The 70,996-nt window shown below is 43.3% G+C and overlaps 4 protein-coding genes across 12 annotated transcripts in view; all 4 read right to left on the bottom strand.

The window, feature by feature from the left end:
- slc35d2 (solute carrier family 35 member D2) overlaps positions 1 to 6,393 on the bottom strand; it is a 9,501-nt gene extending 3,108 nt beyond the window's left edge. The window contains exons 1-8 of one of the 5 annotated variants that reach the window (XM_071352419.1): positions 5,081 to 6,393; positions 3,287 to 3,516; positions 1,677 to 1,710; positions 1,400 to 1,486; positions 1,162 to 1,229; positions 903 to 974; positions 722 to 790; positions 464 to 566 (exon numbers count right to left, since the gene is read on the bottom strand). In XM_071352419.1, the coding sequence (XP_071208520.1) occupies positions 464 to 566; positions 722 to 790; positions 903 to 974; positions 1,162 to 1,229; positions 1,400 to 1,486; positions 1,677 to 1,697 (420 nt within the window). In that variant the 5' untranslated portion in view covers positions 1,698 to 1,710; positions 3,287 to 3,516; positions 5,081 to 6,393. The remainder of the gene's footprint in view (positions 1 to 463; positions 567 to 721; positions 791 to 902; positions 975 to 1,161; positions 1,230 to 1,399; positions 1,487 to 1,676; positions 1,711 to 3,286; positions 3,517 to 5,080) is intronic. The other 4 variants (XM_071352420.1, XM_071352421.1, XM_071352422.1 and 1 more) reach the window with 4 other exon arrangements.
- A 2,784-nt stretch (positions 6,394 to 9,177) lies between these two features.
- ccl27a (chemokine (C-C motif) ligand 27a) lies at positions 9,178 to 12,901 on the bottom strand. The gene is made up of 3 exons (XM_071352417.1): positions 12,785 to 12,901; positions 9,725 to 9,842; positions 9,178 to 9,533 (listed from the first exon to the last, which is right to left on the bottom strand). The coding sequence occupies exons 1-3, from the start codon at positions 12,846 to 12,848 to the stop codon at positions 9,434 to 9,436; spliced, it is 282 nt and encodes a 93-aa protein (XP_071208518.1). The 5' UTR covers positions 12,849 to 12,901; the 3' UTR covers positions 9,178 to 9,433.
- Positions 12,902 to 28,517: 15,616 nt separating this feature from the next.
- Positions 28,518 to 37,027, bottom strand: ubox5 (U-box domain containing 5). 4 transcript variants are annotated; one of them, XM_071352414.1, is made up of 7 exons: positions 36,900 to 37,027; positions 35,264 to 35,330; positions 32,092 to 32,193; positions 31,231 to 31,964; positions 30,309 to 31,081; positions 29,938 to 30,159; positions 28,518 to 29,272 (listed from the first exon to the last, which is right to left on the bottom strand). In XM_071352414.1, the coding sequence occupies exons 2-7, from the start codon at positions 35,315 to 35,317 to the stop codon at positions 29,001 to 29,003; spliced, it is 2,157 nt and encodes a 718-aa protein (XP_071208515.1). In that variant the 5' UTR covers positions 35,318 to 35,330; positions 36,900 to 37,027; the 3' UTR covers positions 28,518 to 29,000. The 4 variants fall into 4 exon arrangements, with proteins under 4 accessions (XP_071208515.1, XP_071208514.1, XP_071208517.1 ...); XM_071352413.1 differs by having other exon boundaries at positions 35,264 to 35,327; positions 36,900 to 37,024; XM_071352416.1 differs by lacking the exon at positions 36,900 to 37,027 and adding an exon at positions 36,695 to 36,811 and having other exon boundaries at positions 28,518 to 29,212.
- Positions 37,028 to 43,372: 6,345 nt separating this feature from the next.
- Positions 43,373 to 65,315, bottom strand: LOC139545048 (zinc finger protein 131-like). 2 transcript variants are annotated; one of them, XM_071352410.1, is made up of 9 exons: positions 65,074 to 65,225; positions 62,457 to 62,592; positions 62,112 to 62,213; positions 61,782 to 61,926; positions 47,248 to 47,356; positions 46,405 to 46,593; positions 45,863 to 46,238; positions 44,954 to 45,084; positions 43,373 to 44,842 (listed from the first exon to the last, which is right to left on the bottom strand). In XM_071352410.1, exons 2-9 carry the CDS (start codon positions 62,575 to 62,577, stop codon positions 44,333 to 44,335), a joined length of 1,683 nt encoding a protein of 560 aa, XP_071208511.1. In that variant the 5' UTR covers positions 62,578 to 62,592; positions 65,074 to 65,225; the 3' UTR covers positions 43,373 to 44,332. The 2 variants fall into 2 exon arrangements, with proteins under 2 accessions (XP_071208511.1, XP_071208512.1); XM_071352411.1 differs by lacking the exon at positions 62,112 to 62,213 and having other exon boundaries at positions 65,074 to 65,315.
- Positions 65,316 to 70,996: the final 5,681 nt, after the last annotated feature.

Below are 70,996 nucleotides of genomic sequence, written 5' to 3'. Positions count from 1 at the left end.
TAAAGGTAAAATGATCCACCATGTTAGGCATACTGCACTGTTTACTTTACCGGTGTGCGTCCTAACAAATGAATCAACGTCACTTAACCTGGCCATAATTAGGTCATTATCATGCAAATTCAGACCCTACACAAACACAATGCAACCAATAGAGCTCAGGTCAGCAATACCTCACCTCCTCACCTTTCCTCACATGGCTGGAATGTAAACATACATGATGCCTGGATTCATCCAACCTGCCTTAGAAATATGTATGCAGTCTCCTGTGTCTGTTTAAGAATATCTTCATCTGAAAACTGGAAGTATCTACCTGTAAAGAGAATCTAGTATCAGGTGCTTGGTATTTTAAAAGTATCCAGGACCATTCTGGGATTTTATTAGAAAAAATAAAATAAAACAAGTTTACGTGCTCAAATCAATGTGTTATCTCTTATTATTACAGTGTGGCAAGAATGTGTCCTACCTCAGTTCCCAGTTTCTTCTTGGTGTACACACCACTGGCAGCAGTGAAGACATCATTAAGCAGAATGAATGTGTAGCCCTCGGCATCAAAGGCCAAGTCAGAGCTATGGGAGAAAATAAAGGGAACATTTTATTCATAATGGTAATGAAGACTTCCTTCAAAGTACCTTTGATGTTTTCAGAAGTAATATCAAGCAGAGAAGAGTAGCTCATTCAACAGGAATTTGTTAACAGTGTGAAAATTTGAGTTGCAACTTACCTTGCAGCCACCAATGCTCCAAAAACGATGGCCAAAACACTGTAGATCAGACGATTAGGGATTTTTTTTCTGGAGAGGATATTGAAATTCACATGTTAATACTATAAAGCTGAACTGTAAAAAAGAAATGAGTAGTTATGATGACAATAAAATATACAGATGTGAAAAAATGGCCACAAACTTCAATATCCTTGCTTCCATGATCATTGTCATCAATATGGTGAACTTCCTTAAGACTGTGAACATGGGTAAACTGTAAAGGATTAAATTGATCAATCACATTTGTCTGCTTTTTATAAATGCATTTGTCAGAGTGCTTGGCAACACTGGTCTAAGTCCCTATGAGTAGAGGTTGGTGTTTAAGTTGTGCATACTGTAATAGAGATGATATCTGAAACTAATGCATTAAGTTTCACTCATGAATTTAGACTACATTGTACCTTAACTTCTTTGTACCCGCCAGTCCTGTTATGTGGTTTCCAACATACAGCAGAGGTAGAGGGAAGATCTGTATTGCAATAATTAATTTAATTAATGAATTCAAGATGTTATATTGATGGCAAACTGCAAAAATACATCTTGGAACATCTTACCTTTTGTTGTATGCATCTGTGACGGACAGGCATCGGATTGAAACAAGAATATAACAAACTTACTGCACTTAATAAAAACACTTACTTTGATGAAAATGCTTCTGTCAAAGTCTTGAAAGTGAACTGTTTGGTTAATTTTAGCAGCATAGAGAATGATGATTGTAGTGGCCATCTGCAAAAAGGGGGAAATCAAGAGAGGGTTCGATATTTATGAGAAGATGGCAATTTTGCGTTACTGACATTGAATCAGATATTTTTTCCATCAACAATTTGGTTTGTTGGTTATGATGATATGAAGGTAATCTGAGGGTATATCTGTTGTGCAACTTCTACCTCAAGATTCCTGAATTGAGGAATATTACCTGTCCAATTCCTAGAAACATGTACGAGGGAAATCTAAGAGAGAGAAAAGAGATGTTATTGGTCAATCAAGAAGACATTTTAATAAACTGTAACAACCCCATAACAACTGGCTGCCTGTTGGAGCTTCAAGTTCAGTGTTGCCTGGGGAAGTAGGTATACTCTAATTTTGCTAAAATATCCCAAATGGCCAACCCGGCGAAGGAACGGCACCCTATGTGAAAAAAATGATATGACAAATTGTGACATACATTCTTAATAACCTAAAAAGATCAGATATCTTTGCTTCCATATTGGTCTTGGTAGGCTAAATGTAGGCATATTATTGAAACAGATCAATGGACACTCAACTGAGACAGAAATTCACAGGTTTCAGATTTCCCCCATTCTTTTCAGGTTATTTTCAATCTGTCACACTTTTTTAATAGAAAAACAACAAAATTGGATGTTCTAAGTCCACAACAATGCTTTATCACATCAGCAGACCACTTTTGAGGTCAAGGAAAAATCTAAGAAATGTAGATTTGAGTGTAGTTACCCTTTAATTCTAGCACTGCTCGTTTGGTTAGTGGTGTTTCTGTAGCACACATGAGATAGAGTTTGCTAAACAAATGGCCACTGGATTGGTGCAAATAATCATATCGTTCTGCCAGGTAGGCATAGGCTACTTTGTAGCTATACTGAACAAAAATATAAAACGCAACATGTAAAGTGTTGGTCTCATGTTTCATGGGGTGGGTATAATTTGTGTAACCCTCCAACAGGAATCTGTTGCAAAAACGTTGTAAAATAACAAGGTTGCCAACAAACAACGCATACAAAGTTGTATAGTGGCATAATAAGACACAGGGTAAGGAGTGGGCTATTTCATTAAGTTTTTCACTCCCATCGTTTATTCCGAAAAATGTCTGTCCTCACTCTGGTAGCCTATGGACAAACATTAAGAATAAGCTACGTGGTGAGTTGATACCTACTTTGTGTACGTTGTTTGTTGGCAACCTTGTACTTTACGAAGTTTTTGGAACAGATTCCTGTTGGAACGTTACACAAATTATACCCACCCTGTTTTATGAGCTGAAATAAAATATCCCGGAAATTTTCCATACGCACATAAAGCTGATTTCTCTCAAATGTTGTCAACAAATTTGTTTACATCCCTGTTAGTGAGCATTTCTCATTTACAAAGATAATCCATCCACCTGACAGGTGTGGCATAACAAGAAGCTGATTAAACAGCATGATCATCACACAGGTGCACCTTGTTCTGGGAACAATAAAAGGACACTAAAATGGGACAATGCCACAGATGTCTCAAGTTTTGAGGGAGTGTGTAATTGGCATGCTGACTGCAGGAATGTCCACCAGAGCTGTTGCCAGAGACTTGAATGTTCTACAACAGCCTCCAACGTCGTTTTAGAGAACTTGGCAGTACGTCCAGCCGGCCTCCAACCGCAGACCACGTGTAACCACACCAGCCCAGGACCTGCATATCCTGCTGGAGACTGAGACCAGCCACCCAGACAGCTGATGAAACAGAGTTTGCACAACCAAAGAATTTCTGCACAAACTATCAAAAACCGTCTCAGGGAAGCTGTATGCTCGTTGTTCTCACCAGGGTATTGCATTGACTGCAGTTCGGCGTCGTAACCAACTTCAGTGGATAAATGCTCACCTTCGATGGCCACTGGCACGCTGGAGAAGTGTGCTCTTCACGGATGAATCCTGGTTTCAACTGTACCGGGCAGATGGTAAACGTAGTGTGGGTGAGCGGTTTGCTGATGTCAACGTTGTGAATACAGTGCCCGATGGTGGCGATAGGGTTATGGTATGGGCAGGCATAAGCTACAGAGAACGGACACAATTACATTTTATAGATGGCAATTTGAATACACAGAGATACTGTGATGAGATCCTGAGGCCCATTGTTGTGCCATTCATCCACCACCATCACCTCATGTTTCAGCATGATAATGCACTGCCTCATGTCGCAAGGATCTGTACACAATTCCTGGATGCTGAAAATGTCCCAGTTCTCGCATGGCCTGCATACTCACCAGACAGGTCACCCATTGAGAACTTTTGGGATGCTCTGGAGCGACGTGTACGACAGTGTGTTCCAGTTCCCGCCAATATCTAGCAACTTCGCACAGCTATTAAATAGGAGTGGGACAACATTCCACAGGCCACATTCAACAGCCTGATCAACTCTATGTGAAGGAGATGTTTAATCAACAGCCTGATCAACTCTATGTGAAGGAGATGTTTAATCAACAGCCTGATCAACTCTATGTGAAGAAGATGTTTAATCAACAGCCTGATCAACTCTATGTGAAGGAGATGTTTAATCAACAGCCTGATCAACTCTATGTGAAGAAGATGTTTAATCAACAGCCTGATCAACTCTATGTGAAGGAGATGTGCAATCAACAGCCTGGTCAATGTCTCGCTGCATGAGGCTAATGGTCAAACCAGAAACTTTCTAGTTTTCTGGTCCACTACACTACCTTTTTTAAAGGTATCTGTGACCAACAGATGCATATCTGTATTCACAGTCATGTCTTACCTTGCTTCAAAGTATTTCCAAAAACCCTACAATAGAAACGTGGAGGCAATTATTTTATAGACTTCCTCATGTGCTCTACTGTTTTATTAGCTTTCTAATTTCTTTCATTGTCTAGCAGGCAAAGGAATTATCTTAGTGATATTACCAACCCATGATAGCTGTTGTTTCTTTAGATCACCCCTCTTTCTAAATTTCTAATGGATATTTCCAACTCTGTCTACGAAAGCGCTGGTTTGTGCGGTACGCTTTTAGAACGGTGTTTTCCAGCCAATTGCATTTTGGAACATTTGCACGAAGGCCTACCGCTGTGTGCACATTGGAACACTTAAAATGTTAAGGAATAATAGTTTATCAACAATTTAAGTTAAACATTCTGATCTGTTCCTTCAGCCTTATCAATTGATACGGTGTATACCTCCACTATCCACTACACTACTTTGATACGCATGGTGAGGATTAAGACGTGGAATATAGGCAATGGCCACAAAAAAAGTGGTTATACGGCGTATACCCAACCACTGCTCCAGTTGCTATGCTCATGCCGCGTTAAAAACCCATGGGAACTCGGGAATATCCGAGTTACCACTACATGCGTTCAAGACCACTGGGAACTAGGGGGGAAAAAGGTCCGAATGCAAAAAAAAGATTTGAACGGTCATCCAACTCGGAATTCCAAGTCGGGAACTCGGGCCTCTTTCTAGAGTTCCGACCTAAAGATCACTTACGTCATGATTTACCCTCGATTGTTTTCGATTTCCCAGTTGTCGTGAAAGCACCACTTGCAAAGGATTTCTAGCGAGTAACCTCTGCACAGTAAGTACTGCAGTGACGAAACGATCTTACCTGTAGTTTGTGAGAATCGTTTTGTTAACAACAATGATCAAGAATGAACTGACGGCGTAAAACGCAGCAGAGAGAAACTTCAACAGTCCGGAATGTTCGGCTTCTGGCAAGTTAGCTGAGGTCGACATTACTTCAAGAATAGTTGTAATCGTCAACATGTGAAATGATCTCCGCTTCTTTCACTTTGGCTTTGTCACGATCGTGTGGAGGAAGTGTTATTAGACTGGGCGGGGATTGTTCAAACAGGCAGCGATTATTTATTTTATTTGTTTTAGTTTTATTGTCACATACACCGGATAGTTGCAGTGAAAAAGTGTTATGAAGGAAATGTGTACAATTACATAATTCTGGAAGATTATAAGCAATGGGCCTATCTTCACTTTTACTTTTTGCATAGAAGGGAGGAGAAATACATCTAGTACCAAATAGACGTAATGTTATTTTGCTGAATCATATGGGCTGCTGCATGATCGTTCACAATTATTTTCCAGTTATGGTCAACTTCTAGGCTATAATATAGACCTAATCTTTTGTTTGTAGAATGACATGGCATTTGAATTGCTCCTGTAAGTCGCTCTGCTAAATTACCAAAATGTAAGTCCATTAGAGGACGCCATTGTGGAATTTGTTTGAAAAAAATTCAGCCAGTGCAAACTTGCACCTTTCTTTTTGATCAAACGTGATCTGGTCCCAGGCTAGATCAAACTGTCTATTCAGCTGCGTATCTGTGTATATGTTTGTTTGTCTGTCTTCAGTCCACACAGGTCACATTCTCCCTGCTGGAAGTCACTGCTCTTGGAGCCAAATGGAAACTTAGTGAATGTAACTGGATAATACAATTAGAACAGTTCCTCATATGTGTACTTGGCTGCTTTTATGACAAAATCTAGAAACGTTTCACTGAGTCCATTTACTCTGCTCAGTGGCTCTTCTCTCCCTCTGTTTCCTCTCTCTCCACTTAATCCTTCTCCGCTTCTTTCTCTGTCTCCGCTTCTTCTTTCTCCGCTTCTTTCTCTTTCTTCGCTTCTTCTTTCTCCGCTTCTTTCTCTTTCTTCGCTTCCTCCCTCTCCGCTTCTTTCTCTGTCTCTGCTTCCTACCTCTCCGCTTCTTTCTCTGTCTCCGCTTCCTTTGTCTCCGCTTCTTCTTTCTCCGCTTCCTCTTTCTTCGCTTCCACCCTCTCCGCTTCTTCTTTCTCCGCTTCTTCTTTCTCCGCTTCCTCTTTCTCCGCTTCCTCCCTCTCTGCTTCTTTCTCTTTCTTCGCTTCCTCCTTCTCCGCTTCCTCCTTCTCCAGCCTCACAGACTTCAGCACATCTCTCTCCTTGGAAGACAGGATGTAATACCAAGTAGGCATCACACAGTCTATATAGTGGCTTCCTCTCCTATCCTTCTAGACTGGTGTGAAACATGTACATTTTAGTCAGTAAGCAAACGCTCTTATCCAAAGCAATGCATTAATTTTAAGATAGATACAAAAGTATGTGGGCACCTGCTCGTCGAATATCTCATTCCAAAATCATGGGCATTATTATGGAGTTGGTCCCCCCTTTGCTGCTATAAGTCTCCATTCTTCTGGGAAGGCTTTCCATAAGATAATGGAACATTGCTGTGGGGATTTGCTTCCATTCACCCACAAGAGTATTAGTGAGGTCGGGTATTGATATTGGGTGATTAGGCATGGCTCGCAGTCAGCATTCCAATTCATCCCAAAGGTGTTCGATGGGGTTGAGGTTAGGTCTCTGTGCAGGCAAGTTCTTCCACACCGATCTCAACAAACCATTTCTGTGTGAACCTCATTTTGTGCACAGGGGTATTTTCATCCTGAAACAGGAAAGGGCCTTCCCATAAACTGTTGCCACAAAGTTGGAAGCACAGAATTGTCTAGAATGTCATTCTATAATGTAGCGTTAAGATTTTCCTTCACTGGGCCCAAACCATGAAAAACAGTCCTAGACTATTATTCCTCCTCCACCAAACTTTACAGTTGGCAATATGCATTTGGGCAGGTAGCGTTCTCCTGGCATCTGCTAAACCCAGATTAGTCCGTCGGACTGCCAGATGGTGAATAGGGATTCATCACTCCAGAGAATGCGTTTCCACTGCTCCAGAGTCCAATGGCGGCGAGCTTTACACCACTTTAGCCGATTCTTGGCATTGCGCATGGGGATCTTAGGATAATTTTTAAAAGTGTAATATAGCCTACACCATCACAATAAATCCTTTATTTATTTTAGACAGGTCGAAAGAAACATGATATGAAAAAAATGTAGTCTATTTCAGAAGAACAGAATAGCATACTCTGCTTTGTCCTTATGTTAGGCCCTGATCTGGCTATTCCACATGGCTGTGGGCTACACTAGTTCATTTAGCAGACAATATTTGCTTAGAATTCCGGCATTATTTTATATTATTTTATAGTATGAAGAATACAATTGAACAAAACTGAATAAAATAGAAAGGATATTTTCTCCAAATGATTTGAGGGAGTGTGCACATGTGGCTATTATGTGTTGAGCGGTTAACAAAGAAACAGGAACTCCTACATGCTTAATTTAGAGTTATTTTTGTAACTTTAGTTGTGATACAAATTTTGGGCTATATGTTTTGATTTTAATACATTCTAAGGCTGCATGATGCGACTCTAATGATGATTTGAAAAAAGTTGCATGAAAAGCATGAGCACTGCTTTGTTTTTTTGCGCAGGCTATACACACTTCATCATTCTCTCTTTCTCACAGGCTACAAGTGAAGACAGACACATCGGGGACTCAGCTGCGTGCGTCCTTGTCCAATTCCAAGGTGTATATTGAAGATGTTGGAAGAACTGTCCACATATACTTTTTGTCAGCCAACAAGATGAGTAGGCCTAACGAACAGCAAAAGCACTAGCATATGTCAATCTACTACCCCCCAAAGTACAAAAGTTGACCTATTCTGTGCGTGAAATAAATATTCCAAACATAGTCCGGGACAGTTGTGGGATGCGATAGATCCCAAATTAATACAACCACTAGCATAAAAAACCTGTTTTATGCAATCAGCCTGTCGCAACAGATGAGAACGTTTAGTTAAAATGTTGATAAACTATTAGGCTATTTCTTAACATTATGAGCTCCGCAATGCGCACACGGGAGTAGGCTATAAGCGCGAATGTTCCATTAGCACCATTTTCAAAAGTGACCACAAATGCAATTATGCATGTAATGGTTTTAATTATAAAAGTGCATTTCTATGGTGAAAATGATCTTCCCCACACTTGAAACTCGGGCGCAGGCCCTACATCCATTGTAAAAGTGGATTAATGTGGTTCCTCTTAAGAAGTTATTTGGCCACTTTAGTTGTGATACAAACCTTATCAAAGCATATAGGCCTATGGGCTAGGCTATATGAGGTGTGCTGCTATGATTAGAAAAAGTTGCAAAAAAAACATGCGCTGTTTGCCTTAAGCTGGGCATCATTCACAAGAGATAATATATAATTCACAAGAGATAGGGTAATATTGTCACCCATCACACTATTCTTGATTTAATCTTGCCTTTACAAGATAATATAATATATTAAATAATATATGTGTGAAATTTGTTTTGATTTAAATTGGACCATTATCATGCGCCTGTCTCGAAAGAGGGGCAGCGGGGGGAAAAATACATGTCATTTATGCACTTAAATAGCGAATGGAGGACACTTTTCCCATGGTCCATTTTCATGCCAGTCAGGTAGGCTATACTCTTGTTTTAAAGAGAAGCAATGTGCTTAATATTAGGAAGGCTGAGAAATAAATATAGTAGGCCTAGCCTATAGTAAGCTGATGGGAGCCTCCTCTTTTTAATAGAGGCCACCATTCTGTTTTCTCACACAATTTCATAGCCTATAGAAATGTTGTGCAACATGAGCTCATTCCAGCACTAACACACTACCTATTCAACTAATCATCAATAACCTCAAGTAGCAGAATCAGTTGTGTTTGTGCAGGGCTGGGGGAAAAAGCCTGTATACCTCTTTGGAATGAGGGTTGGTGACCACAGTGATAGCATTTTAATATCTCGCAGCTTATGAGAATATCAACAACACAAGAATGTTTCATATATCACAGACCAGCCTTGAGTATATTACACAAAATATTTGATGTGTACTTTTTATTACATAGGAAACAATTTCATGAATGACATTGATCAGTTGATGGATTACAAGTAGCTTTAAGCACACATGCCCCACAGGTTTCTGCCTAACACACATACATACTAATGCAATTAAGAAACCCCTCCAGAACACTTCATAATAAACAAGGAAAAAGTATAAAAATACATTAGAGAAAAGTCAAGCTGCCGCACATTAACGAGTTCCCTCCACAGAGCACTAAGGCTTCTTCTGCCTTTTCTGCCCTATCCTCTGGAGCCTCTTCAGCTTCCTCTTTAACTTGGGGTGGGCACAGAGCTTCTTCCCCTTCACATGCAGTCTGTGGACATGGAGGATAAGACCATCATTGTCTCAGGTCACCGTCTGAAGCAGAATGCCTTTAGCATAATTGAATCTTTAACGTAAATCATATCAGACATACTAGTATGTCACAACTACACCTTCCTGTACAGTATGACAGTTTAAATGATTGTAACGATAGTACTCCAGACAGTATTGTGTTGAACTCACATCAGTGCGTTGATCTCACAGACACCATTGCTCAACTGCATCTCTGCTCTCTCTACCTTCCTCAGCAGATTGGTGGGAATGTCCATAGATGTCTTCACGCAGCACTTAGGAATGCCACCTGCAATGTTTACCATCAGTTGTAAGAGTTGCAGTATAATGGCCTTATTGATGGTAGTGGTAATTGCAGTAGAGGAAGTTGTAATAGTGGCTTCAGTAGGCATGGTAATAAAATAGTAGTAGTAGTAATAAAGTAGTAGTAACAGTTGTAGTGGTACAGGTGGTAGTGTTCTTTCAGAGAACAAAGAGTTGGAGAGGTAGCCAGTGCTTGACTTGGGCAGAAGCTCACCGGAGCTGAGTGCCAGCACCTCAAATTTTCTACTGCTTGAGCTCCTGTTCCTTTTATAGAATATTAGCTCAAAAGTATTGTGGAGCTCCTGCACCTAAACATAAACAGTACTGGCACCCAAAATGAGTACCTGGAACCTATTTGAGTCTATGTCAAGCACTGGAGGTAGCTGAAGAAGTACTTCTGAGAATTACACTCATACATGTTCCTTAAAGTCAGGTGATCTGTGTTGTTTTAAACTGTGACTTTAGAATGACAGTAGAATGGCAGCCTAGTTGTTGCTGAATATCAACTGAAAGTCAGCAAGTCACAACACATACAATCCACTAATTATAAGCCTGCATGTGCTACTAAATAAACAACTTTGAACAATACCAGTTAGGGGACATAACTGCCAATTATAGTTACTGCCAATTTTGATCTCTCTTTCTCTCTTTCAATGTCTCTTACGTGCATGCATGCATGTATACACACACACACACACTAGGGTTGAATGGTTGGAACCCGGTTACTGAGATTTACCACCCAAAACCACTCCCTTTTCCCGGGATAAATAATTGTGAGAAACCGGTCAATTATAATAAATTATTTGTATGAAGAGCATGGCGTGAAATTGAACTCTTAAATTATATGCAATGTCTAAATTTGGCTTTCTACGGCCTCTGCATGATGAATCGTCAACTCACAGGGTGGGGACAGACAGCCCATCTCAGATTGAAGCGCAGTTCACAATGTATGTTGATCTATCATCTCATCATGGTAACTTTCTTTCTTGTGACAGGTCGGCCTACTATTTCTGCAGCATAGTCTATAATATAAAGACCGAATGCGCCTCTAATTTACCCATCTCCATCTGTTTTTCGGGGGTCCCATTTATTTTTTAATTGGAAAGATTTGTATTTTTTATTGCAGCTGCAATGTTTTAAAACAGCCTATCACTCAAATATCGTTGTTTTAAATTACTGCACATGCGAGCACTCTCTCGCAGTCTTCTCTCCATCAATTCCATTCAAATTGCATCCAAAATATATAATCCTGTTCTAGATTGATATATAGCCCTATATGTACTGTAGATGTCCTAGCCTACCTCTTTCAGGTAATTCATTCAATGCAGTAATAACCTTATATTTAGCTAATTAATGATGGGTTATGCATAATAAGCTCTAATTTATAGCCTCTGTCTCTTGCGCAATACACACACACCTTAAAAAACGCTCCTTAGCTCTTGGAGTCCCATGCAGTAAAAGCTAGACTAGAATAGCTTGCTGGACATTTTCTGTTGCATTTTTTATAATAGACTATTCGAAGAGGTACGCAAGATCTTGCTTGCTGAATATTAAATACAGCAGCCAATAGAAATCACGGGTAGTTTGGAAGAAGACCGAACACGCGATGGCGGTAGGCTATAGCAGTTATTTATTCAAACCCATAACTATTCAATCTTCGTGAAGAGAAGTGAAAGCCTTCTGCATCTAATTCTAGTCTTATAATATTCAAGGTTGTTAGAATGATGAAGATAAGGATAACAGAACGTGTTTCATTTAGCTGTTGAAAGCTAGGAAGGAATGAAGCAACAATAGAGAGAGAAAGAGGAGGTAGGCTAATAACATTAGGGGACATATTATGAAAGGTATATATGCGCCAGCCTACTAATTATACAAATAGGCCCTATTATATTTCAAAATGAAAATCAAATTCACTAGCCTATACTTGTAACTTTGTAGGACACGTGCTGCATCAGAATCCCATGTTCTCTCGCTGCTTTATTATGGTTGGAACAATGTTTTTTAAAAACATTTTATTTCACCTTTATTTAACCAGGTAGGCCAGTTGAGAACAAATTCTCATTTACGACTGCAACCTGTGCATAATTCCAGTCCATATAATACAGTATAATACAAAACAGTACAGTGATACAGTTCACACTCAAAAAGATTAGCCTACTGGAGCTAGTTTCATATATTTACCCAAGATAGCATATAGCTAACTACATCTTTGGGCTTTTATGTTTTTCTGTCATGCGTAATGTGCAGTAGCCTATTGTATATGTGTTGGATATTGGCACAATCAAGACAGAGAGAGGCAGACAGGCAGAGTAGAGAGATTAATGTGATTTGAAAGAACCTGAACCAACTGTCAACTGGTTTAAACGATGACAGAGACGCAGGTGTGTTAGTTTAATTTGGAATAGGCTTTTATTTGCATAGTTACCATTGTAGCAGTACAACATTGCATTTTAAACAAATAGGAGAATGGCTAAATTAGGGACCCCCCAAAGTTTGCCTTTTGTTGCACACTGCACTGAGAGCTCATGTCTCATTTGCACACTGCACTGAGAGCTCATGTCTCATTTGCACACTGCACTGAGAGCTCATGTCTCATTTGCACACTGCACTGAGAGCTCATGTCTCATTTGCACACTGCACTGAGAGCTCATGTCTCTCTACTCTCTGCTAAGCCCCAAAAGGTTGTGAACATTCATGGCAACTAGCTACTCATTGAGTCCTATGCAAAGGAGTGATGCATTGAATATGTGTGTAATAACTTAATTTTTCTGTTCATGACCAACCAGTAAAAGTCATTGATTACTATGCCACAGTTGTGATTTCTCAACTCTCAATACCTGTTTCTCAAGCAACTGCATAATGTTCTGATGATAGTAAATATCATATTGCATTTTCTATTACAGTGAGGCATTACACTCTCTTCCTTACCTTCAGTGGTCTTGATGGCCAGAGCACACAGAAAGAGAAGCAGCACCGGCACTCTAAGATCCATGGTGACAGTGGAAGTGAGAGATCAAGTGAAACTCATCAGAACTTATACTGCCCCACCCATCTCTCTGTGGGTTGTGGGTATTTGTCTGGCATGTTTTAACAGGTTACATTTTTACTGCATTTAATTTAATACAACAACCTAACAGCAGAGATCTGGAGCAGCCTGGTAACAACCAGGGTAAAAGTGGGGCAGGGCATACCAAACTAAAAGGGACCAGGGTAAAAGTGGGGCCGGGCATACCAAAATAAAAGGGACTATACAGTGAGTATAGTGAATATAAGGTCATTTAACGTTGAACTGTGTTGTCAACAGGCATTGATGTATCTCATATATTTTTCAGTATGCCTTTTGTTGTTCCATCACAAAGATAATGTCAATACCCACTGGTATTGAACTTGCTAATAAATCTATTTGCTGATAAATTGAAGAGTTATATACGCCCACTCTATACTGTTTCCAGAAAGCCTCACATGGTAAAATTCCCCTATGGTGACATACAGTAGTTGATTGGTTTGGCTAAAAAAACATGCTCACTAACAGCAGTTATTAAAAACATAGATGATGTGTATTTAAAACTACAACAGACCTGACAAATCATCACAACACTGGTTTGACAAGCAGCGATCAGGCAATGTGAGTTTCTGTATGAGAGCGTCTCAAACTCAGCCAGGTCACCCGTGATACAAGTCAGTGGGTGCGTTCATAAATTCACTCTGGCCATCTCAAATCAAATTTTATTGGTCACATACACGTGTTAAGCAGATGTTATTGCGAGTGTAGCGAAATGCTTGTGCTTCTAGCTCCGACAGTACAGTAATATCTAACAGTTTCACAACATATACCCAAAATACACGTAAATCTAAGTAAGGAATGGATTAAGAATATATATATACATATGTCAGAGCTGCATTGGACTAAGATACAGTGGTATAGTGTACAGTACATGCATATGAGATGTGTGATGCAATATTTACACATACAATTAAAGTGACTAAGACACCATAGAATAGTATAGAGTACAGTTTACATATGAGATGAGTAATGCAAGATACGGAGACATTATTAAAGTGACTAGTATTTAATTTCCTTGAAGTGGCCAGTGATTCCTAATCTATGTCTATAGGCAGCAGCCTCTGATGTGCTGGAGATGGCTGTTTAACAGTCAGTGGTGTAGTATAGAATACAATACAGTATATACATATGAAATAGGGGATGCAATATGTAAACACAATTTAAAAGTGACTAAGATACTGTAGAACAGTGTGGAGTGCAGTTTATACACATGAGATGAATAATGCTAGATACGGAACGTTATTAAAGTGGCTAGTGATCCATTTCTAAAAGTGGCCAGTGATTCCAAATCTTTGTCTATCGGCAGTGATGGCTGTTTAGCAGTCTGATGGCCTTGAGATAGAAGCTGTTTTTCAGTCTCTCGGGTCCCAGCTTTGATGCACCTGTACTGACCTCGCCTTCTGGATGATAGCGGGGTGAACAGGCAGTGGCTCGGGTGGTTGATGTCCTTAATGATCTTTTTGGCCTTCCTATGGCATCGGGTGCTGTAGGCGTCAAGGAGGGCGGGAAGTTTGCCCCCTGTAATGCGTTGGGCAGCGCGTTGGCCAGCGTGGGCCGCGTCGGTGGCACTGTATTATCCTCAAAGCGAGCGGTGTTCAGCCTGTTCGGAAGCAAGACGTCGGTGTCCGCAATGTGGCTGATTTTCCGTTTATAAACCGTGATTGTCTGTAGACCCTGCCACATGCGTCTCGTGTCTGAACTGTTGAACTGGGACTCAACTTTGTCCCTATACCGACGTTTAGCCTGCTTGATTGCTTTGCGGAGGGAATAACTACACTGTTTGTATTCTTCCATATTCCCAGTCTTCTTGCCCTGGTTAAATGCGGTGGTTTGCGCTTTCAGTTTTGCTTGAATGCTCCCATCTATCCACAGTTTCTGGTTGGGGTATGTTTTAATAGTCACAGTGGATACAACATCTCCTATGCACTTCCTGATAAACTCATTCACTGTATCGGTATATGTGTCGATATTATTTTCTGAAGCTACTCTGAACATATCCCAGTTTGTGTGATCAAAACAACCTGGATTCCGATTGGTCAGACCAGCGTTGAATAGTCCTCACCACGGGTACTTCCTGTTTGAGATTCTGCCTATCGGAGGGGAGGAACAAGATGGAATCGTGGTCCTATTTGCTAAATGGAGGGCGGGGGAGGGCCTTATGCATTCTGAAAGGTAGTATAGCAATGGTCGAGGGTTTTAGCATCGCGAGTATATCAATCACTATGTTGCTAGAATTTTGGGAGCCTTTTCATCAAATTTTCTTTGTTAAAATCCCCAGCTACAATAAATGCAACCTCAGGATATGTGGTTTCCAGTTTGCATAAAGTCCAGTAAAGTTCTTTGAGGGCCGTCGTGGTATCCGCTTGGGGGGGATATAGACTGTCTTCTGTTTCTTCGAGGCGGTCTTCTGTTTCAGTAGGTAGTACGGTCGGCATTTGATTGTGAGATATTCTAGGGTCGGGTGAACAGAAGGACTTGAGTTCCTGTATGTTATCACAGTTACACCATAAGTCGTTAGTCATGAAACATAAAACATATACCTCCACATTTCTGCTGCCCGGAGAGATGTTTGTTCCTGTCGGTGCGATGTACTTAGAACCCAACTGGCTTTACAGAGTCAGACAGTATATCTCGAGAGAGCCATGTTTCTGTGAAGCAGAGTATGTTACAATCCCTGGTGTCTCTCTGAAAAGCAACTCTCGCCTTGAGCTCATCAATTTTATTCTCCAGCGATTGGATATGAGCAAGTAAAATAACCGGTAGCAATGGGTGGTGTGCACGCTTCCTAAGTCGGACCAGAAGACCGCCTCGAGTACCTCTTTTCCGCCAGCGTTGTTTTGGGTCAGCCTCTGAAATAAGTTAATTGCTTTGGGGAGAGCAAACAAAGGATCTGCTCTAGGGAAGTCGTAATCCTGGTCGTAATACTGGAAGTTCTGGTGAGTTACCGCCGCTCTAATATCCAATAGTTCTTCCCGGCTGTATGTAATGACACAAAACAATTCCTGAGCTAATTACGTTAAAAATAGTACATAAACAAACCAAATACTGCAGAGTTGCTTAAGAGCTAGTCACGATGCTGCCATTTCCGTCGTCGCCATCATACCACTTATCTACTCCGATTTCAGAGCACTCTCGTCTGAGTGTGCCAGAGCGCAGAATAACTGATGAATTTACGAACGCTCAACACCTGTTGAAATATGACCAGCGTCAGTAAACGTTGGCAAAAAAATAAATAAAAAATGGTTGCCAGCAGAACAGTTACAGTCACCAGCACTCTAGATAACATGAAAACAGCCTAACCAGCTCTGCTAGGGCGAGTAAAATGGTCAGAGTGAGGTTTTCTCTCATTTGTGTTTGGAAGTAGCTAGCAAGTTACCCAATGTTAGCCAGTTAGCTTGGGTGCTTGACTGCCCTTGTGAGGTCAGAACACTCGGATTTACCCTACACCTCGTCCAGAGTGTCCAGTGTGCGCGCTGAACACTCCTAGAACGAAACTCTCTGAATTTAGGAACTGACAATCTGACAACGCTCTTAATTCACTAATGCCCAGAGCGCTCTGTGGCACTCCAGAGTGAATTTACGAACACACCCAGTATTCCACGTCCACCCATGTCTGAGGATGTCGGGAGATGACTTTGAAACCAGCCACTAGGGGCAACAGTGAGCACTGTTACCTCCAAGTAGGTTTCTGAAAGCATCTGTCTCTGATTCCAAAGGTTGTAGCCTAAGTTTGAATCCAGCGCTGGAAAGTTGTTTTTGAGATTTTTGTTTTAAAACCTATCGCAAACCTTAACCCTACCTTAACCATTCTGAGTTAATGCCTAACCTTAAGTTTTCGGAGTTAATGCCTAAACGTAACCTTAAACACGTCAAAATTTGATATTTGCAACAACTTAAAAAAATTATGTTTGCAACAACTTAAAAATGTGCATGAATGTCTAATTCTGAAGTGAGACTGTGAGAGCTAGTTGCTCGAACTACTATTGACTTGCATATGTTCCACGCCTTCTCACTCTCGCTCACCACAAGGTAACTTGCTATTTTCTTATCGCAATATCACATACTGGTCTTCTCAAACCTCCTCAGACCAGTTATTATTTAACCATCAATACACTGTATAATTAAACATCCAGTTATTGAATGTGATGTCATTATAACACACACACACACACACACACACACACACACACACACACACACACACACACACACACACACACACACACACACACACACACACACACACACACACACATCAGAATGTTAGAGGAGAGGGTGGGGAGGAAATAAAACACCTTTCACCTCAGTTTCTTTCAGTAAAGCAAAGTTATGTGATAGGTGTAATTACTGTTAAAACGTACCAGAACCTGTCTTGGAACTGGGTAGAAAACACAACCGACCAGTTTTGTTGGCAGTGATTGATTCATTTCAACAATAGAGGAACAGGAGTGATTCTCAGTAAATGGTGGTTCATAATATTAATAGCTGTAATATATATATATATATATATAATATATTGCATTGATGTAGTGAATTTAATAAGGACTACCAGTAGCCTACTTAACATGGTATGGGGTAACTCACTCTATCCACCACCAATGATTGTTGAGGAGTAATCTGATCATTCTACAACACTGATTACAGTGCAAGAAATCAATGTATTTCATTTCTGGATTTCGGTGGTGTGTACAGTACCTATAACTATTGAGGCATTATGAAATATAATGTCTTGTAGAATTGAATAATTCAATATGTAGGTCTACTGTATGTATCTGTATATACATTCTTATGTGGAACAACAATGCCTTCTTCACAGTTCATAACTTGTATCCTTTTTCTCCTTTTGTTATTTCTGTCAGTGGTTTAAGCATTTTGCCCAATTCCAAATGACCCCTGGCCATACAGCTAGAGCTAGGTACATTGCATAGATTTAAAACGCTTTGATAGTAGTGGTTGTTATTAACATAACACAGCATGGCTGTTAGAAAAACAACAATTGTAAATTGCATGAGAAAAACAAAATGTATGTTTTTCTTAGTTATGAAATAACAAACAACAAATAAATATTCTCTGAATATCTTCACACTTTGAATGTGTGCACGCGCACCAGGTCATTTTCCAATCGTTCAAGAACAGCTACCTGCCCACTCAGATTCATCTTCCCACTATTCTCGAACCCGTTGTAGCCTAGATTTCCAACACAATGGTCTAAAACCTTTATGGAACAAAAAAGATGTTAGGCTAGCCTAGCTACTCTGTAAAAAATAAAAAATAATAGACATCGCAAACCAGCCTTCCTTTCAAACATTGTGGATTTTGTAAGTCGCTCTGGATAATCAAATCAAATCAAATCAAATGTTATTAGTCACATACACATGGTTAGCAGATGTTAATGCGAGTGTAGCGAAATGCTTGTGCTTCTAGTTCCGACAATGCAGTAATAACCAACAAGTAATCTAACCTAACAATTCCACAACTACTACCTTATACACACACAAGTGTAAAGGGATAAAGAATATGTACATAAAGATATATGAATGAGTGGTGGTACAGAACGGCATAGGCAAGATGCAGTAGATGGTATAGAGTACGGTATATACATATGAGATGGGTAATGTAGGGTATGTAAACATAAAGTGGCATAGTTTAAAGTGGCTAGTGGTACATGTATTACATAAAGATGGCAAGATGCAGTAGATGATATAGAGTACAGTATATACATATGAGATGGGTAATGTAGGGTATGTAAACATTATATTAAGTGGCATTGTTTAAAGTGGCTAGTGGTACATTTTTACATAATTTCCATCAATTCCCATTTTTAAAGTGGCTGGAGTTGAGTCAGTATGTTGGCAGCGGCCGCTAAATGTTAGTGGTGGCTGTTTAACAGTCTGATGGCCTTGAGATAGAAGCTGTTTTTCAGTCTCTCGGTCCCTGCTTTGATGCACCTGTACTGACCTCGCCTTCTGGATGATAGCGGGGTGAACAGGCAGTGGCTTGGGTGGTTGTTGTCCTTGATGATCTTTATGGCCTTCCTGTGACATCGGGTGGTGTAGGTGTCCTGGAGGGCAGGTAGTTTGCCCCCGGTGATGCGTTCTGCAGACCTCACTACCCTCTGGAGAGCCTTACGGTTGTGGGCGGAGCAGTTGCCGTACCAGGCGGTGATACAGCCCGACAGGATGCTCTCGATTGTGCATCTGTAGAAGTTTGTGAGTGCTTTTGGTGACAAGCCGAATTTCTTCAGCCTCCTGAGGTTGAAGAGGCGCTGCTGCGCCTTCTTCACGACGCTGTCTGTGTGGGTGGACCAATTCAGTTTGTCCGTGATGTGTACACCGAGGAACTTAAAACTTTCCACCTTCTCCACTACTGACCCGTCGATGTGGATAGGGGGGTGCTCCCTCTGCTGTTTCCTGAAGTCCACAATCATCTCCTTTGTTTTCTTGACGTTGAGTGTGAGGTTATTTTCCTGACACCACACTCCGAGGGCCCTCACCTCCTCCCTGTAGGCCGTCTCGTCGTTGTTGGTAATCAAGCCTACCACTGTAGTGTCATCCGCAAACTTGATGATTGAGTTGGAGGCGTGCATGGCCACGCAGTCGTGGGTGAACAGGGAGTACAGGAGAGGGCTCAGAACGCACCCTTGTGGGGCCCCAGTGTTGAGGATCAGCGGGGTGGAGATGTTGTTACCTACCCTCACCACCTGGGGGCGGCCCGTCAGGAAGTCCAGGACCCAGTTGCACAGGGCGGGGTCGAGACCCAGGGTCTCGAGCTTGATGACGAGTTTGGAGGGTACTATGGTGTTAAATGCTGAGCTGTAATCGATGAACAGCATTCTCACATGGGTATTCCTCTTGTCCAGATGGGTTAGGGCAGTGTGCAGTGTGGTTGCGATTGCGTCGTCTGTGGACCTATTGGGTCGGTAAGCAAATTGGAGTGGGTCTAGGGTGTCCGGTAGGGTGGAGGTGATATGGTCCTTGACTAGTCTCTCAAAGCACTTCATGATGACGGAAGTGAGTGCTACGGGGCGGTAGTCGTTTAGCTCAGTTACCTTAGCTTTCTTGGGAACAGGAACAATGGTGGCCCTCTTGAAGCATGTGGGAACAGCAGACTGGGATAAGGATTGATTGAATATGTCCGTAAACACACCAGCCAGCTGGTCTGCGCATGCTCTGAGGACGCGGCTGGGAATGCCGTCTGGGCCTGCAGCCTTGCGAGGGTTAACACGTTTAAATGTTTTACTCACCTCGGCTGCAGTGAAGGAGAGCCCGCAGGTTTTGGTAGGGGGCCGTGTCAGTGGCACTGTATTGTCCTCAAAGCGGGCAAAAAAGTTGTTTAGCCTGTCTGGGAGCAAGACATCCTGGTCCGCGACGGGGCTGGTTTTCTTTTTGTAATCCGTGATTGACTGTAGACCCTGCCACATACCTCTTGTGTCTGAGCTGTTGAATTGCGACTCGATTTTGTCTCTGTACTGGGACTTAGCCTGTTTGATTGCCTTGCGGAGAGAATAGCTACACTGTTTGTATTCGGTCATGCTTCCGGTCACCTTGCCCTGGTTAAAAGCAGTGGTTCGCGCTTTCAGTTTCACGCGAATGCTGCCGTCAATCCACGGTTTCTGGTTTGGGAATGTTTTAATCGTTGCTGTGGGTACGACATCGTCAATGCACTTCCTAATGAACTCGCTCACCGAATCAGCATATTCGTCAATATTGTTGTTGGACGCAATGCGGAACATATTCCAATCCGCGTGATCGAAGCAGTCTTGAAGCGTGGAATCAGATTGGTCGGACCAGCGTTGAACAGACCTGAGCGTGGGAGCTTGTTGTTTTAGTTTCTGTTTGTAGGCTGGAATCAACAAAATGGAGCCGTGGTCAGCTTTTCCGAAAGGGGGGCGGGGGAGGGCCTTATATGCGTCGCGGAAATTAGTATAACAATGATCTAGGGTTTTTCCAGCCCTGGTAGCACAATCGATATGCTGATAGAATTTAGGGAGTTTTGTTTTTAGATTAGCCTTGTTAAAATCCCCAGCTACGATGAATGCAGCCTCAGGGTGTGTGGTTTCCAGTTTACAAAGAGTCAGATAAAGTTCGTTCAGGGCCATCGATGTGTCTGCTTGGGGGGGAATATATACGGCTGTGATTATGATTGAAGAGAATTCCCTTGGTAGATAATGCGGTCGACATTTTATTGTGAGGAGTTCTAGATCAGGTGAACAGAATGACTTGAGTTCCTGTGTGTTGTTATGATGATCACACCACGTCTCGTTAATCATAAGGCATACCCCCCCGCCCCTCTTCTTACCAGAAAGATGTTTGTTTCTGTCGGCGCGATGCATGAAGAAACCAGCTGGCTGCACCGACTCCGTTAGCGTCTCTTGAGTTAGCCATGTTTCCGTGAAGCAGAGCACGTTGCAATCCCTGATGTCTCTCTGGAATGCTACCCGTGCTCGGATTTCATCAACCTTATTGTCAAGAGACTGGACATTGGCGAGTAGTATGCTAGGGAGTGGAGCGCGATGTGCCCGTCTCCGAAGCCTGGCCAGGAGACCGCCTCGTTTGCCCCTTTTACGGCGTCGCACAGGGTCGCCGGCTGGGATCAGATCCATTGTATTGGGTGGAAGGCAAAACACTGGATCCGTTTCGGGAAAGTCATATTCCTGGTAGGAACGATGATGAGTTGACGTTAATCGTATATTCAGTAGTTCCTCCCGACTGTATGTAATGAAACCTAAGATTACCTGGGGTACCAATGTAAGAAATAACACATAAAAAAACAAAATACTGCATATTTTCCAAGGAACGCGAAGCGAGGCGGCCATCTCGTTTCGGCGCCGGATGTTTTGTGATAAGAGCGTCTGCTAAATGACTTAAATGTAAATGTAAATGTAAATGTGGATATGAAAAGAGGACTCGGAAAATAACGTGTGCTTCCCGTCTCTGGGACATTTCTGAATGTAGCACATGGAGGAGAACTAGAGGAGTCCACGGACAAACGCACAGCTGAAGAATGGAATGTGGCATTGCGATTGGCCAGAAAAGGCGCACCTGTAGTCATGCTGTCTTCTACTTCAGTCTCAACGTCAACAGTGAAGAGGCGACTCCGGGATGCTGGCCTTCTAGGCAGAGTTCCTCTGTCCAGTGTCTGTGTTCTTTTGCCCATCTTAATCTTTTATATTTATTGGCCAGTCTGAGATATGGCTTTTTCTTTGCAACTCTGCCTAGAAGGCCAGCATCCAGAAGCCGCCTCTTCACTGTTGACGTTGAGACTGGTGTTTTGCGGGTACTATTTAATGAAGCTGCCAGTTGAGGACTTGTGAGGCGTCTGTTTCTCAAACTAGACACTCTAATGTACTTGTCCTCTTGCTCAGTTGTGCACCAGGGCCTCCCACTCCTCTTTCTATTCTGGTTAGAGACAGTTTGCGCTGTTCTGTGAAGGGAGTAGTACACAGCGTTGTAGGAGATCTTCAGTTTCTTGGCAATTTCTCACATGGAATAGCCTTCATTTCTCAGAACAAGAATAGACTGACGAGTTTCAGAAGAAAGTTATTTGTTTCTGGCCATTTTGAGCCTGTAATCGAACCCACAAATTCTGATGATTCAGATACTCAACTAGTTTAAAGAAGGCCAGTTTTATTGCTTCTTTAATTAGAACAACAGTTTTCAGCTGTGCTAACATAAATGCAAAAGGGTTTTCTAATGATCAATTAGCCTTTTAAAATGATACATTTGGATTAGCTAACACAACATGCCATTGGAACACAGGAGTGATGGTTGCCATTGGAACACAGGAGTGACGGGGGGGGGGGCTTGCCTGTTTTGCTTGTTATTTTGGCATTAATACATGTCACATATCAGTTTGCAAACAATGTAGAAAAAAAGTCATTGAGTTAATAAAGCTGCTTACAAACATGGTGTCTTTTTTGCTTCTTGAGTAAGGCAGCTCCAAAATGCAGGTGTTTAAGCCTAGCTTAGTGCTTTCTGTGGTGGTGGGTCTAGCCAGCAGAAAATACAGAGCTTTGCGTCTGATTGGCTCAGTTTTCTGTCACTCATGGGACAGTACGTCTACCCAATTCTAAGGTTAGAGCTTGAACTTTTTTGCCCATTGGGTTCTGCCATAGAATTATATTTGAAGTGCCCATCCAAGAAGGCTCAAGGTCATTGGCCACAGATAGAATGACATCAAATCACGTTGTCATGTCAACATCATACTTTCAAAATCTTAGCTAGCAAGCTAGCAGTCGTCAACATGAATCAAGTCGACAATCGAATCCTTATCAATCCTTGTCATATGAAGAGAAGTTAGAGATTAAACGTCTCAGTGCTCACTGGCCATTGGACATAAACATTACAAGTTGTAAATCGTAAATTCAACAATGAGTGGTTTGGGAAGGAATCAGTGGCTAACTGTGAGTACAAGACAACTGGGAACTTGGGAAAATCGAGCTATGACTGGGAAAATATGTTTTGAACAGTCATTCAACTCGGAATTGTAAATCTGGGCATCTTTCTCTTTGATGACAAAATTTGCCCATAAAGGACCGCCGTGCCACTTTCCTGTTCAAACACATCACAACATGAGTCCAAAAATGCCTTATGCTGCTTCATAAATTATATAGGATGCCAGAGAGATATGTATACTGTAGCTAAAGTAATACTACGTGTATGTTGTGTAGTAAGCTGTAAGTAGCACATGTGCCTCACCCTAATAATTTGGTCTATTTTCACCAACTCGGTATTGTAAACACATTGTTCGTGGCCAGTGTGTGCTTGTTTGCCTATAACCTGTTTTAGAGAATTGTAATCATCGAATATTGTAAGAGCTTTCATTGTCTGTTTATATGTAAGAACGGCCCATGTTCTGAATTCTGCCGCTGTAAATTTCAAAAGAGCTGAACAAATAGTTATATTGAGTACGTCCGTTGTCTCTCGCTCATTATTGTCTTAATCGAAATTACGGATTGCCTCGTATCCGCTTGTCGTCCCCTTATGTCATGGTTTGTACATCTCGATTGTCAGTAGAAACCACATTTGATTAAGCAAGTCAGCCATATCAGCTATGTTTTTTTAAAAGGCAGTAAATGAGGCTGAATGAACTGTAGCAGTGGTAAGGTGTTGGGACTGCTGTTGGGACAGCTTTATGTAGGCCCTAACAGTTTGTGGGCACCGTTTGTCACCATTATCGTGCAATTAATGTATTGTTTAGTGTTGTTGCTTTGCTGGCATGCATCCCACATTTTGTTTTTTGCCCCACCAAGATTTACATGCTAAAATCGCCACTGGGTGTAGAGTAGTTCCATTTTGTACTGGCCTCCTGCTGTCAGTTGAGATGGAAGAGAGGAGGAAGAGCGGGAGCAGAGAGATGTTCATGTTGTACAGGCCTCCAGTGGTCAGTTCAGTTCAGCACATGGTTCTGCCGTTTGTTTCCTCACAATAACACATCAGCTGAAGGAGCACTCTGTTCACTCTCCCTCTTTCTACACCTCTCACTCTTTCTTCTCTTGCCTAAAAGTTTGGAAGTGTTTCAGCCTACAGCAAACAACTCCAAGGGTCCCCGTAATGGCATGCGTGAGAGGATGAATAGAGGAGGCAAGGAAGAAGTATATAGCTACATTTATTCACCTATGAATTCCCTGTCGATCACCTACCGTCGCTAGTTAAAGTCTACACACCCACTGCAGTCTTCACATTTTCCTGCCTTAAAATTAAATATAAAAATGGAATTAGATATTTTACCTATCGATCTACACAATGTACTCCACATTTTCAAAGTGATAGAAAAATTATAGAACATTTTGCCAATTACTAAGAAATACAAAATGAGTAGGCATTGACTGCGAATGTCTTCACACCCCTGACTTAATACTTGGTGGAAGTACCTTTTTAAGCCATTATAGCTATGAATGACTGATTCCACCAACCTTGCACAACTCTTACGGCAACATACAGTGCATTCGGAAAGTATTCAGATCCCTTGACTTTTTCCACTGCGTTACATTACAGCCTTATCCTAAAATCGATTAAATATAAACATTTCCTTATCAATCTACACACAATACCCCATAATGACAAAGCAAAAACAGGTTGTTAGAAATTAGATTACATTTTTTTTGTAATAAATTAAGTATTCAGACCCTTTGCTATGAGACTCAAAATTGAGCTCAGGTGCATCCTGTTTCCATTGATCATCCTTGATGTTTCTACAACTTGGAGTCTACCTGTGGTAAATTCAATTGATTGGACATGATTTGGAAAGGCACACAGCGTCTATATAAAGGTCCCACAGTTGACTGACATGTCAGAGCAAAAACCAAGCCATCAGATCGAAGGAATTGTCCATAGAGCTGAGACAGGATTGTGTCGGGGCACAGACCTGGGGAAGGGTACCAAAAAAATGTTTGCAGCATTTAAGGTCCCCAAGAACACAGTGGTCTCCATCATTCTTATATTGAATTAGTTTGCAACCACCAAGACTCCTCCTAGAGCTGGCTGCCCAGCCAAACTGAGCAATTGGGGGAGAAGGGCCTTGGTCAGGGAGCTGACCAAGAACCCGATGGTCACTTCGACAGAGCTCCAGAGTTCCTCTGTGGAGATAGGAGAACCTTCCAGAAGGACAACCATCTCTGCAGCACTCCACCAATCAAGCCTTTATGGTAGTGGCCAGACGGAAGCCACTCTTCAGTAAAAGGCACATGACAGCCCGCTTGGAGTTTGCCAAGACACCTAAAGGACTCTGACCATGAGAAACAAGATTCTCTGGTCTGATGAAACCAAGATTGAACTCTTTGGCCTGAAGGCCAAGCGTCACGTCTGGAGGAAACCTGGGACCATCCCTAGGGTGAAGCATGGTGGTCGCAGCATCATGCTGTGAGGGTTTTTCAACAGCAGGGAGACTAGTCAGGATCGAGGGAAAGAAGACAGAGCAAAGTACAGAGTGATCCTTGATGAAATTTTGCTCCAGAGCGCTCAGGACCTCAGACTGGGGCGAAGGTTCACCTTCCAACAGGACAATAATTCTATGCAAACAGCCAAGATAAGGCAGGAGTGGTTTTGGGACAAGTCAATGTCCTTGAGTGGCCCAGCCAGAGCCCGGACTTGAACCCGATCGAACATCTCTGGAGACCTGAAAATAGCTGTGCAGCGACGCTCCCCATCCTACCTGACAGAGCTTGGGAGGTTCTGCAGAGAAAAATGGGAGAAACTCCCCAAATACAGGTGTGCCAAGCTTGTAGCGTCATACCCAAGACTCGAGGTTGTAATCGTTGCCAAAGGTGCTTCAACAAAGTACTTAGTAAAGCGTTTGAATACTTATGTAAATGTGATATTTCAGTTTAATAAATTTGCTAAAATGTCTAAATCTGATTTTTGCTTTGTCATTATGGGTTATTGTGTGTAGACTGATGAGTGGGAAAAAACTATTTAATGCATTTTAGAATAAGGCTGGAACGTAACAAACTGGAAAAAGTCAAGGGGTCTGAACACTTTCCGAATGCACAGTATATTCATTGTTTGTCAAAATTGTTCAAGCTCAGTAAATTTGGTTGAGAATCGTTGATGGACAGCAATATTCAAACATTATGAGTTTTTTAAGCAGATTTAAAGTCAGCACGGAGACTGGACCATTCAGGATCACTCAACACCACTTGCAAAGCCATTCTGGTGTCTTTAGAATTCAAATGTGGGTAATTGTGCCACAGAAAAATGTAATTCTATACCAGGGTTTTCAGAAGACAGAGGGAAAACCTGCCTCAATCTTTTTACCTGGGCTTTGCTCCTTTCATATTTATTACAATTTTTACAAACTCCCCAGTCCCTGCTGGTGACAAACATACCCATATTCATGGGTGCTGAGGGTGCTCCCAGGATAAAAAGTAAAACAAATCCACTAAATTAGATTACGCCTTCAAGTAGGGATTTATTACTCCTGTATGAGTGGGCAAAAATACTCCTAAACCACATCCACCCCCCTATGGCTATGACCATAAGATGATGCTGCCACCACTCCACATTACTGGCCTGAATAACAAAGATGATGCTGCCACCACTCCACATTACTGGCCTGAATAACAAAGATGATGCTGCCACCACTCCAAATTACTGGCCTGAATAACAAAGTGAAAGGAAAGAAGCCTGTTAAAAAAACTCTAAATTCATCCATTCAGTTCACAAGGACATTGAGTAATACTCAGTGGTGGAAAAAGTATCAAATTGTTATACTTGAGTAAAGATACCTTAATAGAAAATTGATAAGTGCGTGAATTGGACAATTTCTGTCGTGCTAAGCATTTGAAATGCACAAGTACTTTTCGGTGTCAGGGAAAATGTACAAAAAAAAAAAGGACATTTTCTTTAGGTAGTCAAAAATATAAATAGTAAAGTACAGATACCAAACAAAACTACTTAAGTAGTACTTTAAAGTATTTTTACTTAAGTACTTTACACCACAAGACATTACCTGTATGGCCTAAATGAAAAACTACAGGTTTTGGTCATATTTAAGTATTGTGGTAGAAGCATCATGTTATGGGTATGCTTGTCATCGGCAGGGAGTGGGGAGTTTGTCAGGATCAAAAGAAACGTGAAAGGAGCAAAGCCCAGGTAAAAAGTTAAACAAAAAACCCCGCCTCAGTCTTCTGAAAACCTAACCATGGGATAGTTTTATTTTTCAGCAAGACATTTACAAATATTTTTATACCAAAGACACACCAAAATGGCTTTCCATGAGGTGTTGAGTTTGAGTGGTCTAGTCTGTCCTGACTTAAATTGACTTGAAAATCAGAGACAAGGTTTGAATATTGCATCCATCAATGATTCCCAACCAAATTTACCAACCTTGAGCAATTTTGACCAGAACAAATGGACATATTTTGCCCTAAGAGTTGTGAAAAGTTGGAAGAATAATATTCAAAATGATTCACAGCTGTAATGTCTGCCAAAGGTGTTTCCACCAAGTATTAACTCTGGGGTGTGAAGACATATGTAATCAAGACATCTTCGCTTTTTGTATTAATTTATAACAAGTTTTAGTCTTTTCATTTTTAATATGGGGAGTAGGTTGTGTAGCTCTGTAGGAAAGAAACCAAATGTAATCCCTTTTTAGATGTAATTTTAAGGCAGCAAAATGTGAAGACCGTGCAAGGGATATGTCTACTCATGAGGCACTGTATGTATGAAGTCCCTGTCAATCATCAATGGACGTATTTATGTCCATGTTTAAAGACTATTGCTGCAAAATATATTTTCCCTCTGGGACAATTAAGTTGAAACAAGGGAAAACAAGGGGAAAGTAGGAAGAGGGGGAGCAAAGGTATGTTTGTTCTATACTGGCCACTTCTCAATGAGACAGCAGCCTTGGACCTCTGTTCTTTTCTCTCCTAACCATTCTTTGTGACTGAACACACTTTTCTATTCCTCTCTGTACAGATCTACAATGGCAGCTGTGACGCACTGACGCTACACTCTAGCCTTGGTTAGCAAGACGACAAGTTGGAAAAGCAGAAACAAACACTCCCCGACCAAGCAAAGGGAAGGTTGTCAAGTTATGTCAGTTGGATATAAGTAGAACCCACATCACCACAGTGAATAATACAAACTAAAACACACATTTCAGAAGATGTCTGTAAACGTTTTAATGAGTTCTGTTGGGGACAGGGGTAGAGAGGCAGGGAGGGATTTTAAGTCATTGTTCATCAAGGCCCAATGGACAATAAAGAGTCCCATTGTAATCTGTGTTTCCTCCAATGTCCACCACTATTCTGCTGCTCACATGTGCAGTGAAGAGCACAGGCAGCGTGAGTGGGTGACTGCGTATCCATTGGTGGTTAAGAGCACACACATTTTCAGTGAGTTGCAGTAGGGTTGTTCAGTTCGTTTACATTTTAGTCATTTAGCCGACACTCTTATCCAGAGCAACTTAGAGAAGCAATTAGGTTTAAGTGCCTTGCTCAAGGGTACAGACAGATTTTTCACCTAGTCGACTCAGGGATTTGAACCAGCAACCTTTCAGTTACTGGCCCAACACTCTTAACCGCTAGGTTACCTGCCGCCATAGCCCGTTCAGTGGTTAATGCGACACACATTTTTCCGTTCAGTGATGCACGTGTGTGATGTCACTGGAAGCGGCAGGGCTATGGCAGGTGGGACAGAGGATGTGATTGGGCATTGCTGTAGTGACAAGTGGGCGGGACTTCCTGTGTAGGCAGGGGCGGCACAGGAAGTGACCACAGGGCAGGCGATATGCTGATGGAGAGGTCGAGTAGACTGACAGAGAGCAGGAACAGGAACCACACCTGTTCTCACCTGGGAGAGAGAGAAAGGGAAGTGGGGAGAGAAGAGGGGGAAAGAGAGAAATAGGAAAAGCTAGAGGGTGAGAGAGAGGATGAAGGAGAGAAAGAGAATGCATGTTTTGAGCAGTACGTACACCATGAATGAGTCTCTGTTCATAGTTTGTATTTTGTTCTCCCTGACTGACCACTTAATACTCCAACAACAAACACTATTTTAAAAAGGCTCTATCAACAAACTACATTAATTACAGCAATGGGAAGGAAGTTTGTATGGCGAGTCGAGGAGGATGAAGTATAAAGACAGATGTTAACCTATCTCTGCAAACCTGGGGTCACTGTTGGTAATGGCAGACCCTGGCCGTGACCCCACTCTGAGGGTGTCTCAGGGAGAGTGGGCTATGCAAAAAACACATTTCCAATTCACACATGCGTATTAACAAACACTTGTACATGAGTGAAACAGGACAAATAATCACCCACCAAGTTATTATTGTACTGTAGGTGAACATAATAAAGACTAGAAAATACTTGGTACAGTGTAATGAGGCTGAAAGTCCTTGGACTGCCTTTGACAAAGTGTTTTTCTCCCGGATACCTAGGCAACATCGCACTACTTGACCGTCTAACTTGTTCAACCAATGACTAGTCAACTCAAGAAATTCCCCGTCATGCATTCATAATCCAAGGACGGGTACATTTTAGCCAAATTCAAACAGAGCCGCTAGAGGCCGTTCCTACCTGTTGGGGTGTCAGCAGGTGTGTCTGTGTGTTTGTGCTGGAGCTGGGGGGTTTGGGAGGGGTAGGAGGTAAAGGAGGGTCGACCCTGCAGGGCTGAGAGAAGGGCCTGGTCTAGACTGGCAGACAAACGCTGTTCTTGGTCTAGACTGGCAGACAAACGCTGTTCATAGTCTAGACTGGCAGACAAGCGTTGCTCATGGGAGCTACTGCTAGGAACTGTGGCTGGAACAAGAGGAATAACACAAACACTCATAAGTGACACACATTCAAACACTTGATACAGCCAACCCTAAACAAAGTCATTTTAACTAAACGCCAGAATGCAATGTTTTTGTTCTCACGCTTTTGACATTGTCTAATTTACCACTCACCTGAGGAGATAGTGGGGTTTGCATCTGTTCTTGGTCTTTTCAAGTCAGGAAGTAGCTCCTTGGAGTGACCAGCACTAGCAGAGGCTGCTTTGGGCCCGGTGGGCTCACCCTTTCCCTTAGAACGGATCAGAGTGGCCCAAACCTCAAGCTCTCTCTTTCTCCTTGTCCCCAAGTCTGGCCCTCCCTCCTGGGAACTCACTCTATCCACTGCCCCTTCTTTAGGAACAACTTTACCAGCGCACCGATCCTTCCCATTCCCATTCTTCGCCCTGTTGTTAAAAGCCCCAGTCCCCCTGTACTGCGTAAGCTGGCTCCTCTGTGTAATAACACTTTCTGCCCCTTTTTGGGTAGTCTGTGTGCGAGTCCCACTGTTTCGGCTAAGTGCCCCCTGGTGGTTGGCTGACTCTACAGCAGCAGCGGTGACAGCAGAGTCCCTACTCTCTCCAGTCCTCTGTGGAGGTATGAGTCTGGAGGGGTGCGGACTCTCCCCGTGGCCCTGCCTCCCAACCGCTCCCTCCCTGACCTCTAACCCTGTCTGGAGCAAGAAGCGGTCGATGCGGCTCTTCAGGTGGGGGTTGGGGAGGGCCTGTGACTCAGAGACGAAGGGGACACCGGTGAAGGGGTCGTTGGGGACACGACCCCAGGTAGCCTCCCTCCTCTGGTACTCCTCCAAAGTAGAGCTGTCCACAGACACTCCACTGGGCAGCAGCATGGGCAACAACATCACTTCCTGGGTCAGCGGGTCCAGGAACTCCTCAGGGACTTGCAGGAGGCTGGGGGTCAGAGAATAGAAAAGAGGAGAAAAATACATTAATATCCTCCCACAGATGACGGTTTTGCCTTTGGCTTTGTGAAAAAGAGTTGCAATTCATCTGCCTCATATATTGTGTTGAAAACAGTCAGTGTTTTATACACACTGTACCTAGTTGCTGTTGTCGTCTGTGACAGTGCCGGTGGTTGATTGACAGGTGAAGGCTGAGCTGATGCCAAGTGGCTGAGCCGTGGCACTGGTCTCAGGCTAGCGTTCTCATGCGTTATCCTCACCCTCTCCACCTCGTCCGGAGGGCAGCAGCGAGAAGGCAGCCCCCACACTGCCAGTGCCTTAAGCCCCATCGCGGAGGCACCCGCACCGTATGGCACCGTCACACGGAGCTGCTTCACAGAGCCTAGTGAGAGCGGGCCCCTGCTCCACAGCTCCTCTTGTCTACACCCCTCACGGGGTGCCGGGGGCAGGGAGGGGAAGGGAGGGCGCGGGCGGAAACAGGGATGGGAGAAACTGACGTGGGTCTCTTCTGTTAGTTCACAGCGTCCCACCAGGTGGAAAGCCCCCTGGCTGGTGTCTGTGTGGCTGTGCGTTTGGCCACGTTGGGTCCATTGCTGGCTCTTCTCCTGGCCTTGTAGACTATATTGTTGGGCCTGGAGGCTCCATTGGTGGCCTTTGAACTGGGCCTTGGCTTGGTCCCATTGCTGGCCCTTCTCTTGGCCTTGCTGGGCCTGGGTTTGGCCCTGCTCTAAGCTGTGATTGTGGGGGAGTGGGGGGTCAGAGCTGGTGCTGATCTCCAGCCTCTTGCAGGCCTGTCCTCGGTCCATGCCCCAGGGCCACAGCTCCACATCCACCCGACACACTTCCACCTGGAAGCCAAACTGCAGTGTCACCTAGAGTCAGACAAAGGAAGATTAGACAGAGATACCCACCATGACCACTTCTCTAGAAAGAGATGAAGAAGAATAGGACAGTGATGTCATAATACACATCTCTAAATATTCTACAGCGTCAGCTCACCTGTACAGGCGGCCGCAGGAAGTACTCCAGCTTAAAACCCCGCCTCCGGACTGCTGGGTCGGCCGATAGGAGGTTGGTGACGTCGTACCCATCTGCACATAGCTAGATGAGGGAGGGAAAAGAATAGGGGCAGAGTGAAGAACGTGAGAAGGAAGGAATGGAAGAGAGGAGGTTAGGGGAGAGAGGGAGGTAGGGTTGAAGAGAGAAGTATTTGATATTTTAATAGGATCCCCATTAGCTGTTGCGAAAGCCGCAGCTACTCTTCCTGGGTTCCACACAAAACATTAAACATGACATGAATGCAGAACATTAATAGACAAGAATAGCTCAAGAACAGAACTACATACATTTAAAAGCAGTGAAATGATGAGGGGGAGGAGTGAAGGAAGAGGCGACGGAAAGAGCAAAAAGGAGAGGTGGAGAGTGAAAGGAAAGAGGGGAGAGGTAAAGAGGGTGAAAAAGTGGAAGACTCATTCCCAGAAGAAGAATAACACCTAGCGAAGTGAGTATCAGACAACCTATAATATAAAGACCGGTACATAGCAAGGTCATCTGTGATTCAACCTCCCACATAGCACCCTGCTCCTCTCCTTCTCCTCTTCCCATCTGCCAACTCCATCATTCAACCCTTTCCTCCTCTTCTCATTCAAGCACACATCTCTCTCCCTTTCTCCTCCTCCTCTCCATAAAACCCAGAGGACAGAAAATGACCACAGTAGGTGAGAAGGACAGGGGGGTGTGATGAGACAAAGGGAAGATTGGCTTTGTGTTGTACTCCAGAGGAGGAAGAGGTAGAGTATGGAGTAGAGTATGAAGAAGAGGTAGAGTATGGAGTAGAGTATGAAGAAGAGGTAGAGTATGGAGTAGAGGATGAAGAAGAGGTAGAGTGTGGAGTAGAGGAAGAAGAGGTAGAGTGTGGAGTAGAGGAAGAAGGGGTAGAGTGTGGAGTAGAGGAAGAAGGGGTAGAGTGTGGAGTAGAGGAAGAAGAGGTAGAGTATGGAGTAGAGGAAGAAGAGGTAGAGTATGGAGTAGAGGAAGAAGAGGTAGAGTATGGAGTAAAGGAAGAAGAGGTAGAGTATGGAGTAGAGGAAGAAGAGGTAGAGTATGGAGTAGAGGAAGAAGAGGTAGAGTATGGAGTAGAGGAAGAAGCGGTAGAGTATGGAGTAGAGGAAGAAGCGGTAGAGTATGGAGTAGAGGAAGAAGCGGTAGAGTATGGAGTAGAGGAAGAAGCGGTAGAGTATGGAGTAGAGGAAGAAGCGGTAGAGTATGGAGTAGAGAAAGAAGGGGGAGAGTATGGAGTAGAGGAAGAAGCGGTAGAGTATGGAGTAGAGGAAGAAGCGGTAGAGTATGGAGTAGAGGAAGAAGCGGTAGAGTATGGAGTAGAGGAAGAAGCGGTAGAGTATGGAGTAGAGGAAGAAGAGGTAGAGTATGGAGTAGAGGAAGAAGCGGTAGAGTATGGAGTAGAGGAAGAAGCGGTAGAGTATGGAGTAGAGGAAGAAGAGGTAGAGTATGGAGTAGAGGAAGAAGAGGTAGAGTATGGAGTAGAGGAAGAAGAGGTAGAGTATGGAGTAGAGGAAGAAGAGGTAGAGTATGGAGTAGAGGAAGAAGAGGTAGAGTATGGAGTAGAGGAAGAAGAGGTAAAGTATGGAGTAGAGGAAGAAGAGGTAGAGTATGGAGAAGAGGAAGAAGAGGTAGAGTATGGAGTAGAGGAAGAAGAGGTAGAATATTAAGAAGAGGAAGAAGAGGTAGAGTATGGAGTAGAGGAAGAAGAGGTAGAGTATGGAGTAGAGGAAGAAGAGGTAGAGTATGAAGAAGAGGAAGAAGAGGTAGAGTATGGAGTAGAGGAAGAAGAGGTAGAGTATGGAGTAGAGGAAGAAGAGGTAGAGTATGAAGAAGAGGAAGAAGAGGTAGAGTATGAAGAGGAAGAAGAGGTAGAGTATGGAGAAGAGGAAGAAGAGGTAGAGTATGAAGAAGAGCTAGAGTATGGAGTAGGGGAAGAAGAGCTAGAGTATGGAGTAGGGGAAGAAGAGCTAGAGTATGGAGTAGGGGAAGAAGAGCTAGAGTATGGAGTAGGGGAAGAAGAGCTAGAGTATGGAGTAGAGGAAGAAGAGGTAGAGTATGGAGAAGATCAAGAAGAGGTAGAGTATGGAGAAGAGGAAGAAGAGGTAGAGTACGGTAGAGTATGAAGAAGAGGAAGAAGAGGTAGAGTATGGAGTAGAGGAAGAAGAGGTAGAGTATGGAGAAGAGGAAGAAAAGGTAGAGTATGAAGAAGAGGTAGAGTTTGGAGTAGAGGAAGAAGATGTAGAGTACGGTAGAGTATGAAGAAGAGGTAGAGTATGGAGAAGAGGAAGAAGATGTAGAAGAGGTAGAGTATGAAGAAGAGGTAGAGTATGGAGAAGAGGAAGAAGATGTAGAGTATGGAGTACAGGAAGAAGATGTAGAAGAGGTAGAGTATGAAGAAGAGGTAGAGTATGGAGAAGAGGAAGAAGAGGTAGAGTATGGAGTAGAGGAAGAAGATGTAGAGTATGGAGTAGAGGAAGAAGAGGTAGAGTATGGAGAAGAGGAAGAAAAGGTAGAGTATGGAGAAGAGGAAGAAGAGGTAGAGTATGGAGTAGAGGAAGAAGATGTAGAGTACGGTAGAGTATGGAGTAGAGGAAGAAGATGTAGAGTATGGAGAAGAGGAAGAAGATGTAGAGTACGGTAGAGTATGGAGTAGAGGAAGAAGATGTAGAGTATGGAGAAGAGGAAGAAGATGTAGAGTACGGTAGAGTATGGAGTAGAGGAAGAAGATGTAGAGTATGGAGAAGAGGAAGAAGAGGTAGAGGAAAGAGAGTATCTACATTTTTCCAATAAGAATGCTTATTTTAGATGTTCATTTAGAAGCATTTTCTCCCATTTGCTTTTACTGGGAATATAACCATTTGTTCAGATTGTTATACATTGAACCAACGTTAGTCAAGGATCTATGGAGGGACATGGGGGATAATGTCAGCTCTGGTCCTAGCCAAACCTCCACTTGAAGTTCAGTACGTACGCTTTTGGAGCCATATCCCGGGTTTGTCATCGCAGTGCAAGCATTATGGATGATGAGCATTTTGACTTGACAACAAGGTACTGAACTTCAAGTGGCGTTTTGGCTACTCCAGTCCATAAAACTCTAATTGTTTTGTACCTTGTCACACTGGATGGTGGTCTTGAAATGTGGTAGGCAGAGATTCACCACCATGGTCTCACACCTGCTGAAATAAGAAACTAAAATCAATGTTTTCAACTTCTACACATTAGTCTCCTACTCATGCTGTGGAATAGTCAAGTTATTCAGACAGCCAGAGCTTTTTTGGTGTGAACTCTTTGTTAAATTACCCCAGGTTAGTGTAGCATGCAGTCTAAACCAGGCATAGCAAAACAAGTGTCAACCCTACCAATCACGTGTGGATGTATGACAGAGATTATTCATAATCTATTCAATTCAATAGCCTAGATCTTTATTATCTTTATTATCCGCTAAGGACAACACAGCAAATAAACTGACAATGGAATAATAAGATCCGGGTGTTGTGAATCATTCACATGACAAAGTTCTATACAAGCAATCCTATAATTTGTGGAACGTTCCAACATGAATCTGTTCAAAACTTCTTAAACAACAAGGTTGCCAACAAACAACGCATACAAAGTTGTTTAGCAGCAGAATAAGATACCGGATAGGGAGTGGGCTATTTCATTAGGTTTTTCACTCACCACGTTTATTCTGAAAAATGTCTGTCCTCACTCTGGTAGCCTATGGACAAACATTAAGAATAAGCTACGTGGTGAGTTGATACCTATTCGGCAGCTAACTCAGTTAGCTAGGCTAATTTATCATGCTACTTTGTATGCGTTGTTTGTTGGCAACCTTGTACTTTACGAAGTTTTTGGAACAGATTCCTGTTGGAACGTTTCACAAATTATACCCACCCCCTACAGGCTGAACGACATTGCTTCTTTTCAGAATTGCAATAACACTTGACCTCTCTCCACTGTGAGCTGTCAGTTGACCTTGCCTTAGAACGGGTGAATTTGATTTAGTCTCACATCACAATAATAGTTAGCGTCAGGGGCTACTTCGGTAGTCTTTTGAGACATTGGGCAAGGGAGTCAAGAATACAGCCCAACGTCCCAAAAAACTCACGCAATTACTTGACTCAAGACAAGAAAACAATCTCATGGGAAGCAATGTGTGATGGTACCATAATGTTAGTAGACCCCGCCGTACTAACGTTACTATGGATGACTAACGACGGCGTTAACATTACATCCCATCAATCCAAAGAAGGATGACACACTACATTATAATAGAACACAAAGAAACATGCCATGGCTTTCAGTCGAGAAAGCAATATATATATATAATACAATTGCATTCAGTAGCCTAAAGTAGCTATCTGGAGTTCAATCTAGTCATGTTCAGTTAGCCTAGCTATTCCTCCACCACACAGATTAGTTAGCATATAGCTAACTTACGTTACATTGAGCCATAGCTAACGCGTTAGCCTTCGTACACAGTACAGTTACCATGTTTTATTCCACACACAAACTGCTGACTTATGACAGTATTCTGTACCTTATTTTGGCCATCTCATCGCTAAAGCTAGCTAGCTAACGTTAGCTAGTACTTCATTGGTTACTTCCTAGCCGAGACCCGACGACAGGGTAATCTAGTATGGCTAATTGCTTCATTGCTAGCTAACTAACGCTAGCTAGTTTTTGTTTACTGAACCCAGTCTAATTTCTTGCAGAAAGTTGACCAGTAAGCTACCGGAGCTCACCGTGTTTCCTAATGTTCTTGTAGACCAGCTCACACGAACTGTCTGGAAGAAATTCAAACGATGCAATCACTGGAACTTTTCTCTGGTTGGACCACTTTACATTTAGCCAAAACACTGGCTAGCTAATGGAAGGAAAGAGAGAAGGGACATATTACGGCGTCAACTATTTTCGCGATTGCCTGTATGGTGTGACCGAGATCCCCTGCTGCGTTCTCAAAAATCGTCTCTGGCACTATGATGCCAAAAGCATGTAGGTCTACAATGTAAAATCGGTTCCTTCAGCTTTTCTGCAATGAATGAAAGTATTTTCCTACATTGTAAATGGTTAATAGTTTCCATGTGGCAACAGAAGATTAAATCAGAAATGCAGCAGTGGCTTGGCAGATTTATTAAGCAGGGTGCAACTGCAGCCCGCAATTCTGGGCGTTCCTGCATGTGGGCATTCATGCATCTGCAGGAACCTCTCATTATACTTCTATTGGTCCATTTTTAAGCTATGACTCCAGTATGTAGCCAGGAGACAGAGCTGCTCCAGTACAGTAGTATCTGCTGCTCGTGTCAGAAAGACAGTGAGGCAACGGGAACTGGAGTGAGAGTTCAGATCTAGGACTAATGCCACAGGGAGAAAGACAGAGATGGAGTTACGCCAGGATGTCATTGGGCCGCAAGCAAAGTTGGGAGAAGAGGAATATCGGTATTTCTGAGGAGGAATGGAGGGGGAAAATTTGTAAGAAGAGGTTGATTTGAATTTGAGGAAGATGGCAATAAAAATGTAGATGCAGTGTCGAAGAAGATTGGTGTCAAGCGCAAACAGAGTGAGCCGTGCGCCAGCCCGAGTTCTGGAAGTGAAATGGAAGTGAACGAGGACGATTTAAATGAGGTGGAAGGTGTGGTGAAAAGCTCGGAGGCCTGAACATGGCATCGATGGACATGATAAAGAAGATTCTGATCCAGTAGGAGTGACATTTTTGGAGAAAGTGGATCCTAGCCTTTTGGTGGATCCATTTGTGGTTTCAGAGTGGGTGGAAAAGGAGTTGGGTGCAGTTGAATCAGTAAATAGGGAAGCTGCAGTGGACTTGTGATATTTGTTTGTGTTTCTTCTGATCAGAGGAAGCGGGCGCTCCATCTCATGCAACTTGGGTCAAGATCTGTTTCTTGCACCATTGAAAGGAATGATTTCTGTGGTAGCGTTAAGTGTGGAGGTGGAGCAATTGAAGTTGAAGATTCCTGGTGTTTGTGACGCCTGCTGTTTGGTGCGATGCAGACCCAGTGGTGAGCGTGGTGAAACAGAGGAGTCACTGTCAGTCCTTTTGAGTTTTGAGTCAGAGTCTTTACAAGACAAGGTCATGTTAGGATGTAACAATTATCCCGTTAGAGCTTTTATGGCGAACCCACTGAGCTGTTTCAGGTGCAACATTTATCGTCATGTCGCAGCAGTGTGTAGGAGGGAGATTCCAAGATATGTGAAGTGTGCAGGAGATGGGATGGAGGATTGTGTAGTTATATGGATACATTTGTGTGTGTCAACTGTAGGGGTGCACATGTTGTTGGGGATCGGAAGTGTCCAGTGAGAGAGAGGCAGGTTGAGGTGGCTAGAGTCAGAGTAGTGCAGAAGGTAAGGCCTCCCGAGTGGAACAGCGGTTTAAGGCACTGCATTGCAGTGTTGCTACACCCTGGGGTTTGATCCCAGACGTGACCGGGAGTCCCATAGAGCAGCACACAATTGGCCCAGCGTCATCCGGGTTAGGGGGAGGGCTTGGCTGGGGGTGCTTTACTTGGCTCATCGCGCTCTAGAGGCACTTTGTGGCTGGCCTGGAGCCTGCAAGCTGACTCGGTCGTCAGTTGAACGGTGTTTCCTCCGACACATTAGTGCAGCTAGCTCCCGAGTTAAGCGAGCGGGTGTTACGAAGCAGCGCGGCTTGGCGGGTCATGTTTAGGAAGACGCATGACTCGACCTTTGCCTCTACCGAGCATGTTGGGGAACTGCAGCGATGAGACAAGATCGCAATTGGATATCACAAAATTGGGGAGAAAAAAGGGGTAAAGAGAAGAAAAAAAAGAGTTATGCAGAAGGTGTCGTATGCTGAGGCAGTGAAGAAAGTAGAGGAGGATGGGTCAAGGGTGAGGGATTCTGAGAGGATCCGTGTGAATAGTACATCTGTGCTTGCACAGAAGGATAAGCCAATGAGTGATATACAGTGCATTCGGAAAGTATTCAGACCTCTTGACTTTTCCACATTTTGTTACGTTACAGGCTTAAAATGGATTAAATAAAAACAAATCCTCTCAATCTACACACAATACCCCGGAATGACAAAGTGTAACAGGTTTTTAGAGATTTTTGCAAATGTATTAAAAATGTACATAAGTATTCAGACCCTTCGCTATGAGACTCGAAATTGAACTCGGGTGCATCCTGTTTCCATTGATCGTCCTTGAGATGTTTCTACAACTTGATTGCCCCTTACAGTTCAGTGTTGTGATACCTGTGGTAAATTCAATTAATTGGACACGATTTGGAAAGGCACATACCTGTCTATATAAGATCCCACAGTTGACAGTGTATGTCAGAGCAAAAACCATGCCATGAGGTTGAAGGAATTGTCTGTAGAGCGCCGAGACAGGATTCTGTTGAGACACAGATCCAGGGAAGGTTGAAGGTCCCCAAAAACAGTGGCCTCCATCATTCTAAAATGGAAGAAGTTTGGAACCACCAAGACTCTTCCTAGAGCTGGCTGCCTGGCCAAACTGAGAAATTGGGGGAGAAGGGCCTTGGTCAGGGAGGTGACCAAGAACCCGATGGTCACTCTGACAGAGCTCCAGAGTTCCTCTGTGGAGATGGAAGAACCTTCCAGAAGGACAACCATCTCTGCAGGACTCCACCAATCAGGCCTTTATGGTAGAGTGGCCAGACGGAAGCCACTCCTCAGTAAAAGGCACATGACAGCCCGCTTGGAGTTGGCCAAAAGGCACCTAAAGGACTCTCAGACCATGAGAAACAAGATTCTCCGATCTGATGAAACCAAGATTGAACTCTTTGACCTGAATGCCAAACGTAACATCTGAAGGAAACCTGGCACCATCCCTAGGATGAAGCATGGTGGTTGATGCACCATGCTGTGGGGATATTTTTCAGCGGCAGGGACTGGGAGACTAGTCAGGATCAAGGGAAAGATGAACGGCGCAAAGTACAGAGGAGGAGGAAACCTCAGACTTGGGCAAAGGTTCACCTTCCAACAGGACAACGACTCTAAGCACACAGCCAAGACAACGCAGAAGTGGCTTCAGGACAAGCCTCTGAATGTACTTTTTTTTAACATGTATTTTAGAGGCTAGATCAGCTTTAATATTGCAGATAGATTGTAGCTTCCATCAATGTAATTGTCTGCATCACTTCCAATCCCCCATATATATTTTTGCTAATATATATATAGTACCAGTCAAAAGTTTGTACACACCTAATAATTCAAGTTTTCTTTATTTTTACTATTTTCTACATTGTAGAATAATAGTGAAGACATAAAAACTATGAAATAACACGTATAGAATCATGTAGTAACCAAAAAAGTGTTAAACAATTATTGTTTCCAGTACTTGCCTTATATTATCTCTCATGTATCGTCCATGTAAAAAACCTGTCTGATTAGAATGAATAATGTCCGACAATACCTTTTTAATTCTATGAGCTATACATTTTGCTAGAAGTTTTGCATCACAACACTGAAGTTTAAGGGGCCTCCAATTTTTTTTAAATGGACTGGATCTTTATATTTCACACTTGTATCCTGTTTCAGTAATAATGAAATCAGACCTTCTTGTTGAGTGTCTGATAATCTACCATTTACATTAGAGTTGTTAAAACATGCCAGTAACGGACCTCTGAGTATATCAAAAAAGGTTTTGTATACCTCAACTGATATGCCATCCAGCCCTGGAGTTTTCCTGGACTTAAAGCTTTAATTGCATCAAGAAGTTCCTCCTTTGTAATTTCGCCTTCACATGAGTCTTTCTGCACGGTTGTTAATTTTACATTATTAATAGAAAAAAAATCCATACAATTAGCGTCGGTTAGAGGAGATGGAGGAGACTGAAACAAAAACATGTGCTTAAAGTACTTTGCTTCCTCTTTCAAAATTTGTTCAATCATGGGTAACTGTCATTTGTAACAAGTTTCAGTAAATTATTTTTGGTAGCATTTCTATGTTGAAGATTTAAAAATTATTTGGTGCATTTGTCCCCATATTCTATCCGGTTTGCTTTATTTTTTATAATATATTACACTTTAGTTTCTTAAATAAGTGAGGGAAAAAACTATTTATTCAATTTTAGAATAAGGCTGTAACGTAACAACATGTGGAAAAAGTCAGGGGGTCTGAATACCTTCCGAATGCACTATATGCCCCACTAAGGTTGGCTTCTTAGCGTCAGTGGTGGAAAAAGTACCCAATTGTCATACTAAAGTATAGATACCTTAATTGAAAGTTACTCAAGTAAATGTCACCCAGTAAAATACTACTTGAGTAAAAGTCTAGAATTATTTGGTTCTAAATATACTTCACTATCAAAAGTAAATGTAATTGCTAAAATATACTTAAGTATCAAAAGTAAAAGTATAAATAATTTCAAATTCCTTATATTAAGCAAAGCAGACGGCACCATTTTCTTGTTTCAATTTTTTTACGGATAGCCAGGGGCAGAAGCCAACACTCAGACATCATTTACAAAAGATGCATTTGTGTAATGAGCCTTTCCCGATCAGAGGCAAAAGGATTGTCTTGATAAGTGCGTGAATTGGACAATTTTCCTGTCCTGCTAAGCATTCAAAACGAGTACTTTTGGGTGCCAGGTAAAATGTGTGGCGTATGGATCCCTACTCACAGGGATCCGCTTAGGCTCCCTCACACTTCGCACACCATCCTCTACTTTTCTCACTGCCTCAGCATACTGAGTGTACAAAACATTAGGAACACCTGCTCTTTCCATGACAGACTGACCAGGTGAAAGCTATGATCCTTTATTGATGTCACCTGTTAAATCCACTTCAATCGGTGTAGATGAAGGGGAGAAGACAGGTTGAATCCAACGTTACTGAAGCACATGTTATTCCTATCACTCTATATTGGCCTCAGCCTACTCACAGGGATCCTCTTAGGATCCCTTGCCCTGGACCCATCATCTTCCTCTGCTACTCTCTTCACTGCCTCAGCATACGACACCTTCTGTATCTGTACTACTCTGATCCTGGCAACCTCAACTTGCCTCTCTCTCACCGGACACTTCGGATCTCCCGCACCATGGGTACCCCTACAGTTAACACACCCAACTTTTTCCACTGATACTAAACATTGCTTTGTCTAATGCCCTCCTGCACACCTCTCACATCCAGAAATCTCCATTCTACACACTGCTGCAACATGACCATAAGCTTGGCACCTAAAACACTGTAAAATGTTCGGGACAACTGACACATCCTAATTTGACTGTTGGGTAATGACCTTGCATCAAAACTCAGTAGGACAGACTGTCTTCTCTGTTTCACCACACTCTCCACCGGGTATGCGTCACACCAAACGGCAGGCGACACAGACAACGGGAATCTTCAATTTCAGTTGATCTTCAACACTTAATGCCACCGCAGTTATCACTCCTTTCAATTGCGCCCTGCTCCGTAGAGCAAAGCAAGTCACAGATGTCTCTAGGCGCGGAACGCCCACTTGGTCTGAACGGAAGAAACACAAAAAAAACATCATGAGACAGTCATCCTGAGTATCTCTAGGGCAGAGGAAAGCACCTCCACCACTGCACTCCATCTGAGCATCACCAACACCGGGCAAGGGAACTTCGCTGTTGATGAGACTATCACCAACACTGTGGACGAGATCCAGGCCAACACATCTTTAGAAGCCTCTCCGGTTTTATCATCTCTGTATTCCTGCATTGAGTTCCTCCTGCCAGAGGTTAATCAGAGGATGATGCCAACAGCCAACGATGTGGTAGCCAGTGATGGGGCCCCAGTTGTTCCGAGTCAGAACATTCTGAAGATAACCATGAGGAAGATCATAGTCCAAATTCCCTGTCCACACGTCCTTAACCCTATTTGACCAGGCACTGGCAGGATAACCAAAGGTTACAGTAAGCAGTTTCCTTGAGGATGACACTGTGTCCTGGATGCCATCGTCACCGCTGTGGATATGAACCTGTATGTATGCTGCCCTATCCAGGTCCTTCTGCTGTGGTAGAAAGAAGAAGAGTTACAGAGACACACGCAGTAAACAACAACAACAACAGACAGAACCACTGTGGTTTACATCAGCCACATTTATATTTACAAGCATACATACATTTTTGGGGGGTTCATTCTTCATGTTTAATAAGCTAAACATCTAATCTTCAGTCCTTCCATGTCTCAGAAAGGCACGTTTGAAAGCATTGTAAGAAATACTGGTGTGGAAACATTTTGAGAATTCCAAATGTATTGATTACATCACTTCTTTATTGCTCTGTACAAATAAAACAATACAACTATGAACATGTGTCAAATAAAAACAAACAAAAACGTGTTCACTTAATACTTTCTTACTTCTGTTTCTGAGGAGCATCATGCTGTAACAGTGTCATACATAAAACCCAGTGTTTAGTGGGCTGCAGTCAGAACAGGAAGTAGGAAGAGGTAGACAGGAAGTCAAGCAGGGAATTTAGGGGTGGGGTCAAACGTACGCACGCAAACAGTTATTATTCTGCTAAACAAACTGATTAAAAGGTTAAGAAAATAAAGCTATTTTTACCAGTTAGGGGCTAGACACCATTACAAACATGCTCTTTCTTTTGTCAAAAATAATTCAGAGCTTGACTAACAGATCTGTGCTTCAGATGGGTTCAAACTGGGAAATGTGTGGCGTCATCAGTGAGGCATATCAGCAATATGTCTGCAGCTGTATGACAGTATAACACACGGTGCATCCCAATCAATAAATGGTGTCTGCTGGTGACACCATAGAAATGAGTAGGGATCTTTATGGATGACATATTGTCTTAGCAAATTAATATTGATCATCTCAAATGTACATCCTAAAGTGTAAAAAACAAAAGAAAGCAACAACAAAAAAGATTGAAACGAAACCTTGAACGGGTTCATTGTGAAGGCATTCAGCCGGTCTCTCTCTGCCACAGACAGAGGAAGACAGAGCCATGACATCAGGCTCCAAATAAATACCCTCTAGAAATATGAGTAACTTCCAATCCTCGTCTGTCCGTTACCCTATTATTTCATAGGGTGAAGGGGGTAAGGGGGAGCTTTTCCAGTTTGACAAAAATAAGCGGGCACATCTAAAATAAAACCCTATTCCCCATACAGTGCACTACTTCTGGCCAGAGCCACGGTAGTGTATTTATGGGGAATAGTGTATGATTTGAGATGTCGCCCCGCTCCTGCTTCATACAACAATAGCCGGTTGCGAATCCTCCTCCACCTCCACCTCGCTACCCTCCACCTGGATCGCAGAGTTCACCTGTCCCTCTGCTGACACCTGCAACACCCGGATCTCAACACCCGCTTCCTTCAGTCTCTCTATGTCCTCCTCACACATCTCGGTCACCTCCCCGTCCACCAACATGGCTGTTTCCGACAATGCTGCCACACCTACGGGCTCCACGGTAACATGCTCCACGCTTATCCCGTCCTCTAGTAGAAGGGTCTCCCTCTCGCCTCCCTTCTCCTCACCGGCCACTTCCCCTTGCGTTGCCACGGTGGCGGCAGCAATGACCAGTTCCTGGGTTATCAGCTTGTCGTCTGTGACGCTGTGCAGGTCACGGAGATGTTGGCGGAGGTCGTCGGGCTGGGTGAACCAGAGGTCACACATGGTGCAATGGTTAGGCTTTTCTCCCGTGTGTGTCGTCAGGTGGTCTTTAAACAGCTCCCAGCTGTTGAACACACTGCTGCACACCTGGGGAGGGGGGAGAGGTCATTTTACAATCCAGCATATGCCCTACTCAGGGATGTGATGGGTGATTTTGACTCCTTATAAATCAAGAAAAAACAAGAGCGTTCTCTGCACCTGACATTCGTAGAGTTTCTTGCGTCCCTTCTTGGCCCCCGCGCCGTTCTGACAGGCAGCCATGTGACATTTCAATGTGCTGTTCCTGGCAAAGCGCTCATGGCAGTCTGGACACGCAAACGGTTTCTCACCTACACACACAAGGGATAAACTACTTATTACATCCACTGCATAACTCAGGAGATTCTATTAAGGTGGTCTGATTTACATTCACTTCACAAGAACAGGTCATTCACTCATCAATGCACAATCAAAGAGATCACACTCAGAGAGAAGGTGTTGTTGATGTGCAATGAAGTGCTGTTGTTGCTATGTTTTAGTCTGCCTAGAAACTACAAATGCACAAAACATTAGGAACACCTTCAACAGAAAAGCCTCAAATTCGTCAGGGCATGGACTCTACAAAGGGTCAAAAGTGTTGCACAGGGATGCTGGCCCATGTTGACTCCAATACATCCAACAGTTGTGTCAAGTTGCCTGGACGTCCTTTGGGTGGTGGACCCTTCTTGATACACACGGAAGACTGTTGAATGTGAGAAACCCAGCAGTGTTGCAGTTCTTGACACAAACCGGTGCACCTGGCACCTACTACCATAAGCCGTTCAAAGACACTTAAACATTTTGTCTTGCTCATTCACCCTCTAAAATGGCACACATCCACAATCCATGTTTCAAGGTTTAAACATCCTTCTTTAACCCTTTTACTCCCCTTAAATCCACTTCAATCAGTGTAGATTAACAGATGACATCAATAAGGAATCATAGCTTTCACCTGGATATCTATCTGGTCAGTCTATCATGGAAAGAGCAGGTGTTCCTAATGTTTTGTACACTCAGTGTATAGTTAACTCAGGCACTTCTACAAATATGAACCCCTTAATTAATACCTCTTGGTATGATAACTCTTACCAGTGTGCTTTCGTAAGTGCTCCTTGAAGTGTCCAAAGTGGTCAAATTGCTTGTCACAGTACTCGCACACGTGTGTCTTCTTCTTCTGGGACTGGCTGCGCGACAGCTCCTCCGCCTCGTAATGTAACGTGTTCAAGTGCTGTTTCAGCGCCCCCTCCCGCGTGTACGCCTTCCCGCAGTGGCAACACGCATGAGGCTTGTCCAGCGCGGCCATGTGCGCGCGCATGTGCTGTTTAAGGTGATAGTACAGGCGGAAGCTGCGGTCACATTTGTTGCAGCGGAACATGTTGTCCAGCTGAGAGATCTGGACCTCGACCATCTCCAGACTCTCGAGAGTCTTGGGAGGTGTCACCGTCTCCTCCTGATACACCATCTCCTGGATCACACACACACAAACCATGATGTATGGATGCATTGAGATGAAAGGATGACTTGTTTTGAGAAAGATTGGAAACGTCAACAAAACATATTCTTATATATAATTGTTTTTTTGTTTTGATGGTTTTTACATGTGCCACAGAGAAACAGAGTGCTTTGTTTACCTCCTCCAGTCCTTCCTTCTTCAGGACATGCAGCGTTAGCCCCCCCTGCTGGTACTTGCTGGTAATGTCAGCAAGCAGAGCCAGGGCAGAGTCATCCGAGACTGCCTGGGTGTTCCGAACAGCGTCCACCACCTCCTCCAGCCCCGTCTCCTCCACCTCAATGGTACCCTCCCCGATCTCAATCTCCACCTGCAAGGACAGACTTGGGTCAGCACAGCAATACATATCAGGAGGGAAGGCAGCATACCACCCTGCATACCACTGTTGGCTTGCTTCTGAAGCTAAGCAGGGTTGGTCCTGGTCAGTCCCTGGATGGGAGACCAGATGCTGCTGGAAGTGGTGTTGGAGGGCCAGTAGGAGGCACTCTTTCCTCTGGTCTAAAAAATATCCCAATGCCCCAGGGCAGTGATTGGGGACACTGCCCTGTGTAGGGTGCAGTCTTTCGGATGGGACGTTAAACGGGTGTCCTGACTCTCTGAGGTCATTAAAGATCCCATGGCACTTATCATAAGAGTAGGGGTGTTAACCCCGGTGTCCTGGCTAAATTCCCAATCTGGCCCTCAAACCATCATGGTCACCTAATAATCCCCAGTTTACAATTGGCTCATTCATCCCCCTCCTCTCCCCTGTAACTATTCCCCAGGTCGTTGCTGCAAATGAGAACGTGTTCTCAGTCAACTTACCTGGTAAAATAACGGTAAAAAAAAAATATATATATATATAAGAAAATAAATAAAAAAGGACGGATGATGAGGAGGATGAGTATCATTTGGAACACTTTTTTTGCACTTTATGCCGATTTTATGTCATTACAAACATAATGTGCCATTGTAGATCTCTAACCTGCTCCCCATCCACTGAGGGAAGAGTCTCAGATATCTTCCTCTTCTTGGCCTTGCTATTCCCTGCCGCCAGAGCCTGGGATAGCTGGAAGAGGGTGCCATCACCCATCCTATGGAGAAGAGAGAGAGGGTTATATTCATTCAAAGTGCTTTATGTTCCAACAGATACCATTAAACAAGAATAGAACCCAACACCACACCAAAAGGGGGCAAGCCTTCAGAAAGTGTTCACACCCCTTGACTTTTTCCACATTTTGTTGTGTTAGAGCCTGAATGTAAAATGTTTTATTTTTGTTTATTGAATGTTTAAAACATATAATATACTTGCAGTAAAGCCGCTCAACAACTACATCACATTAGTCATCTAACAGACTCCCATCCAGAATGACACACAGAAGCAACCAGGGTCAACACCCTGGTCAAGGGCACGTCGACAGATCTAACACAAGGTCAAAAAACGGGGACCAGAAACAGCGATCCATCAGCCGACGGCCCAAGCTCCCAACCACCAGCCCTCCAAGATCCCTCCCCACAGTTCCCCAAGAGCTGCCCCTCAACCATCTGAGACCCCCCACCCAGTAAAAAAATTACAAAAAAATAAAAAATAATATCCCATTCCCCACCCCCAAGACCCCCCCCCCATGCACCAACAAAATATATATAAAAAAAGAGAAAGACAAAGCAAAACAGAAAACAACAATGCAAAAAACAACAAAGACATCAAGGACAACAAAATCATGACCGCAAGGCCAACTGAATATGTTTGAGTGCATATATGGCACTATTTACCTGCGTGTGTGTCCGTGTATGTGCACATTTGAATGAGAGTGTGAGTATATGCATGTGTACAAACACCTTCACGGCATCAGCCTTCATGCAAACCCGGCATTAGCTGTAACAACACTGTCCCTCAGTGTCATTCAAACATACTTTTTGTTTTATACTTTTATCTTTGACCATCATTCTATACGCCGCCCAACAACTCCACTCCCACTTGTCTCCAATTCCACATCCCAAACCTCAGCTTCCCTCAGCCCCTCCCACCTAGCTCTGCTGGCCACCCACTTCAGATTTCTACACACCACATATTTTTCAACTATGCTGGGATGTTTAACATAGAAATTCAATCTATCTAATCGAATCCACAGACTGCGAGTTGAAGATAAATACTTTTACTAAGAGTATTAGTATATTATTAATTGACTGACCTGGTCTCTCCAGATCTCCCAACAGTACTAAACTCAGCAACAAAAAAAAGAAACGTCCTCTCACTGTCAACTGCGTTTATTTTCAGAAAACTTAACGTGTAAATATTTGTATGAACATAACAAGATTCAACAACTGAGACATAAACTGAACAAGTTCCACAGATATGTGACAAACAGAAATTGAATAATGGGTCCCTGAACAAGAGGGGGGTCAAAATCAAAAGTAACAGTCAGTATCTGGTGTGGCCACCAGCTGCATTAAGTACTGCAGTGCATCTCATCCTCATGGACTGCACCAGATTTGCCTGTTCTTGCTGTGAGATGTTACCCCACTCTTCCACCAAGGCACCTGCAAGTTCCCGGACATTTCTGGGGGGGAAATGTCCCTAACCCGCACCCTCCGATCCAACAGGTCCCAGACGTGCTCAATGGGATTGAGAGCCGGGCTCTTCGCTGGCCATGGCAGAACACTGGCATTCCTGTCTTGCAGGAAATCACGCACAGAATGAGCAGTATGGCTGGTGGCATCGTCATGCTGGAGGATCATGTCAAGATGAGCCTGCAGGAAGGGTACCACATGGGGGAGGAGGATGTCTTCCCTGTATCTCACAGTGTTGAGATTTCCTGCAATGACAACAAGCTCAGTTTGATGATGCTGTGACACACCACCCCGGACCATGACGGACCCTCCACCTCCAAATCGATCCCGCTCCAGAGTACAAGCCTCGGTGTAACGCTCATTCCTTCGACGATAAACGTGAATCCGACCATCACCCCTGGTGAAACAAAACCGCGACTCGTCAGTGAAGAGCACTTTTTGACAGTCCTGTCTGGTCCAGCAACGATGGGTTTGTGCCCATAGGCGACGTGGTTGCTGGTGATGTCTGGTGAGGACCTGCCTTACACCAGGCCTACAAGCCCTCAGTCCAGCCTCTCTGTCTATTGCGGACAGTCTGAGCACTGATGGAGGGATTGTGCGTTCCTGGTGTAACTATAAGAATCCAAGATGGCGTAGCAGTCGGACGTGTGTTTGTATTGTCCTGTAAATAGTAAATAGTCTTCGTATTTTTCGTATACATTTCGTATATATTTTAATTTCACTTTCCATCTAGGAACTGAATATACATTCCTACATTCCGCCTCACCCAATGTGGTACGGACCTGCTATTTTTTTTATACTTTAGAACCGTAACCCCAAGCAGAAGCTAGCCAGATAACTAGCTACTAGCTAGTAGTCAGTTAGCCACTGCTGCGGTCTTCACCCTCAACTCGGACACAGCCAGCTTCAATACCGGGCCAATACCTGCCAGTCTGCAAGCGCGATATCAACCCAGAGCATATAGGACTGCTTTTTCTCTACCACATCACCGGATTCCTGACGCAAGCTCTGGACAATTACACCGTATCATCACAGCTAGCTAGCTGCAACCGTGTGGCTACTACTGGCTAACACCTCTGTCCCGAAGCAAGCACCAGTTAGCCTTGAGCTAGCCTCGAGCTAGGCCCATCTGCCGGCTAGCTGAAGAGGTCTACCAGCGAATTCTTGGGCTACAATACCAGCTACAAGCTGGTAGGAACTGAATATACATTCCTACATTCCGCCTCACCCAATGTGGTACAGACCCGCTATTTTTTTTATACTTTAGAACCGTAACCCCAAGCAGAAGCTAGCCAGATAACTAGCTACTAGCTAGTAGTCAGTTAGCCACTGCTGCGGTCTTCACCCTCAACTCGGACACAGCCAGCTTCAATACCGGGCCAATACCTGCCAGTCTGCAAGCGCGATATCAACCAGAGCATATAGGACTGCTTTTTCTCTACCACATCACCGGATTCCTGACGCAAGCTCTGGACAATTACACCGTATCATCACAGCTAGCTAGCTGCAACCGAGTGGCTACTACTGGCTAACACCTCTGTCCCGAAGCAAGCACCAGTTAGCCTTGAGCTAGCCTCGAGCTAGGCCCATCTGCCGGCTAGCTGAAGAGGTCTACCAGCGAATTCTTGGGCTACAATACCAGCTACAAGCTGGTAGGAACTGAATATACATTCCTACATCCCGCCTCACCCAATGTGGTACGGACCTGCTATTTTATTTTTTTATTATTTTTTTTTAAATTATTATTATTATTTTTTTATTATTTTTTTATTTATTTTTTTTATTTATTTTTGCCGCTGCTAGTAGCGGAGTGGAGGCCTCCTCTGCTCCATCTACGGCTGCCCCCTGGACACTATGATCACTTGGCTACATAGCTGATGCATGCTTGACTGTCCATTAATTCACGGTACTCCATTCTGTTTATTTGTGTTTTATCTGTCGGCTCTGTGCTTTAACTCAGGATCTGTGTGTAGTTAATCCGACCCTCTCTGCCTAGTCGTCGCCATTTTTTACCTGTTGTTGCTGTGTTAGACTAGCACCCTGTTATTGCTGCTGTTATCTTACCTGTTGTTTTAGCTAGCTCTCCCAATCAAGACCTGCAATCACTTTATGCCTTATTGTATGTCTCTCTCAAATATCAATATGCCTTGCATACTGTTGTTCAGGCTAGTTTTCATTATCATTGTTTTGGTTTGCAATGGACCCTGTAGTTCCACTCTCCGTACCTCTGATACCCCCTTTGTCCCACCCCCCACACATGCGGTGACCTCACCCATTGAGACCAGCATGTCCAGAGATACAACCTCTCTTATCATCACCCAAGGCCTGGGCTTGCCTCCGCTGTACCCGCGCCCCTCCATACCCCTGTCTGCACATTATGCCCAGAATCTATTCTACCACGCCCATAAATCTGCTCCTTTTTTTCTTTGTCCCCAACGCTCTAGGCGACCAGTTTTGATAGCCTTTAGCCGCACCCTCATCCTACTACTCCTCTGTTCCTCAGGTGATGTGGAGGTAAACCCAGGCCCTGCATGTCCCCAGTCACCCTCATTTGTTGACTTCTGCGATCGAAAAAGCCTTGGCCTCATGCATGTCAACATCAGAAGCCTCCTCCCTAAGTTTGCCTTACTCACCGCTTTAGCACACTCTGCCAATCCTGATGTCCTTGCCGTGTCCGAATCCTGGCTTAGGAAGGCCACCAAAAATTCTGAGATTTCCATACCCAACTATAACACTTTCCGTCAAGATAGAACTGCCAAAGGGGGAGGAGTTGCAATCTACTGCAGAGATAGCCTGCAAAGTTCTGTCATACTTTCCAGGTCTATGCCCAAACAGTTCGAACTTCTAATTTTAAAAATTAATCTCTCCAGAAATAAGTCTCTCACTGTTGCCGCCTGCTACCGACCCCCCTCAGCTCCCAGCTGTGCCCTGGACACCATCTGTGAATTGATCGCTCCCCATCTAGCTTCAGAGTTTGTTCTGTTAGGTGACCTAAACTGGGATATGCTTAACACCCCGGCAGTCCTACAATCCAAGCTTGATGCCCTCAATCTCACACAAATCATCAAGGAACCCACCAGGTACAACCCTAAATCCGTAAACATGGGCATCCTAATAGACATTATCCTGACCAACCTGCCCTCCAAATACACCTCTGCTGTCTTCAATCAAGATCTCAGCGATCACTGCCTCATTGCCTGTATCTGCCACGGGTCCGCGGTCAAACGACCACCCCTCATCACTGTCAAACGCTCCCTAAAACACTTCTGCGAGCAGGCCTTTCTAATCGACCTGGCCCGGGTACCCTGGAAGGATATTGACCTCATCCCGTCAGTTGAGGATGCCTGGTCATTCTTTAAATGTTACTTCCTCACCATATTAGACAAGCATGCTCCGTTCAAAAAATGCAGAACCAAGAACAGATATAGCCCTTGGTTCACTCCAGACCTGACTGCCCTCGACCAGCACAAAAACATCCTGTGGCGAACTGCAATAGCATCGAAGAGCCCCCGCGATATGCAACTGTTCAGGGAAGTCAGGAACCAATTCACGCAGTCAGTCAGGAAAGCAAAGGCCAGCTTTTTCAAGCAGAAATTCGCATCCTGTAGCTCTAACTCCAAAAAGTTCTGGGATACTGTAAAGTCCATGGAGAACAAGAGCACCTCCTCCCAGCTGCCCACTGCACTGAGGCTAGGTAACACGGTCACCACCGATAAATCCGTGATAATCGAAGACTTCAACAAGCATTTCTCAATGGCTGGCCATGCCTTCCTCCTGGCGACTCCAACCTTGGCCAACAGCCCCGCCCCCCCCGCTGCTACTCGCCCAAGCCTCCCCAGCTTCTCCTTTACCCAAATCCAGATAGCAGATGTTTTGAAAGAGCTGGAAAACCTGGACCCATACAAATCAGCTGGGCTTGACAATCTGGACCCCCTATTTCTGAAACTGTCCGCCGCCATTGTCGCACCCCCTATTACCAGCCTGTTCAACCTCTCCTTCGTATCATCTGAGATCCCCAAGGATTGGAAAGCTGCCGCGGTCATCCCCCTCTTCAAAGGGGGAGACACCCTGGACCCAAACTGTTACAGACCTATATCCATCCTGCCCTGCCTATCTAAGGTCTTCGAAAGCCAAGTCAACAAACAGATCACTGACCATCTCGAATCCCACCGTACCTTCTCCGCTGTGCAATCCGGTTTCCGAGCCGGTCACGGGTGCACCTCAGCCACGCTCAAGGTACTAAACGACATCATAACCGCCATCGATAAAAGACATTACTGTGCAGCCGTCTTCATCGACCTGGCCAAGGCTTTCGACTCTGTCAATCACCATATTCTTATCGGCAGACTCAGTAGCCTCGGTTTTTCTAATGACTGCCTTGCCTGGTTCACCAACTACTTTGCAGACAGAGTTCAGTGTGTCAAATCGGAGGGCATGTTGTCCGGTCCTCTGGCAGTCTCTATGGGGGTACCACAGGGTTCAATTCTCGGGCCGACTCTTTTCTCTGTATACATCAATGATGTTGCTCTTGCTGCGGGCGATTCCCTGATCCACCTCTACGCAGACGACACCATTCTATATACTTCCGGCCCTTCCTTGGACACTGTGCTATCTAACCTCCAAACGAGCTTCAATGCCATACAACACTCCTTCCGTGGCCTCCAACTGCTCTTAAACGCTAGTAAAACCAAATGCATGCTTTTCAACCGTTCGCTGCCTGCACCCGCACGCCCGACTAGCATCACCACCCTGGACGGTTCCGAACTAGAATATGTGGACATCTATAAGTACCTAGGTGTCTGGCTAGACTGCAAACTCTCCTTCCAGACTCATATCAAACATCTCCAATCCAAAATCAAATCAAGAATCGGCTTTCTATTCCGCAACAAAGCCTCCTTCACTCACGCCGCCAAACTTACCCTAGTAAAACTGACTATCCTACCGATCCTCGACTTCGGCGATGTCATCTACAAAATAGCTTCCAACACTCTACTCAGCAAACTGGATGCAGTTTATCACAGTGCCATTCGTTTTGTTACTAAAGCACCTTATACGACCCACCACTGCGACCTGTATGCCCTAGTCGGCTGGCCCTCGCTACATGTTCGTCGTCAGACCCACTGGCTCCAGGTCATCTACAAGGCTATGCTAGGTAAAGTGCCGCCTTATCTCAGTTCACTGGTCACGATGGCTACACCCACCCGCAGCACGCGCTCCAGCAGGTGTATCTCACTGATCATCCCTAAAGCTAAAACCTCATTTGGACGCCTTTCCTTCCAGTTCTCTGCTGCCTGCGACTGGAACGAATTGCAAAAATCTCTGAAGTTGGAGACTTTTATCTCCCTCAACAACTTTAAAAATCTGCTATCCGAGCAGCTAACCGATCGCTGCAGCTGTACATAGTCCATCTGTAAACTACCCACCCAATTTACCTACCTCACCCCCCATACTGCTTTTATTTATTTACTTTTCTGCTCTTTTGCACACCAGTATCTCTTCTTGCACATGATCATCTGATGATTTATCACTCCAGTGTTAATCTACTAAATTGTAATTATTCGATTTATTGCCTACCTCATGCCTTTTGCACACATTGTATATAGATTCTCCTTTTTTCTACCATGTTATTGACTTGTTTATTGTTTACTCCATGTGTAACTCTGTGTTGTCTGTTCACACTGCTATGCTTTATCTTGGCCAGGTCGCAGTTGCAAATGAGAACTTGTTCTCAACTAGCCTACCTGGTTAAATAAAGGTGAAATAAATAAAATAAAAATAAAAAACTCGGGCAGTTGTTACCATCCTGTACCTGTCCCGCAGGTATGATGTTTGGATGTACCGATCCTGTGCAGGTGTTGTTACACATGGTCTGCCACTGCGAGGACGATCAGCTGTCCGTCCTGTCTCCCTGTAGCTCTGTCTTCGGCGTCTCACAGTACAGACATTGCAATTTATTGTCCTGGCCACATCTGCAGTCCTCATGCCTCCTTGCAGCATGCCTAAGGCACGTTCACGCAGATGAGCAGGGACCCTGGGCATCTTTCTTTGTGTTTTTCAGAGTCAGTAGAAAGGACTCTTTAGGTCCTAAGTTTTCATAATTGTGACCTTAATTGCCTACCATCTGTAAGCTGTTAACGACTGTTCCACAGGTGCATGTTCATGATTTTTTTATGGATTATTGAACAAGCATGGGAAACGGTGTTTAAACCCTTTACAATGAAGATCTGTGAAGTTATTTGGATTTTTACAAATTATCTTTGAAAGACTGGGTCCTGAAAAAATGACGTTTCTTTTTTTACTAAGTTTATTTCTAGGGTCAATTTTAGATCAATGTTCTGCATTTTCAGCCATTCCTGAAAGAGAAAACAGGCTACCTGAGGGCAATACTAAAATAAATGGTCTATTGATTCTGTATCCTCACAACTAAATCTGCAGAGCTTTGATGATTGAATGCAACATCATTTAACATTTTGTTGTTGGCAAGAATTCTATATAATACTTTTAGCTGAAAAGCACAAAGTCTTGAATCTTGCGTCATTATTTTTACATCACCTCATACACCCTGTACCGTGGAATTGGTACATCATAAATCTCTTCCCAAATATTTTGCAATCTGTATGGCACAGCTGTCAACATCCTGGTCCTCAAATGAAACTGGTATATTTTCCTATTTATGCTATTTGTATTCCTCTGTCAGTTGATTCTTTATATTGGGCAGACAGACCAGTTCCCTACCTCCTTCCGCTGCCAACTGCCTCGTCCATTTTTGGGGCAATGCTGTAATCAATTGGTTGTACTCTTGGATTGAGCAGACCTTCCCATAGAATTCTGATCACTCCATGAAAGACATAACTCTACCATAACAATTTACAATATAATTTACAAACAAAATACCCTTTTCAAACATCTTTCCCATAAATACAGGTATTTTATCAACCAGCACATTTGAGTTCAGCCATAATATTTATTCCACTCAAAATTGATTAAAATTGAGATTGTGTAGGCTAGTGACACTATACCCTATAAAGTGGAATATAAAAAAATATAAAAAATTAAAAGCTGAAATGTCTTGAGTCGATAAGTATTGAACCCCTTTGTTAGGGCAAGTCTAAATAAGTTCAGGAGTAAAACATGTGCTTAACAAGTCACTTAATAAATTGCATGGACTACCTCATCTCTGTGCATCACACAATTATCTGTAAAGTCCTTCAGTCGAGCAGTGAATTTCAAACACAGACTGAACCACAAAGACCAGGGAGGATTTCCAATGCTTCGCAAAGAAGGGCACCTATTGGTAGATGGGTAAAAAAATAAAATAAAGGAAACATTGAATATCTGTTTGAGCATGTGTAACAGTATAACTTTAGTACGTCCCCTCGCCCCGACACGGGCGCGAACCAGGGACCCTCTGCACACATCAACAACTGACACCCACGAAGCGTCGTTACCCATCGCTCCACAAAAGCCGCGGCCCTTGCAGAGCAAGGTGCAACCCTACTTAAGTCTCAGAGCAAGTGACGTAACTGATTGAAATGCTAGTAGCGCGTACCTGCTAACTAGCTAGCCATTTCACATCCGTTACACTCACCCCCCTTTCAACCTCCTCCTTTTCCGCAGCAACCAGTGATCCGGGTCAACAGCATCAATGTAACAGTATAACTTTAAACCGTCCCCTCGCCCCGACACGGGCGCGAACCAGGGACCCTCTGCACACGTCAACAACAGTTGCCCACGAAGCGTCGTTACCCATCGCTCCACAAAAGCCGCGGCCCTTGCAGAGCAAGGTGCAACCCTACTTAAGTCTCAGAGCAAGTGACGTAACTGATTGAAATGCTAGTAGCGCGTACCTGCTAACTAGCTAGCCATTTCACATCCGTTACACATGTTGAAGTTATTCATTACACTTTGGATGGTGTATCAATACACCCAGTCACTACAAAGATACAGGCATCCTTCCTAACTCAGTTAGGTGAGAGGCCTAGTTACAGTTTTGACTTAAATCAGCTTGAAGATCTATGGCAAGACTTGAAAATGTCCGTCTAGCAATGACAGACGCTGCTCGGAACACCTAGACAACAAACTTGACAGCTTGAAGAAATAAAAAAATGATGTGAAACTATTGGACAATCCAGGTGTGCAAAGCTCTTAGAGACTTACCCAGAAACACTCACATCTGTAATCACTGCCAAAGGTGATTCTAACATGTACTGACTCAGGGGCGTGAATACTTTCTGTATTTCATTTTCAATACATTTGCTAACATTTTTATAAACATGTTTTCACTTTGTCATTATGGTGTATTTTGTGTGGATGGGTGAAAGAACACAATCTAATCCATTTTGAATTCTCTAACACAGTGGTTCCCAAACGTTTTATAGTCCCGTACCCCTTCAAACATTCAACCTCCAGCTGCGTACCCCCTCTAGCACCAGGGTCAGCACACTCTCAAATGTTGTTTTTGCCATCATTGTAAGCCTGCCACACACACTATAAGATACATTTATTAAACATAAGAATGAGTTTGTCACTTCCCACGAACCGGGTTGTGACAAAGAGCTCTTATAGGACTAGGGAACAAATAATAATCAATAATTTTGCTCTATATTTAACCATCTTACATATAAAACCTTATTTGTTCATCGAAAATTGTGAATAACTCACCACAGGTTAATGAGAAGGTTGTGCTTGAAAGGATGCACATAACTCTGCAATGTTGGGTTGTATTGGAGAGCCTGTCGTTATGGCTGCAGGGGGCGTATTGGAAAAACTGGAAAATATGTGCCAATTTTCAAACGGCCTCTTAATCAATTTTTGCTCTTACAATATGCATATTAATATTAATATTGGATAGAAAACAATCTCTAGTTTCTAAAACCGTTCTAATTTTTTCTCTGAGTGGTACAGAAGTCATTTGGCAGCACTTTCCCTGACCAAGAAGTAGAATGTCAGAAATCTATGCTCGCTTCAACGTTATGCCTATACATGGTCATTATACGTAAGACCCTACGTACACTCCGTACGCCTTGCTCTGGGTGTCAAGAGGGTATGAGAGAAGAAATTTAGTGAATATCTTGTTCAGAGGTTGAATAAGAGCTATTTCTTTGACGTGACCGACCACTTCCGGAAGTCTGAAGCGCGCGACTTGGGAGTGATATTGCGTTCTGTTTTGCTGCTGTTTTGGACGGGAACAATCTCCGGCTGGGTTTTTATTTGATAAATGAGACCATATCTTCGTAATGTATGTTTTTTCAATATAGTTTAATCAGATTATTTGAATTTTTTTCGGGAGTTTTGCCGTGTTCCGTTCTCTGACTTTTTTAACGTTGGACAAATCCGTGCCAGTCGACCAGTGCCAATGCTAAGTGAGAAGGGAAAGTTGCCATCCTGACTCCAAACAACGACTCATCTGGACAAAGGACACCCTGATCAACATTCTGATGAAAGATCAGCCAAAGTAAGACCCAATTTATAATGTTATTTCATATATCTGTCGTGCATGTCAACTGGTCGCGGGCGCCCAAGTGTGTCTGGCTATTGTGGCTATGCTAACATAGCGCTACATTTTGTTTTCGCTGTAAAACATTTAATAAATCGGAAATATTGTCTGGAATCACAAGAATCCTGTCTTTCAATTGCTGCACAGTATGTATTTCTCAGATATGTTTTATGATGAGTAATTAGTTATTTGACGTTGGTGTCTGTAAATGTTATGGCTGCTTTCGGTGCAATTTCTGATTGTAGCTGAAATGTAATTTATGATTTATACCATAAATATGCACATTTTTCAAAAAAAACATATGCTATACAATAAATATGTTATCAGACTGTCATCTTATGAAGTTGTTTCTTGGTTAGTGGCTATATATATCTTTATTTGGTCGAATTAGTGATAGCTAGTGACGGAGTAAAAAACTGATGGAGTTAGAAAAGTGCTCTCTTTTGCTGACGTGGTTAGCTAATAGATTTACATATTTTGTCTTCCCTGTAAAACATTTTAAAAATCGGACATGTTGGCTTGATTCACAAGATGTCTACCTTTCATATGCTGTATTGGACTTGTTAATGTGTGAAAGTTAAATATTTTAACAAACTAGATTTTGAATTTCGCGCCCTGCACTTGAGCTGGATGTTGTCATAAGTGTACCTGTGTCGGGATTGCAGCCCAAACAAGTTAAATAATTTTCCACACACTGTGCCTGTATTTACTTTTCATGCTAGTGAGGGCCGAGAATCCACTCTCACATAGGTACGTGGTTGCAAAGGGCATCAGTGTCTTAACAGCACGATTTGCCAAGGCAGGATACTCTGAGCGCAGCCCAATCCAGAAATCTGACAGTGGCTTCAGAGTAAATGACATTTTCACAGAACCACCTGTTGCAATTTCGATGAGGCTCTCTTGTTCGGATATCGGTAAGTGGACTGGAGGCAGGGCATGAAAAGGATAACGAATCCAGTTGTTTGTGTCATCCTTTTCGGTAAAGTACCTGCGTAATTGCTCACCCAGCTCACTCAGGTGCATCGCTAGATCACATTTGACATTGTCTGTAAGCTTGAGTTAATTTGCACACCAAAAATTATACAATGATGGAAAGACCTGTGTGTTGTTAATGCAGACAGAGAAGAGCTCCAACCTTTTAATCATGGCCTCAATTTTTGTCCCGCACATTGAATATAGTTGCGTAGACTCCCTGTAATCCTAGATTCAGATTATTCAGGCGAGAACAAAAAAAATAAAAATAAAAATTACCCAGATAGGCCAGTCGTGTGAGAAACTCGTCATCATGCAAGCGGTCAGACAAGTGAAAATTATGGTCAGTAAAGAAAACTTTAAGCTCGTCTCTCAATTTAAAAAAACGTGTCAATAGTTTGCCAATTGATAACCATTGCACTTCTGTGTGTTGTAAAAGCGTTACATGGTCGCTGCCCACTATTGCATAGTGGAGAAAATACACAAGAGTTCAGGGGCCTTGCTTTAAAAAGTTAACCATTTTCACTATAGTGTCCAAAACGTATTTCAAGCTGTTAGACATTTCCTTGGCAACAAGAGCCTCTTCGGTGGATGCTGCAGTGTACCCAAGTGGCGTCGGGAGCAACTGCTTGCACTCGCTTTACCACTCCACTATGTCTCCCTGTCATGGCTTTTGCGCCATCAGTACAGATACATACACATCTTGACCACCAAAGTCCATTTGATGTCACAACGTCCCAGTGGGACTCTAGCGTCCCACCTCGCCAACAGCCAGCGAAATTGCAGGGCGCCAAATTCAAACAACAGAAATCTCATCATTAAAATTCCTCAAACATACAAGTATTATACCCCATCTTAAAGATAAACTTCTTGTTAATCCAGCCACAGTGTCTGAATTCAAAAAGGCTTTACAGCGAAAGCACACCATGTGATTATGTTAGGTCAGCGCCTAGCCACAGAAAACCATACAGCCATTTTCCAAAGAAGGAGAGGTGTCACAAAAGACAGAAATAGCATTAAAATTAAACACTAACCTTTGATGATCTTCACCGGATGGCACTACCAGGACTCCATGTTAGACAATAAATGTGTGTTTTGTTCAATAAAGTTAATCTTTATGTCCAAAAACCTCCTTTGAAATTGGCGCGTTATGTTCAGAAATGCATTGTCTCAAACAAACATCCGGTGAAAGTGCAGAGGGCCACATCAAATTACAGAAATACTCATCATAAACATTTATGAAAGATACAAGAGTTATACATACGATTAAAGATAAACGTCTCCTTAATGCAACCGCTGTGTCAGATTTGAAAAAAGCTTTACCACGAAAACACACCATGCGATTATGTTAGGTCAGCGCCTAGCCACAGAAAACCATACAGCCATTTTCCAACCAAGGAGAGTTGTCACAAAAGTCAGAAATAGCGTTAAAATTAATCACTTACCTTTGATGATCTTCATCTGATGGCACTCCCAGGTCTCCATGTTAGACAATAAATGTTTGTTTTATTTGATAAAGTTAATCTTTATGTCCAAATACCTCCTTTTTGTTCGAGTGTTTAGTCCAGTAATCCAAATGCACAAAGCGCACTCACAAAGTCCAGACGAAAAGTCCAAAAAGTTCCATTATAGCTCGTAGAAACATGTCAAACGATGTATATAATCAATCTTTAGGATGTTTTTATCAGCTTTCAGCCTGACCACTGGTTGAAACAGCTCTTATTCGCTCCCCTTTCACAATAGAAGCCTGAAACAACTTTCTAAAGACTGTTGACATCTAGTGGAAGCATTAGGAAGTGCAATCTGACCCCATAGACACAGTATATTGGATAGGCAATCACTTGAAAAACTACAAACGTCAGATTTCCCACTTCCTGGTTGGATTTTTCTCAGGTTTTTGCCTGCCATATGAGTTCTGTTATACTCACAGACATTATTAGTGTTTTCTATCCAAATCTACTAATTATATGCATATTCTATTCTTCTGGGCCTGAGTAGCAGGCAGTTTACTCTGGGCACCTTATTCATCCAAGCTACTCAATACTGCCCCCCGTTCCCAAAGAAGTTAATTATTTGACTAGGCTACCTGTATTTGACATTGTGTTGTTATTTCACTGAACACTAGCTGGTTTAATTTTATTTTTGGCAGTGAAACGAGGCTACTCAGGTGATAAAAAAATCTCACCCAAATGTATAGATAGCCCTGTTAGAAAATATAAATGGACTGTTTGAAAATGTGTGTTGTTTTTTTAAAGTAAATAAATAATATTTATATATTTTTAAATGTAAATCACATTTTTATTTGACGTACCCCCGACGGCATTGCGCGTACCCCTGGAAATTCCAGTTTGGGAATACCTGCTCTAACACAACAAAACGTGGAATAAGTCAAGGGGTATGAATACTTTCTGAAGGCACAGTAAGTAGTAAGGGACTATATTAGTAGTAAGGGGGTCCAGATGTTATAATGGCCGTCCAACCTGTTGTTGAGGGCCTTGATGGCCTCCTGCATCTGGAGGTACTCTGCTGCCTTCCACACGTCGTTGACCTCCTCTGGCCCATTGACAGCCAGCGTAGCCGTGTACGTAAATTCCATCAGCTGGCGGAAAGCTGAGTTACTCACTCCTGCACAACACAGCGGATTGATGGGTACATTGGGTTATTGTGTGATAGTCTTATAGTTATTGTCAGAAGTGGATGTAGGCCTTGTTTTGTTTCTCAGGGTCTATAGCGCTATCTGCTATCGTTTATTTTCTTGATTGATGACAGACATACGTCAGTGGATGCATCAGTGGTTCAGCAGTACATACCTTCAATCTCCACTAGTGGCTCCTGTGTGAAGTCCTGGAAGAACTTGTGGAAGAACTGACTGCACGCTGCTAACACTGCCTTATGGGCCCTGAACTGGTGTCCTACAGACCAGAGGTAAGATGAACACATGAATGGTACAGCACATAATAGAATACTTAATACAATGTGGGCATTTTTCCTTAACACAATGATATTGAAAAACTTTTTTTTGTTCTACTATTAACCTACAAGACTGAAACAAGGCTGTTTTTGTATTAATAAAATATAATTAACTTTTAGTTGACAAGCTAAAGCTGCACCTTCACTTTCTGCAATTCAACAAACATCACTGAGGATGAGCTTACCGTCCACTATGAGAGTGATGTCTGTGAACTGGTCCATCTGTCTCTGTTCATTCAGTTTGTCCAGCATGACTTTATAATGGTCTGGGAACTGACTACCACACTCCTCACCCTCATCTGCCATGGCTCAGCCCCTCACCTGCACACAAGGAAGAAATCCATGCAGAGATGGCACACAGTTCACATCACCAGTAATGACAGACTATATGGTCTGAGTGTACAACTACATCTGGGCAAACAAGTTAAACATGAACAACATGCTCACAGCATATTGATGCACAGACAGTAATGTGATTATAACATAGATTTAAATACAATGTTATCATTGGGCATTCTGCAGCTTTTATGAATATATATAGTACCAGTGAAAATTTTGTACACGTACTCATTCAAGGGTTTTTCCTTTATTTTTTACTCTTTTCTACAATGTAGAATAATACATCAGAACTATGAAATCACATATGGAATCATGTAGTAACCAAAAAAGTGTTAAACAAATCAAAATATATTTGAGATTTTTCAAAGTAGCCACCCTTCGCCTTGATGACAGCTTTGCACACTCTTGGCATTCTCTCAATCAGCTTCATGAGGTAGTCCCCTGGAATACATTTGAATTAATAGGTGTGCTTTGTTAAAAGTTCATTTGTGTAATTTCTTTCCGTCTTAAAGCGTTTGAGCCAATCAGTTGTGTTGTAACAAGGTAGAGGTGGTATACAGAATATAGCCTTACTTGGTAAAATACCAAGTCCATATTAGGGCAAGAACAGCTCAAATAAGCAAAGACAAACAACATTCCATATTTTACTTTGGAAAGTTTCTTCAAGTGCAGTTGCAAAAACAATCAAGCGCTATGATGAAACTGGCTCTCAGGAGGACCGCCACAGGAAAGTAAGACCCAGAGTTACCTCTGCTGCAGACGATAAGTTCATTAGAGTTACCAGCCTCAGATATTGCAGCCCAAATAAATGCTTCAGTTCAAGGTTTCAGGTTTCTTTGCAGCAGTTCAAGTAACAGACACATCTCAACATCAACTGTTTAGAGGAGACTGCGTGAAATCAGGCCTTCATGGTCGAATTGCTGCAAAGAAACCACTACTAAAGGACACCAATAAGAAGAGATGGAAACACGAGCAACGGACATTAGACCGGTGGAAATCTGTCCAAATGCAAGATTTTTGGTTCCAACCGCCATGTCTCTGTGAGATGCAGAGTAGGTGAACGGATGATCTCCGCATTTGTAGTTCCCATCGTGAAGCATGGAGGAGGAGGTGCGATGTTGCTTTGCTGGTGACACTGTCTGATTTATTTAGAATTCAAGGCACACTTAACCAGCATGGCTACCACAGCATTCTGCAGTGATATGCCATCCCATCTGGTTTGCGCTTAGTGGGACTATCATTTGTTTTTCAACAGCACAATGACCCACCACACCTCCAGGCTGTATAAGGGCTATTTTACCAAGAAGGAGAGTGATGGAGTGCTGCATCAGATGACCTGACCTCCACTATCACCCGACCTCAACCCAACTGAGATGGTTTGGGCTGAGTTGGACTGCAGAGTGAAGGAAAAGCAGCCAACAAGTGCTCAGCATATGTGGGAGCTCCTTCAAGACTGTTGGAAAAGCATTCCAGCTGAAGCTGGTTGAGAGAATTTTCTTTAAATATTTGTTTTTTGTTTTAATTTTTAATCCCAGCTCCCGTCCCTGCAGGAGGCCTTTTGCCTTTTGGTAGGCCGTCATTGTAAATAAGAATTTGTTCTTAACTGCCTAGTAAAATAAAAAAATAAAAAAATGCCAAGAGTGTGCAAAGCTGTCATTAAGGCTAAGGGTGGCTACTTTGAATAATCTCAACTGTATTTTGATTTGTTTAACACTTTTTGGGTTACTACATGATTCCATATGTATTATTTCATAGTTTTGATGTCTTCACTATTATTTTACAATGTAGAAAATAGTAAAATAAAAGGAAAACCCTTGAATAAGTAGGTGTGTCCAAACTTTTGACTGGTACTGTATATTTCCATCTTTATCTGCCAATGTGGGCAATATTTGTGGGAAATATCGCTGTTTGTCGTATGTTTGTGTTCTGCACAAATTGGACCGATAGTATTTCGTCATGAAAAATGATAACGTTCGAGGCGGGAAAATCGCGTCAGCCTCATGTGTTATCCAATAGAATATTACCGATGCAAAGAGAAGACGTCGAATTCAGCCAATCATGCGTTTGACAGCAGTGTGATTGGCATCAAGTTGACCAATTGAAAATAGCAGACAATGCTAACGGTAGCTAGCAAGCTTAGCTGCAGCAGAAGGCCTCGCGCTATAATTGAGGCCCGTAAAATCAAACTTAACGATATATATTTAATCAGAATGTGTACCTAATACTAGCAACGCTAACTACATAATGGGTTATAAGAAGCAGCGAACAATCTAGTTAACGTTAGCAAACAAGTTACAGTAGCTAATCCTTTCAAATAGGCCCGTAAAGGCTCTCCCCATTTCGAGTTTGACCATCGCCAGTACGTCATCAAATCGCGCATTAAAATACACTTTTTCCTGAGACATTTCATAATTTAGACATAATTTGCCTGAAATATTTCACCTCATACATCTGAAAACATACCTCAAGTTACGTTCTGCCGCTTTATTAAGTTGTTTTTGCGTATAGCTCTTTCCCGACACTTGCAGCGTTGCTCTTCTCTCGTTCGTCTAAAAAGGGCGGTCGCTCAGTCGGGCCTCAGATTCCCAGCAGTCACTGCAAACTCCAGAAGACGCCGAGGAGCGTTACTGAGCAACAGATGGTCTTCTCCGGTTTGGTTTACCGGAACCCTGGCTCCTTGGTTCGGTTCTCGGGTCCAGTACCATGTCGGTAGTCAGCTCCTTCCCCCTTTTTTCATATTCTACACAAAACAACAATACAGTACACCAAAATATACAGAAACACACCAAAATACAATGGAGAGTATTTTTTGTTTTGTTCGTTTTTTCTACTAATAGGTGTTAGGCTATTTCATGTGCTTTTAATGAACAACAACAATCTTTCCCATATCTTTTGTGAGTCTGTCTGTATTATTTTCTCCAGTCTGTGCTAACATGATTTCATGTGATGTTTTAATCAACATATTCATCCATTCCGTAAAACATTGGATTATTAAAGATTTTCCAATACCTGAGGACCAGTCTTAATTAACACTGACACAATACCAAAGCATAATATTTTATATTCTGTTTGGTTACGTCGCGTTCACATGCTATTCAGAACTAGGAAACTGACATTTTCGACTTGTTAACTGCTTATAAACGTGCTGTGTACAACCAGTTAACAAGTCAGACATTTTCAAGTTTCCTAGTTCCGACTAGCACGTGAACACGGCATAAATCCCTCTCTTTTCCAACCTGTCACTTACCACAGGGTTTCCCAAACTCGGTCCTGGGGCCCCCCCTGGTTGCACGTTTAGTTTTTTCCCTAGCGCTATACAGCTGATTCAAATAATAAAAGCTTGATGATGAGTTGGTTATTTGAGTCAGCTGTGTAGTGCTAGGGCGAAACCCAAAACGTGCACCCAGGGGGGGCCCCAGGACCGAGTTTGGGAAACTTAACAGATAATGGGCTTGTTTGAGTGGTAAGGCTGAAGCAACCGACTGCAGATGAAAGTCGAGGAGTGAAGTTGAGGGAGGTGCATCTGCTACAGCTGAAAGTCAGACACTGATGTGGTTTTCCAGCAGATATGACGAACATATCAAGACTGTTTCAAGGACAGCTTTTTTCCATCTACGTAACATTGCAAAAATCAGAAATTTTCTGTCCAAAAATGATGCAGAAAAATTAATCCATGCATTTGTTACTTCTAGGTTAGACTACTGCAATGCTCTACTTTCCGGCTACCCGGATAAAGCACTAAATAAACTTCAGTTAGTGCTAAATACGGCTGCTAGAATCCTGACTAGAACCAAGAAATTTGATCATATTACTCCAGTGCTAGCTTCCCTACACTGGCTTCCTGTTAAGGCAAGGGCTGATTTCAAGGTTTTACTGTTAACCTATAAAGCGTTACATGGGCTTGCTCCTACCTATCTTTCCGAGTTGGTCCTGCCGTACATACCTATACGTACGCTACGGTCACAAGACGCAGGCCTCCTAATTGTCCCTAGAATTTCTAAGCAAACAGCGGGAGGCAGGGCTTTCTCCTATAGATCTCCATTTTTATGGAACGGTCTGCCTACCCATGTGAGAGACGCAGACTCGGTCTCAACCTTTAAGTCTTTACTGAAGACTTATCTCTTCAGTAGGTCATATGATTGAGTGTAGTCTGGCCCAGGAGTGTGAAGGTGAACGGAAAGGCTCTGGAGCAACGAACCGCCCTTGCTGTCTCTGCCTGGCCGGTTCCCCTCTCTCCACTGGGATTCTCTGCCTCTAACCCTATTACAGGGGCTGAGTCACTGGCTTACTGGTGCTCTTTCATGCCGTCCCTGGTAGGGGTGCGTCACTTGAGTGGGTTGAGTTACTGACGTGATCTTCCTGTCTGGGTTGGCGCCCCCCCCTTGGTTTGTGCTGTGGTGGAGATCTTTGTGGGCTATACTCTGCCTTGTCTCAGGATTGTAAGTTGGTGGTTGAAGATATCCCTCTAGTGGTGTGGGGGCTGTGCTTTGGCAAAGTGGGTGGGGTTATATCCTTCCTGTTTGGCCCTGTCCGGGGGTTTCTTCTGATGGGGCCACAGTGTCTCCTGACCCCTCCTGTCTCAGCCTCCAGTATTTATGCTGCAGTAGTTTATGTGTAGGGGGGCTAGGGTCAGTTGGTTATACCTGGAGTACTTCTCCTATCTTATCCAGTGTCCTGTGTGAATTTAAGTATGCTCTCTAATTCTCTCGTTCTCTCTTTCTTTCTCTCTCTCGGAGAACCTGAGCCCTAGGACCATACGTCACGGCAAACCGGGCATGATGACTCCTTGCTGTCCCCAGTCCGCCTGGCCTTGCTGCTATTCCAGTTTCAGCTGTTCTGCCTGCGGTTATGGAACCCCTACCTGTCCCAGACCTGCTGTTTTCAACTCTTAATGATCGGCTATGAAAAGCCAACTGATATTTATTCCTGATTATTATTTGACCATGCTTGTCATTTATGAACATTTTGAAAATCTTGGCTCTCTCTAATTCTCTCCTTCTCTCTTTCTTTCTCTCTCTCGGAGGACCTGAGCCCTAGGACCATACGTCACGGCAAACCGGGCATGATGACTCCTTGCTGTCCCCAGTCCGCCTGGCCTTGCTGCTATTCCAGTTTCAGCTGTTCTGCCTGCGGTTATGGAACCCCTACCTGTCCCAGACCTGCTGTTTTCAACTCTTAATGATCGGCTATGAAAAGCCAACTGATATTTATTCCTGATTATTATTTGACCATGCTTGTCATTTATGAACATTTTGAAAATCTTGGCTCTCTCTAATTCTCTCTTTCTTTCTCTCTCTCGGAGGACCTGAGCCCTAGGACCATACGTCAGGACTACCAGGCATGATGACTCCTTGCTGTCCCCAGTCCACCTGGCCTTGCTGCTATTCCAGTTTCAACTGTTCTGCCTGCGGTTATGGAACCGCCACCTGTCCCAGACCTGCTATTTTCAACTCTTAATGATCGGCTATGAAAAGCCAACTGAAAATTATTCATGATTATTATTTGACCATGCTTGTCACTTATGAATATTTTGAACATCTTGGCATAGTTCTGTTATAATCTCCACCCGGCACAGTCAGAAGAGGACTGGCCACCCCTCATAGCCTGGTTCCTCTCTAGGTTTCTTCCTAGGTTTTGGCCTTTCTAGGGAGTTTTTCCTAGCCACCGTGCTTCTACACCTGCATTGCTTGCTGTTTGGGGTTTTAGGCTGGGTTTCTGTACAGCACTTTGAGATATCAGCTGATGTACGAAGGGCTATATAAAATAAACTTGATTTGATTTGATTTTTTCAACAACAATAAGGCTCAGTGCAACATGGCAGTGTTGTCATTGTTTGTAAAAGTTTTGCTTTACACACTCCAACCAACCCCCATATCTCACACTCATAAATAAATATATGTGTGTATATTCAGTGTACTACATTGTACTATCAATTGGGGTGAGAAAGCCTCAAATATCACATTTATTTGTGTAATGACCGATGCTGGAGTCGAGAAGCAGGTACGGGAAGTCAACATTTAATTAGGTACAGACACGGAACAAGACAGGAACAGCGCCAGCAGACACGGGTATACAAAGACAGACGACAATCAATGCAGCAGCGGGGAACAGAGATGCGGACTGAAAAATATAGGGGAGGTAATAAACAGGTGATTGAGTCCAGGTGAGTCCAATAATACGCTTGCGCGTGACGGGGGAAGGCAGGTGTGAGTAATGATGGTGACAGGAGTGCGCAATGCTGGGGAGGCTGGTGCCCTCGAGCGCCAGAGGGGAAGAGCGGGAGCAGGCGTGACAGTACCCCCCCTTCCTGACGAATCGGCAGAGGCGTGAGAGCCTGGCGAGCCGGCTGAGGCATAGGAGCCTGACAATCCGGCTGAGGCATGAAGGCCTGTCAATCCTGCTAAGGCGTGGGAGCCCGATGATCTGGCGGAGGCGTAGCAGGAGTGCGTAATGGTGGGGAGCCTGGTGCCCTCGAGCGTCAGAGGGGAAGAGCGGGAGCAGGCATGACAATTTGTACATATCCACTGTATACGTATGAATCGTGGAAAAAGTTGCATCACAGATAGAACCAGTGGTGACCCATCATTCAGGGCAGGTGGGGCAGAGCCTGTTTTGAGCCCCACCTGTTTTGCATGTTATTTCGACATTAATACGTGTCACATATCAGTTTGCAAACAACGTAATAAAATATATATCATTGAGTTAATAAAGCCGCATACAAACATGGTCTCTTTCTTTCTTTCTTTCTTGAGTAAGGAAGCTCCAACATGCAGGTGTTTCAGCCTAGCTCAGTGCTTTCTGTGGTGGTGGGGCAGCCAGGGGAGTTGGTAATGCTCTCAAGTTGTGCCGTGATTGGCTCAGTGTTCTGTCACTCATGGGGACACTACGTCACTGCAAAATCTACAGGGAGAGCTCGAAAATTCAAGCCCCCTGGGTGCTGCCATAGAGATACATTAGAAGTGCCCTTCCAAAAAGGCTCAAGGTCATTGGCCACAGATAAAATGACGTCAAATCACGTTATATCTACCATAGCTTTGATTGGACTGATCATGTCAACATCATACTTTCACAATCTTAGCTAGCAAGCAAGACAAGCAGTCATTATCATGACTCATGTTGACAATCTACTGGTGTCGTGGAAAATCGGTTCAAAATATAACGCTTACAAGAACTTGTAAATTCAATACAGGCTTTTAATACAACGTATCACAAGCCGGGATGGTCCGCGGATCACACACCGTTTCCCAGAGCCCTGGCTCTTGTATTTATACACATACAGCATATGAGTCCATCCCACATGCAAATGAAGATACTTCCCCTAAGTCATCTGCCACTATTATCTTTTTAGTTCAGGCTTCCTGCTTGTTCACGCCCAATAACGCCCATATCTGCTTTCAGTTAGATTATAATGATGGCAGGACCCTCGCTCGTCCTAAAAATAATATATGTCCATCTATCCTATAGGCCTATGTCTTGGCCTTGTATTTAGCTCAGTGTATTCTTTGGTATGTTTGCCCTTATTAGGATCAGCAGACTATGTGTCTCTTCTATCATTAGTGTGTCCAGTTGTCCTAGGCGCCTATGTGTCGCCTTCTCTTCCTGTAGTCTGTTTTAGTGTTCAGCTGTCCTATACGTCTATGTGTCGCCTTCTCCTCCTGTGGTCTGAGGTACACTTCTATGTCTGTCCCTAAATGTATCATTCACTCCCACACTGGCAAATCCTTTTCATTCCTTGTCGTATGAAGATAAATGATGGATAAAATGTATCGTGCTCATCGGCCATTGGACATAAACATTACACAACAAGTTAGAAAATGCAAATTCAACAATGAGTGGTTTGGAAGAAATCAGTGGCTAACTGCAAGCGTTGCAAAAACAATCACTAGCCTGCAATTCCGTGGAAAGGGTGTGTGGTCCAAGTCTGGGTTTAACGGTCTCTTTTCCAAGCTTAAAAGTATAAACATTCAACACCATGTGCCAGAAAAGTTTGAATCCATTGGCCATGCTGTCAATCCATCATGACTTCTGCCCAGTTCAAAACAACTGGAAACTCGGAACTGCTCTGACTGGGAAAATAAGTTTTGAACGATCATCCAACTCGGAATTCCAAGTCGGAAACTCGGGCCTCTTTCTAGAGCTCCGACCTGAAGATCACTGACGTCGTGATTCAACCTTTTTTTTTCCAGGTTCCCAGTTGTCTCGAAAGCACTATAAATCCAGAGAATGCCTGACTTTGATGACAAAGTTTGATGACAAGATTTTCCCAAAAGGACTGCCTCGCCACCTTCCTGTTCAAGTGAGCATAGCACAACAAGGTGAGTCCAAAAAAGTATTGTATGCTGCTGCATAAATTATGTAATATTATTATTTTTATGTCACCTTTATT

The sequence above is a fragment of the Salvelinus alpinus genome, chromosome 19, assembly GCF_045679555.1.
Source record: "Salvelinus alpinus chromosome 19, SLU_Salpinus.1, whole genome shotgun sequence".
Taxonomy (NCBI): domain Eukaryota; kingdom Metazoa; phylum Chordata; class Actinopteri; order Salmoniformes; family Salmonidae; genus Salvelinus; species Salvelinus alpinus.
The sequence above is the reverse complement of the archived record's forward strand: the minus strand, read 5'-3'. Positions and strand labels throughout refer to the sequence as shown.

Coding starts and splice junctions, on each gene's coding strand:
- ccl27a (XM_071352417.1), bottom strand. CDS start 12,848: ATGGATCTTAGAGTGCCGGTGCTGCTTCTCTTTCTGTGTGCTCTGGCC. Junction 9,843..12,784: donor GGCCATCAAGACCACTGAAG/GTAAGGAAGAGA, acceptor TAAACATTGCAG/GTGGCATTCCTAAGTGCTGC. Junction 9,534..9,724: donor TGTGAGATCAACGCACTGAT/GTGAGTTCAACA, acceptor CCATGTCCACAG/ACTGCATGTGAAGGGGAAGA.
- ubox5 (XM_071352412.1), bottom strand. Junction 31,965..32,091: donor TCCTGCGGCCGCCTGTACAG/GTGAGCTGACGC, acceptor GTCTGACTCTAG/GTGACACTGCAGTTTGGCTT. Junction 30,160..30,308: donor AAACCCCACTATCTCCTCAG/GTGAGTGGTAAA, acceptor CTCTTGTTCCAG/CCACAGTTCCTAGCAGTAGC.
- LOC139545048 (XM_071352410.1), bottom strand. CDS start 62,577: ATGGCAGATGAGGGTGAGGAGTGTGGTAGTCAGTTCCCAGACCATTAT. Junction 62,214..62,456: donor CATCACTCTCATAGTGGACG/GTAAGCTCATCC, acceptor TCTGGTCTGTAG/GACACCAGTTCAGGGCCCAT. Junction 46,594..47,247: donor CCTCAGTGGATGGGGAGCAG/GTTAGAGATCTA, acceptor CTGTCCTTGCAG/GTGGAGATTGAGATCGGGGA.